At 38.4% G+C, this 72,089-nt stretch overlaps 1 protein-coding gene across 1 annotated transcript; it reads right to left on the bottom strand.

Moving 5' to 3' along the window:
* Positions 1-37,300: 37,300 nt before the first annotated feature.
* On the bottom strand, positions 37,301-71,859 carry LOC128659591 (anion exchange transporter-like). Its single transcript, XM_053713178.1, has 5 exons — positions 71,132-71,859; positions 68,573-68,679; positions 64,082-64,136; positions 63,906-64,006; positions 37,301-38,105 (listed from the first exon to the last, which is right to left on the bottom strand). Exons 1-5 carry the CDS (start codon positions 71,334-71,336, stop codon positions 38,061-38,063), a joined length of 513 nt encoding a protein of 170 aa, XP_053569153.1. The 5' UTR covers positions 71,337-71,859; the 3' UTR covers positions 37,301-38,060.
* Positions 71,860-72,089: the final 230 nt, after the last annotated feature.

The following is a 72,089-nucleotide window of genomic DNA, read 5'->3' as shown; positions in this document are numbered from 1 at the left end:
TAATATTTGTACATTTATTTAGATGTATTTAAATAATATATGTTAGGGGGGGTGTTAGGGTTAAACCAAAGTTAACGGTGCTCCGCCGTCTCTCCAATCCGAACTGCTAGCGGTGAATAAATTTAAGCAAAGCAAATGGTCTCACCTTCTCCAGTTAGCTCCACAGTCACACCCGTCTAATCACGGTCAATTCTTAGCCTCGGTTCTTAGCTACACCACACATCTATGATCGTGGGATTCCTCCGATGGCGTCTGACGTCACTTTACATGTGACCACTTCTGACCAATTGCGGGACGGACTCAGTAGTCCTTTTAGACCAAATGCCGACTGCTGTAGAAAGTTTCTCACCGATCCTGGCAGTAAAGTAAGTGTAAATCACTGTAGCTCCAACGGGGTATTAGGGCTGCATGCCCAGTTGCAGCAAACAACGGCCCTCTCCTCTGCCATAGTAATTACAAAAAATGCAGGGTGCTGCTGTTTATAAAACGTTCATATTTATTGGATATAATTAAAACTTGATGCAAACATGCAGTAACAAGTGCTTAAAACAGCTGTTCATGTCACAAACAGGCCAGTCTGACGCGTTTCGACTGATTTGCCTTATTCATAGACTCAATATTCTAAATTCACCTGTGGAGCTATATAAGCCCCCTCACAATCTCATTGGTTGCCTGTATAGATGTGTAAACTCCCTCCTCCCCTTAGCTCGTCTGTCATTGGTTGTTATCCTCCCACTTTCTTCAAATCCTCCCTATCAATCCTTTTACCAGAGTTATATTTGTGCAGAAATGGATTCAATTCTCATTTTATTAAGTACATAAGTTTTGGTACATATTATCCCATTGTATTAGCCTGTCAAAATGTGAGTGTATGAACTGGGGTGGCGCCTGCTACTTACGAGCTCCTCAAACTGCGACAATTCAGTACTGGTGGGTAAAATACCACTTCTCGTAAAGTGTTCGCTTTATCCCCATAAGATACATACACTCACATAGACCTCTTAGGGGATGCCGTCTGCCTATGTACAAGAAAGGTGATGATCGTAAACCACATTGCGTGACATCTCCTATAAATGCATGTTGTTGCAGTGACCATTATCATACTAGCTGCTGTCATTAAAAGTGGAAATGCCTAACTCCTATAACCTTAATTTACCACCCAAAAGACCTAGTTCTAACCTATGGATAACATACTTTGTCTGATTTACCATATCAATTAATTATGTTTGATAGCTATACTATTATTTCTAAGTCACATGCTGAAAAATGTTTTTCATAGGTGTAATGTAATAAGCTCACTCTTCTAAATTAAGATTTTATTCTCCTCAAAAAGAACCTTTCTATCTATTTAACTGAGATATCCTATTCAAATTCCTGGGTGTTAGGGTTAGACTTAGGTTTAGAGGTTAATAACTTTATTATAGTGGCGGCGACGTTGGCGGCGGCAGATTAGTGGTTAATACATTTAATAGGCTACCTGGGCTATGGCAGTTTAGGGGTTAATACTTGAATAGGTTTATTGCATTGTGGGTTAATGGCAGATTAAGGGTTAATAATATTAACAGGTAGTTTGCGATGTTGGGGTTGGCGGATTTAGGGGTTAATAATTTAGTTATTACTTGTGGTGTGTGTTTGATGGCGGATATAGGGGTTAATAGTTTAAATAGGCATATTGCGTTGTGGGGGGTTGTCGGTCTAGGGGTTAATACATTTAATATTAGTAATGAGAGGGGGGATTGCGGATATAGGGGTTTTACATGTCGGGCTTATTTTTGGGAGGCATGTTAGACTTTTATGGGAGATTTGTTATTTTCTGTACTTTTCTTAGGCGCCGGCAGTTTCTAAAGTGCCGTAAGTCATTAGCGACTCCAGAAATTTGTATTTAAGCTCATTTATGGACATCGCTAGTTTATCCGACTTACGGCACTTTAAAAACTGCCAACGGGGTTTATGTAATACCCCGATGTGCGAGGTGAAATTACGGGCGGCGCAGGTTCCCACGCTTGCTCCAAAACCTGTGCCGTATATTTGATCGCGCGCCACAGCCCTTAAAAGTGTATCAGCTCTATTTGTAAAAAAAAAAAACTACAACCTTTTAACAGTAACCCCCATTACCCCAAAAAACTATCTAAAAAACTACTCTAAAAAGTGCACTGAAAAGAGCATTTGGCTGGGAATTGCCCTTAAAAAAAGCATTTAGCTCTTTTGCTGCCCATAAAAAAACAACTAAAAAAAACAACCAAAAAAAACCTTGCACTAAACCCTGAAGATCAATCCGGGCAGCAGCACTCCATCTTCATCCCGGCAATGGTCAATCTTCTTCCCGGTGGTGGTCCATCTGCTTATCTTCATCGCAGCGGCGGTCTTCATCTATCCTCAGATCCTCAACAATGATCTTCTTCATGCGGTCACCAGCCGCACACTGAATTTTGAATGCAAGGTATTTCAGTTTTCTTGACAGACTTGCATTTTAGCCAATCAGTGCTGACTCAAAAATAACTCCACGGGAGTGAGCACAATGTTATCTATATGGCACACATGAACTAGCGCTGTCTAACTGTGAAAAACTGTCAACATGCACTGATATAAGAGGCGGCTTTCAAGGGCTTAGACATTACCTTATGAGCCAACTTAGGTTTAGCTTTTAAAGGGACAATCAGGTTAAATTAAATTTTCATGATTCAGATACAGCATGTTATTTTAAACAACTTTCCAATTTACTTCCATTAAAAAAAATGTGCACAGTCTTTCATATTTACCCTTTTTGAGTCACCAGATCCTACTGAGCATGTGCAAGAATTCACAGACTATACGTATATGCATTTGTGATTGGCTGATTGCTAACACATGGTACAAGGGGAGTTGAAATATACATAACTTTGAAATTTGTTATAAAAAAATCTACTACTCATTTGTAGTTCAGACTAAGTGCTATTGCATTGTCTTGTTATCTTGCATTTGTTGATTATGCAAATCTAATGTGTTGATTGGTCCTTTAACTAAAAATACCAAGAGAACAAAGCAAATTTCATGATAAAAATAAATTTGAACGTTGTTTAAAAGTACATGCCCTATCTAAATCATTAAAGTGTAATTTTGACTAGACTGTCCCTTTAAGCTTGAAACAGGCAAAGTAGGTTTCCAAGAACTTGAGGTTGTTGCATGTGATCAAAATATGTTGCAAAAAGAAGTTAAAAAAATGTTTTTGATTAATTAGAATACCAGTGTTTAGTTGTTCTTGTGCAAAATATAAGTAGTGTAACATGCAATAAATGCATTTGAAAAGGTTGATATTGAATTGTTATTCTTAAGTTTTTCTCAAAAACTGAAATGGCTTCTAATTTTAAAACCCTGCAAAAAGCCATATAGGGCACTTTACACTGGGATTGGGAACTGTGATGAACTGGAATGGATGAATTAAAATAGGAGGTTGCCTTTAACAGAAAATTGCTGCTTTTTTCCAAGAAAATACAAACAGAGCTTTCCTATTTATAATATATAGGATCTTAAAATTGGTATCTGGTCCATTTTTGTAAAGCAATACGACTTTTCTAAGGCATAAGCATGTTATAATCATTCATGTTTTCCCAGCGTTTCTGTGTATTGTATTATGAACTCTAGTATATTCATCATTTTAGTGTTGAAAATCAAAACTACTGTTTATACTAAATACATCTTATTCCTTTATGTTTGTTAATTGTATTGCATTTTAGTTGTGTTAACACATATTCACTGTCCTAGAAACCATATGGACATGAAGATACTAACATGGTGAATTTTCTAATGATAACCAAATAATTTATTGTGCTAAAAAAGAACTGAAGAATTAAACAACATAAGGTGTATCCTTCTGGACAACTAATTGTAAATCTGGGCATATTTGAACATCCTCCCAAGAGATGTTTGTGTCAGGAAACATACAAATCATAAATATTTGCTTGGGGCACCAGATTAACAACACAAAGGGCAAAACATGCAAAGAAAAAGATTTAAACTATTTTACTTTAAATATCACTAATGTATTTGTTCACAATTTCTTCAGAAGATTTACTGATAATTCTATTTATATATAAAAAAAAATCAGTGTTAGGAATTATCTCTTCCACTGTCAGGCATTTTTAATAAGATTAAGAGAAGATTAATTTCATTGTTAGTACTCAACACGATGATTACTTACAGTAATACAAGTAACTTTGTCTGTATGATAGGCTTTTTTTCGTTTGTGATTGATATATTTGATGTGTACATAGCTCCCAATGTTACATTAATTCTGGGACCAGAACTGAGTCTGTGGGTGTGGCCAGGAATTCTACAGGTGTTGACTACTGAGTCTGTGGGTGTGGCTAGGAACTCTATAAATGTTGTCCAGGCAGTGGGAGGGCGAGGTTAGTAAGTCCATATGTGTTAAACAGGCTGTCTGTGGGTGTGGTCATGAAGCCCATTGGTGTTGGCCTGCAGTTCATGGGTAGAGGTTTAGGTGGTCCCTATTTCACAATTTGAATTGGAAAGTTTAATAGGATAGGAAAGAAACAGGGAGGACAGTGGGACACCATAAGGTACAATCCTGGAAAATTCAGAATGGTTGTAAACTCTTTATTTACTCTTCAAATGTAAGCAAGCTCTATATACTCTCACTGTTATACAGTGGGAGATACCGTTAAAGGGACATGAAACCCAAACATTTTCTTTCATGATTTAGATGGAACATACATTTTTTAACAACTTTCCAATTTACTTCTAATATCAATTTTGCTTTATTTTCTTGGTATTATTTGTTGAAAGAGCAAGAATGCACTACTGGTAGCTAGTTATACATATTTGTAAACCAATGACAACCACCAATCAGCAGCTAGCTCCCACTTCCCAAGCCTACCTAGGTATGCTGTTAAACCAAGGATATCAAGAGTAGTAAGCAAATTAGATAATATAACTAAATTTGAAAATTGATCAAAAGTGCCACGAGACGGAAAGATATTCAAAAGGGATCCATCGCCATGTCGAGAAAGCTGGCGATATATTCCAAGCGGCTGACATCAAGGTTTAAAGGCAGCATAGTCAAGAGGCACTTTACTATACAGTCATGGCCAAAAATATTGGCACCAGTGCATTTCTGTCAGATCATGCACCACTTCGCCCAATAAATTGTTGCAATTACAAATGTTTAGTCATTCTCATGTTTATTTCTTTTGTTTGTATTGGTATGACACAAAAAGTGGAGAAAAAAGCCAAATCTGACACATTCCATGCAAAACTCCAAAAATGGACTGGATACAATTATTGGCACCTTCTCAAAATTGTACGAAATAATTGCATTCCAAGTTTGTGATGCTCCTGTAATTTGTAATTAAACTCACCTGTATCAATTAACAGGTGCTGACAATATAGAAATCACACCTGCAACCAGGTAAAATGGTGAACAATTGACTCAACCTTTTTGCTGTGTGTCTCTGTGTGCCACACTGAGTATAGAGAAGAGAAAGAGCAGCAAAGCATTGTCTGAGGATTTGACAACAAAAATTGTGGAAAAGCATAGATAATCTCAAGGTTACAAGTCCATCTCCAGAGATCTTAATGTTCCTGTGTCCACTGTGCACAACATTGTCAAGAAGTTTACAGCCCATTGCACTGTAACTAATCTCCCTGGATGTGGACACAAAAAAAAAATTGATCAAAGATTGCAGCAAAAGATTGTTCAAATGGTGAATAAAGAACCTTGATTAACTTCCAGACAAATTTAAGCTGACCTTCAGGGACAGGGTACAAATGTGTCAGCTTGCACTTTACGTCGGCATCTGAATGAAAAGGGACACTATGGTAGGAGACCCAGGAAGACCCCACTGCTGACACAGAAACATAAAAAAGCAAGATCGGAGTTTGTCAAAACGTACCTGTGGAAGCCAAAATCCTTTTGGGTGAATGTGCTGTGGGCAGACGAAACAAAATTACAGCTTTTTTGTAAGGCCCATCATTCTACTGTTTATAGAAAAATAAATGAGGCTTTTACAGAAAAGAATATAGTCTCTACAGTCAAACATGGTGGAGGTTCACTGATGTTTTGGGGTTGCTTTGCTGCTTCAGGCACTGGATGACTGTGTGCATGACATTATGAAATCTGAAGACTACCAAAGAATCTGTGGTGCAATGTAGGGCCCAGTGTCATAAAGTTGGTTCATATCAGAGGTTATGGGTCTTAGAGCAGGACAATGACCAAGAGCACATGTCAAAAAGCACCCAGAAATGGTTAAAGAAAAAGCACTGGAGAGTACTGAACTGGCCAGCAATGAGTCCAGATCTCATTCCCATAGAGCCCCTGTGGAGAGATCTCAAAACAGCAGTTGGGAAAAGGAACACTTCCAATCTGAGAGACCTAGAAGAGTAGTCCAAATTTTTTTCTAAGGGGTGTGCTACCAAATATTAAATTGAGGGTGCCAATAATTTTGTTCAGTGCATTCTTGGAGTTGTGCATTCTTGGAGTTTTGCGTGGAATGTGTCAGATTTGGCTTTTTTTCCTCCACTTTTTTGTGTCATACCAATACAAACAAAATAAATAAACAATTTTCTGGGCAAAGTAGTGCATTATCTGACAAAATTTCAGGGGTGCCAATATTTTTGGCCATGACTGTACATCGCAAGCAGCATCACCATCTACAACCTATTAAACCCCTATCACAACCCCCATTTGCAATAACCCCAACACAATTTAACTCTTATACTGCCACAACCTGCATCACAATAATCCCTACACTACTTAAACCCCTAACCACCAAAACCCCATCACAAAAAACCCTAAACTTTTAACCCCCTAACTGCCACAATCCCATCGCAATAACCCCTAACTTATTAACCCCCTAACCTCCACAACATCCCCTTCGCAATAACCCCATCACTACTTAAACCCTATACCGCCACAACCACCATTGCAATATCCCCTACACTACTTAACCCCCTAACCGCTCCAACCCCCATCGTAATAACTCCTTACCTATTAACACCTAAAAACTAACCCCAAAGACCCCTAACCTAAGTTATACAAAATAAAAAACACTAGTACTACAAAAAAAATATCAAAAATAAAAAAAACAATCAGTAAGACCTGTACTAAAACTAAAGTCCCCTTAAAAAAAAGCCCCCCCCCTAAAAAAAATATATTAACACTAAAACCTACTCGAAAAATGGCTCCGAAAAGGACATTTATTGGGCAGTGCCCTAGTTGAAGTGATTAGCTCTTTTGCATAAAAAAATCCCTTTACTAAAACCAAAGTAACCCCCTGATTTTTTTAATTCTTAGTCCAATCAGCCAATAGAATGAAAGCTTTTTCTATTGGCTGATTGGACTAAGAATTCAAATTTAGCATTCAAGCTTCAGTGTGCTGCTGGTGACAGCATGAAGTGGACTTTGAATAGAAGATCAGAAGAAAAGAAGAAGCTTCTGATAAAAGATCAGAAGAAAAGAAGAAGCATCAGATGGAAGAGGAGGGCACCATGGATTCGTAGCTGCCCCCAGCTTCAAGTTTGGTGAGTACCAACTTTAATGTTTAGCAATTGGGTTTTTTGCTGAGGAATTTTGTTTTTAGTATAGGATTTATTTTCCCTGGCAAAAGATCTATAATACTGTATGCCCTTTTCAGTGCATACTTTTTTTAAGCAGTTTTTTTTTAGCATAGGATCTTTTAATATTTATTTTTTTTAGTTGCAAAAGAGCTATGATTTATTGAGGGCACTGCCCAACAAATGCCCTTCTTAGGGCTGTTTTTTAGGATATGTGTTTTAAAGATATGTGTAACTTACAGGGTCTTAGGTTAGGAGTCTAAATTATGTTTTCTTTCCAATGGCATGGAGAGTCCATAAATCCATTCAATTACTAGTGGGAACCAATACCAAAGCTAGAGTCCACAGAATGGAAGGGAGGGATACACAAGACAGGCAAACCTAAACAGAAGGCACCACTGCTTGAAGAACTTTCCTCCCAAAAGAAGCCTCAGCTGAGGCAAAAACATAAATTTTGGAAAAGTATGCAAAGATGACCAAGTGGTCGCCTTGCAAATCTGTTCCATAGAAGCATCATATTTAAAGGCCCAAGAGGAAATGACAGCCCTTGTGGAGTGAGCTGTAATTTTCTCTGGAGGCTGCTGTCCAGCTGTCTCATAAGCCATTTGAATAACACTTCTCAACCTGAAGGAGAGAGTAGAAGAAGAGGCCTTCTGACCTCTCAGTTTAGCAGAAAAGACAACAAAAAGAGCAGAAGATTGACGAAAATCTTTTGTAGTCTGTAAATAGAACTTCAAAGCACGCACAACATCCAGATTGTGCAACAACCGCTCCTTCTTAGAGGAAGGATTAGGACAAAATGAAGGAACAACGTCTTGGTTAAAAATGCGTTTCGAAACCACCCTAGGTAAAAATCCTAATTTAGTACAGAGAACAGCCTTATCTGCATGAAGAATAAGATAAGGAGAATCAGACTGTAGAACCGAAAGCTCTGAAACTCTACGGGCAGAAGAAATTGCCAGCAGAAACAAAACCTTCCAGGACAATAACTTAATATCAACAGAATGCATTGGCTCAAATGGAGCCTGCTGCAGAACTTTAAGAATCAGATTAAGACTCCAAGGAGGAACAATTGACCTAAACACAGGCCTGATTTTAACCAAAGTCTGGACAAAAGATTGAACATCTGCCAAAATTGCCAGATTCTTCTGCAGAAGAATCGAGAGAGCCGAAATCTTACCCTTTAGGGTACTGACTGATAAACCCTTCTCTAGGCCCTCCTGAAGAAAGGACAGAATATGGGGAATTCTCACCTGACTTCAAGAAAAAACCCTAGATCCACACCAATGAAGGTATTTACGCCATACATTATAATAAATCTTGTAAGTAACAGGCTTATGAGCCTGAATCATAGTCTCGATAACCTTCACAGAAAAACCTTGTCTGGACAAGACTAAGCATTCAATCTCCAAGCAGTCAGCTTCAGAGAAACTAAGTTCAGATGGAGGAAGGGACCCTGAAGTAGAAGATCCTTTCTCAGAGGCAATTTCCACGGGTGAAATGATGACATCTTAACTAGGTCTGCAAACCAAGTTCTGCAAGGCTACGCTGGAGCTATTAGAATCACCAAAGCCTGCTCCTGTTTGATATGGGCTATCACCCAAGGAAGGAGATTAACCGGAGGAAACAGATATATTAGGCCGAAATTCCATGGCACTGCCAGGGCGTCTACCAGAGCTGCTTGAAAATTTCTTGATCTTGCTCCGTATCTTGGAAGCTTGGCATTTAGACAAGATGCCATCAGATCCAGCTCTGGAACTCCCCACTTGAGGGCTAACATTGAAAAAACTTCTGGATGGAGAGCCCATTCCCTTAGTTGAAACGTCTGCCTGCTCAGATAATCTGCTTCCCAGCTATCCACCCCTGGGATATGAATGGCAGAGAAATGACAATTGTGAGACTCTGCCCACTGAAGAATGTGCACCTGATGAAACGGTCATGTTAGACCGAGAAACGTTGTGCTACTAATAAAGTCATTTTATATTTTTTAAAATACTTGGTTCCACGAACTTTTTAATATATACTCTGATATCTGATGATCTGTGTTAATCCTCGGTGTACGATTGACTGTGGGTTTCGGAGAATCTGAACACAGCATCGCGGTACACTGGTAAAGCACCAGACACTGTGTTTTCCAGCTGAAGGAAGCAGCAGTAAGGTACGGACATCACATCCAGAATGTGCGAGAGAGAGAGAGTTAGCTGGACTACTCAGAAGAGTCCAGGAGGCTTTTGTGACACTTCTGAAGTGTCTGGGATTTTGTAAGTATATTGATACTTGCGCGCACGGCATGTTTTTTGTCACTGACTGTGCACTATGGTGACACCTTCTTTGGTTGTTTCATCCATTTCTGAAGAATGTGAGTCACCTCCTTCATAGCTAACAAACTCTGAGTTCCTCCTTTGTGGTTGATATACGCCACCAAAGTGATTTTGTGCAATTGAAATCTGATAAACCGGACTAATGTTAGTTGAGGCCAAGCTAATAGAGCATTGAGAATTGCTCTCAATTCTAGGATATTTATAGGTAGGGCAGACTCCTCCTGAGTCCAAAGTCCCTGAGCTCTTAGGGACCCCCAAACTGCTCCCCAGTCTAACAGGCTGGCATCCATGGTCACAATCTCCCAAGAAGGTCTCAGGAAACAAGTGCCTTGAGACAAATGGTCCTGGGAGATTCACCAAGACAGAGACATCCTTGTCTGAGAATCTAAAACTATCCTCTGAGAGAGATCCAAGTGGTCTCTGTTCCATTGATTAAGCATACATAATTGTAGAGATCTCAGATGGAAGCGAACAAACAGAATAATGTCCATGGATGCCACCATGAGACCAATTACTTCCATGCATACAGACACCAATGGACAAATAGAGGACTGAAGAGAACAACAGGCCTCCAGAATCTATGATTGTCCCCAGAAAGCATACCCTGGTACTTGGCACCAAGGAACTTTTTCCTAGATTCACCTTCCTCCCTTGAGAGCAGAGAATAGCTAACAGATAATCTGTATGGGATCTTGCTAACTTAAAATATGGCACCTGGACAAAGATATCATCCAGGTAAAGAGCCACCGCAATCCCTAGAGATCTGGCCACAGCCAAAAGAGCCCCTAGAACCTTCATAGAGATTTGAGGAGCAGTGTCAAGGCCGAAAGGCAGGGCTACAAATTGGAAATGATGATCCAAAAAAGTGAACCTCAGGAACTTGAAATGTTCCATGTGGATAGTCACATGAAGATATGCATCCTTTAGGCCTATAGTGGTCATAAACTGATCCTTATGAACTAGAGGGAGAATAGAACAAATAGTCTCCATTTTGAAGGACGGGAGCTTGAGAGACTTGTGGAGAGACTTTAAGTCTAGAATGGGTTGAAAAGTTCCCTCCTTTTTGGGAACTACAAAAATATTTAAATAAAATCCCTGACTCTTTTCTGCTAGTGGAACTGGGATAATCACCCCCAGAGAGGACAAATCACTTACGCAGTTTAAGAAGGCTTCTCTCTTTACCTGTTTTACAGATAATCTTGATAATTAAAATCTGTCTCTGGGGGGACAAGACTACATCCACTGCCCAAGGATCTGGAACATCGCGAATCCAAGCCTGCTGAAAAAAGGAAAGACTGCCCCTTACTTGATCCAGAACTGGATCGGGGCAGCCCCTTCATGCTGACTTAGCCTCAGCAGAAGGCTTTCTGGATTGCTTACCCTTGTTCCAGGGCTGGCTAGCGCTCCAAGAAGTCTTGGCTTGCTCAGATGAAGAAAACAAGGAAGATCTCTGTCCCTTGAATTTACGAAAGGAACGAAAATTAGAAGTCTGATGACCCTTGGGTGTATTCTTCATATCCTGTGGTAAAAAAAAAAAAAAAACTCCCTTTCCACCAGTAATCATGAAAATGATCTCTGCCAGACCAGGGCCAAATAAAGTCTTATCCTTAAAAGGTAGAGACAGAAACTTGGATTTAGAAGTCACATCCGCAGACAAAGACTTTAACCAAATGGCTCTGCATGCTAGTATCACAAAACTAGAAATCTTGGCTCCCAGCCTAACAACTTGCATACTGGCATCACAGATAAAAGTGTTAGCCAGCTTTAGAGCCTTAATCCTATCCTGGATCTCCTCTATAGTAGTCTTCTCTGAAATTAGTATATCAATAAATGAGCCCAGCCCCCTCTTGTAAAAAAACTCTCTTTGTTGGTGCATGATGTAGGGGGTTAACTGCTACCTCCAAACCAATATAGAGATCAAAGAAGTCCACAGCACCACAGCAAACTTAAAAAAGTTTATATTTTTATTGCAGATGCGAAGTTTCGGCCCTTCCGACCTTAATCATGCATATATCATGATTAAGGCCGGAAGGGCCGAAATGTTGCATCTGTAATAAAGATATAAAAAATTTTAAGTTTGCTGTGGTGCTGTGGACTTCTTTGATCTCTTCTCTGAAATTAGATCAGACAAAGAGTCACACCAATAAGAGGCTGCACCAGCAACTGCTGCAATACTAGCAACTGGTTGCCACTGCAAACCCTGATGAAGAGCCATCTTTCTTAAAAAAAACTACAGTTTCTTATCCATAGGGTCTTTTAAAGAGAAACTATCTCTTGGCTAAGGTAGATATAGCACCCTCTACTCTAGTAACAGTGCGCCACAGATCTTGCACTGAATCAGTCACAGGAAACATCTTTTTAAACACAGGAGACGGGTTAAAAGAAACACCAGGCTTCTCCCATTGCTGAGATATAATGTCAGACATGCGATCTGGAACAGGAAAAACCTTCACAGATTTAGGTTTGGCATCAAAAACTCTATTCAGTTTATTAATTTTTTTTAGGAGACTCAGCAACAGTTTCAGAGTCATCCATAGTAGCTAAAACCTACTTCAAAAGTAAACGGAGATGCTCCAGTTTAAATCTAAAATTAACCTCCTCAGAATCTATTGTACTAGGAACTGAAGATTCTGAATCCGAAATCTCTCCCTCAGAAGCTGCAGAGGAATGATCCTCGCTAGATAACTGAGAAAGCTAATCAAATCAGTCTTTGCGGAATCAGAACCCATAGAAATTTTCTTGGATTTCCTCTTCCTTTTATCAGAATTAGGTAAAGCACTTAGGGCTGCAGAAACTGCAGAAGTCAACTGCGCAGCAAAATTTTTAGGCAAACAAACACTCCCAGAGACTTACTGAGAGGAACTGCAGGGCATTGCATGTGAATCTGTCAAAGACTGGGACATTTTAGCAGAAGGCTGAGACAATCCCTGAACAGCATTATCCTGATAAAATAAGGCTCAGATAAGGAATCCTTATCCTTAGATAATAAAACCTTATTAAGGCAAGGGGAACAAAATTGCACAGGAGGTATAACCTGGTATCTGCACAAAAAAGACATTTATCAAATGACAGAGAAAGCTTCGGATCGGCTTCCATAATAAATAAAATAGCCCTTTATTTCCCTTAAACTCTAATTTCAATATAAAAATTTAGAATAAAATTCTAAGCATAGATAAATAATTATTAAAACTGGCAGCTCTACGCCTCAGCCATTCTGGAGAGACTCACCCAACCAGTAATCAGAAATCCAATCCACACCAGCAGATAAATCCTGTTCAAACTGCAGATCCTGAAAAGCTGCAAACAAGCGACGGGCGGGAAAAACGATCTAATGCCAGAAAATCTGGTCTGTCTCCTAGAAAATCCGGCTTCCAAACAGCCGGCTAGAAACAAACTGTTCAGTACTCAGGAAGTAACAGAGCGGTCACATGATCACAAATTCAAACATAAGGTGTTGTCCAACAACTATCTTAAAGAGCTATTACCCAAACTAAATAAAAGGTAAACTTGTGCAAACAAATCCCCATAGACATAGCCAAAATCAAAATAGCCTTCACATGACAGAACAGTGCCCTGACCTACTGCCCAATAAATCCCCACCCTTTAAAAGGGATATTCAGTCCCATAAGGATCCACATTGTTCTCTAAGTATCTTTTTTGTTCTCTCAAGACAAAGAGCTTTTAAGTGCTGCATCCTTCTCACCTAGAAGGCAAAAGCAATTACCTGTGGATCAGCTGTAGGGCAGGTACAGCAAACAGGTGTGACAGAATCCTAACTGATATAGACCTGTAGTTAAAGAAAAAACAGAGTAACCATCCCTGGTTTTCTATATAGGGGTAGCAAAAATGTTGGAAGGTAAGCAAAGACCACCTCAGCATCTTCCAACTGCTAAAAGCCACCATTATTCTTACTAAAGAGAATTACATGGACACAGCATAACTCCAATCCTTGCTTGCAGGGAAAAGTACCCATTAAAGGATTAACAACTTGATTTCTTCAGACACCTTCTACGCACATCACCTACAATGTTACACAGGCAAAGAATGACTGTGGATTGTGGGTAATGGGAGGATACTTGAATCTTTGCTGGGGTGTTCTTTGCCTACACCTGGTGGCCAGGAGTTGAATTCCCACTAGTAATTGAATGGATTTGTGGACTCTCCGTGCCATTGGAAAGAAATACAAATTATAAAAAAAGAACACACAAAAAAAAAACAGCTGTTTAAAATCAAAACAATAATAACAATAATATGCATATACATGAAACATTGTATAGACATATATCGACATAGCTCCTATTGTTTTATTAGGAAGTCATTGTTTTTTATTTACTTTATTATTACATGACATAGATATAGGCATTCAGTGGGAGTTAGCTGGGCATTGCATGGGAGTAACCTGCATTTAACTTGTGAAACATCGTCAGTAGTGCAATATATTCCAAGAGCTGCCCTGTAGGTTAGGTACAGGTTCAGCCCCCTGACAAACTCAAGCTGGTAGTTTCCCAATTAGACATGTGCAATTCGTTTCAGATCGTTTCAGAAATTCGGAATATTCTGCAAAATCGGAGATTCGGATCGATCCGAATTTCCGAATTAAAATACTGCCGAATTTACCGAATAAATCCAAATTAGTTCGGATTTATTCGGTAAATTCGGATGGCCATAGATTACACTAGTATTGTACAGTATATTAGGTTATATCACTCTGCTATGGCTTACAACTAATATACAGTACATAATACTAGTCTAATACACAGCCCACATACCAAAATTCTGAATTTCCGAACCGAATCGAACCGAATCCAGCCGGATTTTTTCGAATCCGAAACGAATCCGAAACAAATTCATTCAAAGTTTTCCGAATTCGAATCGATCCGAAATGAAATTCTAAAAACTCAGAATCGATCCGAACCGAAACAAATTTTTCGATCATGCACCTATCTATTTCTCATCAGTCATTCAATGTTTTGAATATCGGGGCTTATTAATCATGAAAGAAAATATTTGTGTTTCATGTTCCTTTAAATCTAATCTTTTTACAGTTTCCTGTGTGAATGCCAAATAACAATCGGCTTGATTTCAAGTTTTGCGTTACAGGCTATGCGATGCTAACGAGCAGTTTATGCTCACCGCTCACTTACATACAGTGCTGGTATTACGGGTTTTTACAAACCCGGCGTTAAAAGACAAGGGGCCCGATCCGATATGCTTAACCCCTAAACCGCCGCTCCCGGACCCCGCCGCCACCTACATTAAATGTATTACCCCCTAATTTGAGCCCCCTACACCGCAGCCAGCTATATTAAATTTATTACCCCCTAATCTAAGCCCCCTACACCGCCGCCAGCTATATTAAATTTATTAACCCCAATATGATTCCCCTACACCGCCGCCAGCTATATTTAATTTATTACCCCCTAATCTGAGCCCCCTACACCGCCGCCAGCTATATTAAATTTATTAACCCCAATATGATTCCCCTACACCGCCGCCAGCTATATTAAATGTATTGCCCCCTACCTCGCCACCACCTATATTATATATATTACCCCTAATGTGAGCCCCCTACCCCGCCGTCACCTACATTAATTATATTAACCCCTAATGTGAGCCCCCTACCCCGCCGCCACCTATTTTAACTATATTAACCCCTAATATGATCCCCCTACACCGCCGCCACCTATATTAAATTTATTAACCCCTAATCTAATCCCCCTACACCGCCGCCACCTATATTAAATATATTAACCACTAAACTTAAGTCTAACCCTAACACCCCGTAACTTAATTATTATTGAAATAAATCTAAATAATATTAATATTATTAACTAAATTATTCCTATTTAAAACTAAATACTTACCTATAAAATAAACCCTAAGATAGCTACAATATAATTAATAATTACATTGTAGCTATTTTAGGGTTTATATTTATTTTACAGGTAACTTGTATTTATTTTAACTAGGTAGAATAGTTATTAAATAGTTAATAACTATTTAATAGCTACTTAGTTAAAATAATTACAAATTACCTGTAAAATAAATCCTAACCTAAGTTACCATTACACCTAACACTACCCTATCAATAAATGAATTAAATAAACTACAATTATCTAAACTAAAATACAATTAAATAAACTAATCTATATTACAAAAAACAAACAAACACTAAATTACAAAAAATAAAAAAGATTACAAGAATTTTAAGCTAATTACACCTAATCTAAGCCCCCTAATAAAATAAAAAGTAATCAGCTCTATTACCAGCCCTTAAAAGGGCCTTTTGCGGTGCATTGCCCCAAAGTAATCAGCTCTTTTAACTGTAAAAAAAAGAACAACCCCCCCATTACAACCCACCACCCACACACCCCTACTCTAAAACCCACCCGATCCCCCCTTAAAAAAACCTAAGTCTAACCCCCAAGTGGTCCTTACCTGTCCAGAAGACCGGCGGAGAAGATCCTGTTCCAGGCGGTGAAGTCTTCTTCCAAGCGGCGACCTCTTCTTCTTCCAGGAAGCAGCCGGCGCGGAGCAGAGAAGTTGAAGACCGATGACCGCGGAGCTGAAGACCGTCCACTCTGGAACTGAAGACCAGCGATGCTGGAACTGAAGATCGGCGACGCTGGAACTGAAGACCGGAGCCATGGAGCATGGAGGATCCTCTTCATACGATCTCCGCCGTACACTGAATTGGAATTCAAGGTACGCGATTAAAAATGGCGTCCCTTGAATTCCTATTGGCTGATTTGAGCCTTCAAATTCAAATCAGCTAATCGGATGAGAGCAACTTTAATTCTATTGGCCCTACTCTAAAACCCACCCAATACCCCCTTAAAAAACCTAACACTAACCCCTTGAAGCCAATCGGAATTAAGGTAGGAAAAATCCTATTGGCTGATGCAATCAGCCAATAGGATTGAGCTGGCATTCTATTGGCTGTTCCAATCAGCCAATAGAATGCCAGCTCAATCCTATTGGCCGATTGCATCAGCCAATAGGATTTAATTGGCTGATAGAATTCTATTAGCCAATCGGAATTGAAGGGACGCCATCTTGGATGATGTCACTTAAAGGAACCTTCATTCTTCAGTCGCCGTGTAAAGAAGAGGATGCTCCGCATCGGATGTCTTGAAGATGGACCCGCTCCGCGCCAGATGGATGAAGTTAGAAGATGCCGTCTGGATGAAGACTTCTGCCCGTCTGGAGGACCACTTCACCCGGCTTGGATGAAGACTTCTCCCGGCTTCATTGAGGGCTTAGGCCCGGTAGGATGAAGACTTCTCCCGGTAAGGTGATCTTCAAGGGGTTAGTGTGAGGTTTTTTTAAGGGGGTATTGGGTGGGTTTTAGAGTAGGGTTGGTTGTGTGGGTGGTGGGTTTTAATGTTGGGGGGATTTGTAATTTTTTTTACAGGTAAAAGGGCTGATTACTTTGGGGCAATGCCCCGCAAAAGGCCCTTTTAAGGGCTATTTGTAATTTAGTGTAGGGTAGGGCTTTATTTTATTTTGGGGGGCCTTTTTTATTTTGTTAGGGGGATTAGATTAGGTGTAATTAGTTTAAAAATCTTGTAATTTGTTTATTATTTTCTGTAATTTAGTGTTTGTTCTTTTTCTACTTTAGATAATTTTATTTAATTGTATTTAATTGTATTTAATTTAGGGAATTAATTTAATTATAGTGTAGTGTTAGGTGTTAGTGTAACTTAGGTTCGGTTTTATTTTACAGGTAAATTTGTCTTTATTTTAGCTAGGTAGTTTATTAAATAGTTAATAACTATTTAATAACTATTCTACCTAGTTAAAATAAATACAAACTTACCTGTAAAATAAAAATAAACCCTAAGCTAGCTACAATGTAACTATTAGTTATATTGTAGCTATCTTAGGGTTTATTTTACAGGTATGTATTTAGTTTTAAATAGAAATAATTTAGCTAATTATAGTAATTTTATTTAGATTTATTTAAATTATATTTAAGTTAGGGAGGTTTGGGGTTAGGGTTAGGGTTAGATTTAGGGGTTAATAACTTTAGTATAGTGGCAGAGACGTTGGGGCGGCAGATTAGGGGTTAATAAATGTAGGTAGGTGTCGGCGATGTTAGGGACGGCAGATTAGGGGTTAATAATATTTAACTAATGCTTGCGAGGCGGGAGTGCGGTGGTTTAGGGGTTAATATATTTATTATAGTGGCGGCGATGTGCGGTTCGGCAAATTAGGGGTTAAAATTTTTATTATAGTGTTTACGATGTGGGAGGGCCTCGGTTTAGGGGTTAATAGGTAGTTTATGGGTGTTAGTGTACTTTTTAGCACTTTAGTTAAGAGTTTTATGCTACGGCGTTGTAGTGTAAAACTCTTAACTACTGACTTTAAATGCGGTACCAGTCTTGAAAGGAGAGGGTCTACCGCTCACTTTTTGTCAGACTCGTAATACCAGTGCTATGCAAGTCCCATTGAAAAAAGAGGATACGCAATTTACGTAAGTGGATTTGCTGTATTTCCAAGTCTGGCCAAAAAAGTGAGCAGTACACCTGTACCTGCAAGACTCGTAATACTAGCGGGTGTTAAAAAGCAGCACTGGGAGTGGACCGGCCAACGCTGCTTTTTAAGCCTAACGTGAAACTCGCAATCTAGGTGAAAGCCATTAATCACACATTCATTTGAATTAGCTAGGTCACATTAGTTTTGTTTATAATACATTTATAAACCCTGGATTTCCTTCATTCAAATTGGAGAAGTGGGAAAATCCAGGTAGTTTTCAAAATCTTTTTGAACAGCATCGCAGAACCCAAAAAAACCCAGCTAGTGAAAAGGGAGATAAATACATTCATTTTTTATTTTTTTCTAATTATTGCTTTGCGTGTTTGAGTGGATTTTTTAATCTTAAAGGGACATGAAACCCATGTTTTTTTCTTAAATGAACTAAACAGAGCATGCAATTTAAAAACAAAAACGTTATAATTTATTTCTATTATCAAATTTTCTTTGTTCTATTGGTATCTTTTGTTGAAAAGCAGAAACATACACTTTAAGCGTGCATGTGTCTGAAGCAGTAAATGGCAGCAGTTTTGCATCAATGTTGTCCATTTGCAAGATGGCACCACTGTTTCCTGCCATGTGGAATTCCAAACACCTACCTAGGTATCTCTTCAACAAAGAATACCATAGGAATGAAGCAAATTTGATAAAAGAAGAAAACTTTTTTTTTAATTATATACTCTGGCCTCTATTTATCAAGGTCTGTCGGACCTGATCCGACAGTACGGATCAGATCCGACAGACTTCGCTGAATACGGCGAGCAATACGCTTGCCGTATTCAGCATTGCACCAGCAACGCCGCCCCCTGCAGACTCGCGGCTAATGGGCCGCCAGCAGGGGGGTTTCAATCAACCAGATCGTACTCGATCGGGTTGATTTCCGGCGATGTTTGTCCGCCTGCTCAGAGCAGGCGGACAGGGTTATGGAGCAGCAGTCTTTGTGACCGCTGCTTCATATCTGAATCACAAAAGAAAATGTTGGGGTTTAATATCCCTTTAAGAATTTATATCATTTTATATGTGAACATGTTTCATAGGTTAAAAGAGGAAAATCATGTTTATTAAATTGTCAACTCAAACAGCCTCAAACAAAACATTGCTAAGAAATAGGCCAAAATGCTGGTGATAGTTCTCAACTAGCAATGGGCAAATGTCTTTAAATTTGAATTCAAATGTTTGAATGAATGTTATTGTAGAAATTCAATTTACATAATCGAATGTTGATAAGAACAAATATTCTTAAATGCTCTATAATTCAATGCCATTTACAGTTTTGAATTTTACTCTAGATGTTCATAATTAGATCGAATGTCCACCTTTCGAAATTTTGAATGTAACATTCGATTTAACAAATATTATTCAGAAGTTCAATAGTTCATGTGGAGAATTTAGTATATTGATACAAATAATAATAATAAATTGAAATATTTCTATTTTGAATATTGCATAATTTGAATATTACATTTAAAGAAAAATTAGAAATACTATTACAAATATATACATTTGAATTTTTCGAATTCGAAGATTTTATAATTTGAATCAAATTACCGGTTAGAAATATTTTAATCGAATATTACATTTAAAGAAAGCATTAGAAATACTATTACATTAAACGAATGTTAGAATGTTGTACAAACATTCCAAATTTAAAACGAACGAATGTGTTAAAATTCCTTTAATTTTTTTTAATGTAGCCAAACATTCGTCCATCCATATTCTCTACGCAAAGTATCTTTATCTTGAACAGCTCCTATCATCTGGTACTGAATAAAAAGTTCAGTTAATGGTGCAGTAAGCACAAATTGAAGCCACATCAAACTCCTTGAATAAAGATGAATTGGACAATCATACAATATGGCACGAAAAGAATATGACTAATTTGTGGAAGGGATATTACTGATGTTTAAAAGGGATATAAAACCCACATTTTTTTATTCCATGGTTCAGATAGAGCATACAATTTTAAGCAACTTTCCAATTTACTTGTATTACCTAATTCACTTTCTTCTCATTTTGTCCTTTGTTGAAAATCATACCTAGGTAAGTTCGGTAGCAGCAATGCATTACTGGGAGCTAGATACTGATTGGTGGCTGCACGTATATGACTGTTGTCATTGGCTTACCTGATCAGCTAGATCCCAGTAGTTCATTGCTGCTCCTTCAACATAGGATAACCAGAGAATGAAGCAAATTTGATAATAGAAGTAAAAAGGAAAGTTGTTTAAAATTGCAGGTTCTATCTGAATCATGAAAGAAAATTTTTGGGTTTCATTTCCCTTTAATTGAAGATAGAGTTTTCATTTTAATTACTCTATATGAGCTTAGTGGTCTGTCATATTTTTCTAGCTATTTGTTGGGTTTATTATTAAAATATAATTTTAGCAAAACTGATGTCTGAGGATGTATCTAATACTTCCAATGTCTTTCCAAGATTACTCTTCTGCCCTAGATCTGTGTTTCACCGGCCTGAGCCCACTGGTAACTTTACCATATGAATGGACCTTAGTAGAGCAAAAACACAAGAAAGCCTGATTTAATATAGACACTAAATTACAGCTTTACACTATAAACAACAAGCACCAAATATAGCAACAGCCAAGCCTCCCCTGCTCACAGAAGTCAGAATTATTGACATACTCTGTCACGCTATATCCCTATCTGTATTGACCACTGAGAGATGTTCTGTTCATGGCAAGTTCATTAATGACAGTCTACTAATCAAAAAGCAGACGGTCAATAAAGGTGTAAACTTTAACATAGATTTATAAGGATTACCGTCTACAATCTACTGTTCTGTTATTTTAACGGAAACACCTACTATCCACTATCCACCTACTATCTCTGCTCTCTTCTCTTATTATGTCTGTAGTTAGACCATTGATCTGTTTCTCTTTAGGAGCCTGATGATCAAAAACTCGTCAGCAAGGAGCGAGATCTGGCCAAATCTTTGGGATATATTTTTGAGCATTATTTTGCAATGTAGGTGTCTCTCCTTCACATCTAGACTCTCCATAGAGAAATAAATAACTCTCAAGAAACAAATTGCCATTTAAAACGCCTATAAAGGTCTTTGCAGTGTGTTTGATTGTGGATGCCTGGGTGCTTTGTGTATGCATATGGGTGCATGTAGATGTCTGTATGTGTGGTATTTCTCTGACAGTGCAGCTTGCGTGTGATGACAACAGCTCAGGTACCTGTTATATTGAGTAACTGTGACTATACAAGCTAATGAGCAATATTCTTTGTTTAAGTGTGAACTTATAGCTTATAGGCTTGTGTTTGCATGTGTTTATGAGTTAGCCTGCCACTTTATATCATGCTAAATAATAATTCAGATTTACATCTAGATGTGAGGCCATCCAGAGTTAAAGGGACATTCCAGTCAAAATTTAAATGCACGTAGATTAATTACATCTTTAAATAGAAACATATTTGCAATATAAATGTATTAGCAAAAATGCTTCTAGTAAAAGTTATCACTGTTTTAGTGTTAACATTTTTCTCTGGACGTGCATGTGAAGCATAGCTAGATATTGTCACTGCACAAACATTTGAAATAATGCAGCTGCTTAGATCATCACTGGGGCTTGTATCGTGTCAGCAATTAACAAATTGAGTCATTACTAGATAGTACAAGCACCTTAGGCTCTCTGAGGCCTAGATTTAGAGTTGGGCGGTAGCCGTCAAAACCAGCGTTAGAGGCTCCTAACGCTGGTTTTGGGCTACCGCCGGTATTTGGAGTCAGTCAGGAAAGGGTCTAACGCTCACTTTCCAGCCGCGACTTTTCCATACCGCAGATCCCCTTACGTCATTTGCGTATCCTATCTTTTCAATGGGATCTTTCTAACGCCAGTATTTAGAGTCGTGGCTGAAGTGAGCGTTAGAAATCTAACGACAAAACTCCAGCCGCAGAAAAAAGTCAAAAACTTTAATTATTTACTCCTAATCTGCCGACCGAATCTCGCCGCTACTGTAATTAATGGATTAACCCCTAAAGCTAAGTCTAACCCTAACACTAACACCCCCCTAAGTTAAATATAATTTAAATCTAACGAAATAAATTAACTCTTATTAAATAAATTATTCCTATTTAAAGCTAAATACTTACCTGTAAAATAAACCCTAATATAGCTACAATATAAATTATAATTATATTATAGCTATTTTAGGATTTATATTTATTTTGCAGGTAACTTTGTATTTATTTTAACCAGGTACAATAGCTATTAAATAGTTAAGAACTATTTAATAGCTAAAATAGTTAAAATAATTACAAAATTACCTGTAAAATAAATCCTAACCTAAGTTACAATTAAACCTAACACTACACTATCAATAAATTAATTAAATACAATATCTACAAATAAATACAATGAAATAAACTAACTAAAGTACAAAAAATAAAAAAGAACTAAGTTACAAAAAATAAAAAAAATATTTACAAACATCAGAAAAATATTACAACAATTTTTAACTAATTACACCTACTCTAAGCCCCCTAATAAAATAACAAAGCCCCCCAAAATAAAAAAATGCCCTACCCTATTCTAAATTTAAAAAGTTCAAAGCTCTTTTACCTTACCAGCCCTTAAAAGGACCTTTTGTTGGGCATGCCCCAAAGAATTCAGCTCTTCTGCCTGTAAAAAAAAACATACAATACCCCCCCCAACATTACAACCCACCACCCACATACCCCTAATCTAACCCAAACCCCCCTTAAATAAACCTAACACTAAGCCCCTGAAGATCTTCCTACCTTATCTTCACCTCGCCGGGTATCACCGATCGGTCCTGGCTCAGAAATCTTCATCCAACCCAAGCGGGGGCTGGCGATCCATAATCCTGCGGCTGAAGAGGTCCAGAAGAGGCTCCAAAGTCTTCATCCTATCCGGGAAGAAGAGGCGATCCAGACCAGCAACCATCTTGGTCCAAGCGGCATCTTCTATCTTCATCCGATGAGGAACGGCTCCATCGTGAAGACCTCCAGCGCGGATCAATCTTCTTCCTCCGACGTCCAACTGAAGAATGACGGTTCCTTTAAGGGACGTCATCCAAGATGGCGTCCCTCGAATTCCGATTGGCTGATAGGATTCTATCAGCCAATCGGAATTAAGGTAGGAAAATTCTGATTGGCTGATGGAATCAGCCAATCAGAATCAAGTTCAATCCGATTGGCTGATCCAATCAGCCAATCAGATTGAGCTCGCATTCTATTGGCTGATCGGAACAGCCAATAGAATGCGAGCTCAATCTGATTGGCTGATTGGCTGAACTTGATTCTGATTGGCTGATTCCATCAGCCAATCAGAATTTTCCTACCTTAATTCCGATTGGCTGATAGAATCCTATCAGCCAATCGAAATTTGAGGGACGCCATCTTGGATGACGTCCCTTAAAGGAACCGTCATTCTTCAGTTGTACGTTGGAGGAAGAAGATTGATCCACGCTGGAGGTCTTCACGATGGAGCCGTTCCTCATCGGATGAAGATAGAAGATGCCGCTTGGATCAAGATGGTTGCCGGTCTGGATCGCCTCTTCTTCCCGGATAGGATGAAGACTTTGGAGCCTCTTCTGGACCTCTTCAGCTGCAGGATTATGGATCGCCAGCCCCCGCTTGGGTTGGATGAAGATTTCGGAGCCAGGACCGATCGGTGTTACCCGACGAGGTGAAGATAAGGTAGGAAGATCTTCAGGGGCTTAGTGTTAGGTTTATTTAAGGGGGGTTTGGGTTAGATTAGGGGTATATGGGTGGTGGGTTGTAATGTTGGGGGGGGGTATTGTATGGTTTTTTTACAGGCAAAAGAGCTGAATTCTTTGGGGCATGCCCCACAAAAGGTCCTTTTAAGGGCTGGTAAGGTAAAAGAGCTTTGAACTTTTTTAAATTAGAATAGGGTAGGGCATTTTTTTTATTTTGGGGGCTTTGTTATTTTATTAGGGGGCTTAGAGTAGGTGTAATTAGTTTAAAATTGTTGTAATATTTTTCTGATGTTTGTAAATATTTTTTTATTTTTTGTAACTTAGTTCTTTTTTATTTTTTGTACTTTAGTTAGTTTATTTCATTGTATTTATTTGTAGATATTGTATTTAATTTATTGATAGTGTAGTGTTAGGTTTAATTGTAGGTAATTGTAGGTATTTTATTTAATTAATTTATTGATAGTGTAGTCTTAGGTTTAATTGTAACTTAGGTTAGGATTTATTTTACAGGTAATTTTGTAATTATTTTAACTATTTTAGCTATTAAATAGTTCTTAACTATTTAATAGCTATTGTACCTGGTTAAAATAAATACAAAGTTACCTGCAAAATAAATATAAATCCTAAAATAGCTATAATATAATTATAATTTATATTGTAGCTATATTAGGGTTTATTTTACAGGTAAGTATTTAGCTTTAAATAGGAATAATTTATTTAATAAGAGTTAATTTATTTCATTAGATTTACATTATATTTAACTTAGGGGGGTGTTAGTGTTAGGGTTAGACTTAGCTTTAGGGGTTAATCCATTTATTACAGTAGCGGCGAGATTCGGTCGGCAGATTAGGGGTTAATACTATTTATTATAGGGTTATTGAGGCGGGAGTGAGGCGGATTAGGGGTTAATAACTTTATTATAGTAGCGGTGCGGTGCGGTCCGCTCGGCAGATTAGGGGTTAATAAGTGTAGGCAGGTGAAGGCGACGTTGAGGGGGGCAGATTAGGGGTTAATAAATATAATATAGGGGTCGGCGGTGTTAGGGGCAGCAGATTAGGGGTACATAGCTATAATGTAGGTGGCGGTGGTGTACGGAGCGGCAGATTAGGGGTTAATAATAGTATGCAGGGGTCAGCGATAGCGGGGGCGGCAGAATAGGGGTTAATAAATGTAAGGTTAGGGGTGTTTAGACTCGGGTACATGTTAGAGTGTTAGGTGCAGACGTAGGAATTGTTTCCCCATAGAAAACAATGGGGCTGCGTTAGGAGCTGAACGCTGCTTTTTTGCAGGTGTTAGGTTTTTTTTCAGCTCAAATGGCCCCATTGTTTTCTATGGGGGAATCGTGCACGAGCACGTTTTTGAAGCTGGCCGCGTCCGTAAGCACCGCTGGTATCTAGAGTTGCAGTGGCGTTAAATTATGCTCTACGCTCCCTTTTTGGAGCCTAACGCACTGAAAACCCAGCCATTCTGTGAACTCTAAATACCAGCGGTATTTAAAAGGTGCGTGGGAAAAAAAGCATGCGTAGCTAACGCACCCCTTTGGCCACAGAACTCTAAATCTAGGCGTGAGCAAGTACTGTGTTTAAAATGCTGGTGCACGGTGCATACTTAAATACACTTTTTAAACAGCTATAGCTTTTATTAGAAGCATTTTTGCTAATGCATGTATATTACAAAAATGCTTCTGTTCAATACCTGAATGCACCCATGTGATTTCCAATTTTGGCTGGAATATCCCTTTAATGTTGTGATGTTTTTGAGCAGAACTGATGTACAGCTTTAATGTTAAAGTGATACTAAACCAAAATATTTTCTTTACTGATTCAGATAGAGCAAGCAATTTTAAGCAACTTTTTAATTTACTCCTATTAACAATTTTTCTTCTTTCTCTTGCTATCTTTATTTAAAAAAACAGGAATGTAAAGCTTATGAGCAGGCCCATTTTTGGTTCAAAACCTGGGTTACACTTGCTTATTGGTGGCTAAATGTAGCCACTAATAAACAAACACTAGACAGGGTGCTGAACCTAAGATGGGTAGGCTCCTAAGCTTTACATTCCTGCTTTTTAAATAAAGATACCAAGAGAACGAAGAAAAATTGATAATAGGAGTAAATTAAAAAGTTGCTTAAAATTGCATGCTCTATCTGAATCATGAAAGAAGAAATTTGGGTTTAGTATCACTTTATCTAACGTTATTTACACTTTTAGTTATCTCTCTTCTCCTTTCCCTCTTTCTTTCTGCCCTTCCTCTATCACAGTTATTTTATTCACTTATATCCTTCAATGCCTCTACTTCTTCCCCAGAAAAATATACAACTGAAAACATCACAATACCCCTTGTGATATATGTTTTGCTCTCAAAATCCTCATGGTCACTGACAGAAGCAAAATAAGGCATAACTTTATTATTCACCTACAGGTAGATTACAAGTTTTGCGTTTGTGTTTTTTCATGGTAATTTCAGTGTTAAAACAACAACGCAGCCATTACGAGCCTTGTCGGTATAGCTATACCGCAAGCCTTTTAGCCTGTAACGCAATGTCAGTCCCGCATTCGAAAAAATTACATTTTTGCGTGGGATTTCCATAGCGCTGCCATTATGAGTTTTGTGGTGAGGCTAAAAAGCCCTATACGACACGATCCGTACCGCCATCTGAGAGCAGTAGTTATGAGTTTTACGCAACAAACCTGTTACATAAAACTGATAACTAAAGTGTTACAAAGTACACTAAACACCCATAAACTATCTATTAACCCCTAAACCGAGGCCCTCCCACGTTGCAAATACTATATTAAAGTTATTAACCCCTAATCTGCTGCTCCCGACATCGCCGCCTGCCACTAATAAAATGTATTAACCCCTATTCCGCCGCTCCCCGACATCGTTGCCACTATACTAAAGTTATTAACCCCTATTCCCCTGCACTCCAACATCGCCCACACTATAATAAAGATATTAACCCCTATTCCGCCGCTCCCTGACATTGCCGCCACTAAATAAAGCTATTAACCCCTAAACCTCTGGTCTCCCACATCACTACCACTAAATAAACATATTAACCCCTAAATCACCAGCCCCCACATCGCAACAACCTTAATTAAACTATTAACCCCTAAACCTAAACCTAACCCTAACACCCCCTAACTTTAACATAATTAAAATAGAGCTAAATTAAAGTTATAATTATTAACTTAATAATACCTATTTAAAACTAAAAACAAACTTACCTGTGAAATAAAACCTAAGCTAGCTACAATATAACTAATAGTTATATTGTAGCTAGCTTAGATTTTATTTTTATTTCACAGGTAAGTTTGTATTTATTTTAACAAGGTAGACTAGTTAGTAAATAGTTATTAAATATTTACTAACTACCCTGTTAAAATAAATACAAACTTACCTGTGAAATAAAACCTAAGCTGCCTACCTAACATTACAAAAAATAAAAACACTAAAATTACAAAAAATAAAAAAGCCTACCATTATAAAAAATAACAAAACAATAAAAATGATTCCTATTCTAATACCCTGTTCTAAAAAAAAAAAAACACCCCAAAATAAAAAAAACCTAATCTATAATAAACTACCAAGGGCCCTTAAAAGGGCCTTTTGTAGGGCATTGCCCTAAAGAAATATGCTTTTTTTCTACAAAAGAAAAACAACCCCACCTAATAGTATACAAACACCCACCCCCCAAACCCACAAAATAAAAATAAAGTGAAACCTAATCTACCCAGTTCCCTGAAAATGGCATTTGTATGGGCATTGCCCTTAAAAGGGCATTCAGCTCTTTTGCTGCCCATTAAAAATAAAAAATGGCTATTCTAAAAAGAAAAACACCCCAAAACGAAAAAAAATTTACACAAAATAACAAATGAATTATATAAAATAATAACAATTATTCCTGATCTAATACCCCTTTTTTAAAAAAACACCCCAAAATAAAAGAAACCTAATCCTATAATATAAAAGGCCAAGTGTGTTTGTCCAAAGCTAACATGCGCAGTAGAGACAGCACGAGGACAAACACACCTGGCCTTACCTGACATGCTGTTTGCTGCAAAAGAGGGCGTGGCCAGACGGGAGCGTGGTCGTGACTGAGCGGGAGCGTGGACGTGGCCGACGGGAGCGTGGTCGTGGCTGGGCGTGACCAGGCATGGTCAGGGGCGTGGTCGGGTGTGGCGAGGTTTGTGGCCGGGAGTGGTCGGCATGAGAGAGAGGGGAGAGAAATAGAAAGAGAGGGGGAGAGACAAAAAGAGATAGGAAAGAGCTAAAGAGAGGGGAAAGTGCAGAAGAGAGGGGGGAGCAAAATAGAGGGGAAAGAGCAAAAGAGAGGGGAAAAAGCAAAATAGAGGGGAAAGAGCAAAATAGAGGGAAGAGAGAGAAAAAGAGAGGGGGAGAGAGAGCAAAAGAGAGGGGGGAGAGAGAGCAATAGAGAGGGGGAGAGAGAGAAAAAGAGAGGGGGAGAGAGAGCAAAAGAGGGCGGGGAGAGAGTGCAAAAGAGAGAGAGAACACAAAAGAGAGGGGGGAGAGAGAGAGCATAAAAGAGAGGGGGAGAGAGAGCGCAAAAGAGAGGAGAGAGCACAAAAGAGAGGGGGGAGAGAGAGAGCATAAAAGAGAGGGGGGGAGAAAGAGTGAAAAAGAGAGGGGGAGAGAGCACAAAAGAGAGGGGGAGAGAGCACAAAAGAGTGGGGGGGGAGAAAGCAAGGGGTGGGACCACTGTATTGCAAATGGCCCGTGTGAACAGGCTTTAGGACTAGTCTATAATAAACTACCAATAGCCCTTAAAAGGGCCTTTTGTAGCACATTGCCCTAAAGAAAGCAGCTCTTTTTCTAAACAAAAATACAAAGACCCACTAACATTACAACCCCCCCAAACCCACAAAATAAAAAAACTATCTAAAAAAACATAATCTACCCATTGCCCTGAAAAGAGCATTTGTATGGGCATTGCCCTTAAAAGGGCATTCAGCTCTTTTTCTTGCCCTTAAAAGGGCCTTCAGCTTTTTTAAGAAATGCCCAAACCCTAATCTACAAAAAAAAAAAACACCCCAAAAAAACTTAAAAAATCCTAACACTAACCCCTCTTTAGGTACTCACAGTTGCTGAAGTCCCGCTTAAACGATCTTTATCCCGGCGGCTCCATCTTCATCCAGACGGGTCCATCTTCATCCATCGCGGGACCAGCATCTTCTTCATCCCTGTGGAGGCGAAGCGGTCAATGCTGGAAGGCGGAGGTATATTTTCACCGCCAAATTCGATCAAATAAAAAAATGTTTACTTTTTCACTAACTTTGGGTTTCTCACTGAAATTATTTACAAACAATTTGTGCAATTATGGCACAAATGGTTGTAAATGCTTCTCTGGGATCCCGTTTGTTCAGAAATAGCAGACATATATGGCTTTGGCATTGCTTTTTGGTAATTAGAAAGCCGCTAAATTCCGCTGCGCACCACACTTGTATTATGCCCAGCAGTGATGGGGTTAATTAGGTAGCTTCTAGGGAGCTTGAAGGGTTAATTTTAGCTTTAGTGTAGAGATCAAACTCCCACCGGACACATCCCACCCCCTGCTCCCTCTCAAAAGCTCTCTTCCCTCCCCCACCCCACAATTGTCCCCACCATCTTAAGTACTGGCAGAAAGTCTGCCAGTACTGAAATAAAAGTCTATTTAAAAAAAATATATATATATATATATATATATATATTCTGCTGTGTAGGATCACCCCTTAGCCCCATCCTCCCTGATCCCCCGCAAAGAGCTCTCTAACCCTCCCCCCCCCCCCCCAACTATTGGCCCTCTCTGTGTGTATAAAAGGGTATTGCAGTGATGCCTCAATATCGAGGCATCCCTGCAATACCCTGAGAGCAGCGGGAAGTGATAGCAATCACTTCCAGTGCTAATTTTAACAGAGGACGTACCAGGTACGTCCATTGTCATTAACTGACAGTTTTTGCAGGACATACCTGGTACGTCCTCTATCATTAAGGGGTTAAACATAACTTTTTTTCCCCCATAGACATCAATAGGGTTGCGTTACAGAGCTTTTTCATTCCGTGCTTCAGGTGTTAGGCTTTTTAATAACACGCTCTCCCTATTGATGTCTATTGGTAAAGCGTGCACGAGCACGTCAAAGCAGTGCTTGTATTTCGTGCGGTATGGAGCTCAACGCAACCATATCGCACGCACAAGCTGGCTTTTCTAAAACTCATAATGGCAGCACTATAGAGGGTGAAATAACGCAACTTGTGTTGCATTCGTTAACTACCCTCTATAGCGCAAAACTTGTAATCTAGGTGATAGTTAATGTTGTTGTATTAATTTTGTAGCAACATAATTACTGTATTATTCACTTTTTCTAATTAAATATTTTTAAAAAATAATTAGCACTATGTTTTTAAAACCAGATGTCCCAGTCAAAATTAAAGATAAAATATAAACAATTAAAGAAGCAGCAAAACATCAAGAGACAACAGATATTTTGGCACTATTTTGCTCTGCAACAGAAAAAAATGCAATTGTTTAATCTTACCACTAGATGGAGCAGCATGCTTCTATTTATAAAATATTTTTATTTCTTTTGAGCTCTATGAGTTTCAAGCTTACGTGTACAAAATGTAACATGATCGGTCATTTTAACAGTTGGGAATCACAAGTAAAAATATATTTTTATAATGTTGCTATACTAACAACATATACTAACAACATATAACAACTACAACATATAGGTCTAGATTACAAGTGGAGCACAACTGCCTTAAATTACACAATGGTTAACCTGAGAATCTTATCAACAAGGCCACAATTTTTTAGCGCACTCTATAGCAAAAGAGCAAAATACCAGAAAATTTGTAGCATTTTTGCTATCACTCCATTTAAACAGAAATACTTTTGTTTTAATTTACCTGTCAAAACTATATATATATATATATATATATATATATATATATATATATATATATATATATATATATATATATATATATATATATATATATTTAAGTAGACAACCAAACGTATTGATCTAGGCTAATTTGTGTTATATTTCATGCCACCATTTCCCTGCCAAATGTAATCATATAAAAAGAATTGTTAACTTTTTCACAAACTTTGTGATTCTCAAAGAAATGATTTACATACTGCTTGTGTAATCATGGCACAAATTATTGTAAAAGCTTTTCGGGGATCCCCTTTGTTCAGAAATAGCAGACATACATAACTTTGCCATTGTTTTTTGGTAAATAGAAGGCCGCTAATTGCAGCTGCGCATCACACTCACATCATTACTGGCAGTGAAGGGGTAGCTTGTAATGTTAATTTTAACTGTAGTGTAGAGATTACCCTCCCATCTGACACCTCCCACGCCCAGATCCCCACCCCATCCCTCCCAAATAGCTCTCTTCCCTCCCTCACCCTTCACTGGTCACCACCATCTTAGGTGCTGACATACAGAAATATTATTTTTTATATATATTTTTTTTCTGCAGTGCTGTGCAAATCCTCACAGTTTGCATAGTTTGCATAAGAAATGTCACATGTCAGTTATATTTATACTTTTTACATCTAAAATAAAGGTTTGTTAATGACATTAAATGAGATTTTATCAGTGATTTAAAAGCTATACAACTTCCATTATTGTACACAGTTATTTTTTTATCGCTTGAGCGATAGTCTAATGCGTGTTACTATCTGCATATCTGGTAAAGAGGACGTGTTTATTTCCTTACTTCATAGACTTCTATGGGGATACACAGTAAAAATGTATGTCAGATAATGGTTGAGCGCTAAGCTGATGATAAATCTGCTCAAGTAGGGCAGTTCCTTCTTCAGTTTGTGCTAAAGTATTGAATACTAAATACGCAACTTAAAGGGATACTAAACCCAATTTTTTTTTCTTCCGTGATTCAGATAGAGCATGATACTCCTATTATCAATTTTTTCTTCATTCTCTTGCTATCTTTATTTGAAAAGCAGGGATGCAAAGCTTAGGGGCCGGCCCATATTTGGTTCAGAACTCTGGATAGCACTTGCTTATTGGTGACTACATTTTAGAGCAATTCTTTAAAGATACATGAAACCTACATTTTTTTCCATGATTCAGAAAGAGCAAACAATTTTAAAAACGTTTCCAGTTTACTTCTATGATCAAATTTTTCCTTTTTCTAAAGCCAAATAAGTAGACTTACTGCTGTAAACGGTCTGTAGCACTATAAGGCAGCAGATTTGCAATAGTTTTTACACATGTAAAAGCACTAGATGGCAGTAGTTTTTGCCATTACATCAGCTTGAGGAAACGTACTCAAGCATTTTCTATGATGCACATGAAAGAGTGAGATTTGCACGCAGTGGTGTTGTTTTTGTTTTTTATCTTTTTTCTTGTGTATGAAGAGTGTTAAAAATTAAATTAAATTAAATAGAATTTAAATTTATTTAAACTAATGCTAATATCTAGAAAGTAAAAATACCAATACTTTTTGTATACAGCCTGGGCCGGTGCTCCCACTAGGCAAGCTAGGCAGCCGCCTAGTGCACAATGCTGCCTAGGGCGCAGCCGGTCCAGAAGAGTGAACACCTCAGACTAGTGAACGCAAGTGACGTTTCGTCAGCTTCTGAGAAAAAATACGCACCGCGCATGCGCTCCACGCCTCCCAGTACAAGTCCTAAGAATGTTAGCGTGAGTGCAGTGCTGTGTCAAAAACGTGACTGCTGTTCTTACAAGTCGGTCAGCTCCTGTGCCCCTAAGCCTCCTGTGTCAACTGCCTGCAGCTCATCCCTGGAGCCGATGGACAGCATTGGCTACTGCATAGTGGGACTGAAAGGTCAGTCACAATCACTTATTGTGTTCATGGGGGTGAGAGAGTCATTGTCAAATGAACCTTCTAGGCAAATGTGCTCTTCCCTTTCTGCTCTGGAGACGTAAAAAGTGATGCACACCAAGGTTAAAATGTCAGTGACTTGTAGTTGCTTGTAGTATCATCCCTAATCAGGATAAATGGTTCTGCCTGTGCCGTGATTGTTTGGAACGCAAACATTGTCCCCTAGCAACCCGCACAGTGAATAGGTTACACTTAATGGGGATCGTGTAACTCACCGTCACGCCTTTTTGGGCATATTATTGGTATAATTTGAACTTGTAGGAACAATCTTCTGGTGTAGAGTTTTGGGGGGAATCCGTCTGACATAAATATAGTTTGCCAGGCTACCCAATTAGTAGCCCAATACTGCATTTTTATGCATGAGTGCTTTTAGCTGCTGCTACAGAAGGCTGCCTTCTTCTTTCTCTACCTGCCTTAAATGCAGAATGCTGGGAAAGTGATTAGTTTGAGTTGGAGTATATTATTGGTAATGTTAATGTCCTTTATTGGTAAAGACTCCTTGTAGGGTCACAGTGTGTAGGGGTTTGTATGGGGACTAATTGATGGTAGTTACTTTGGGGGTATTGAAGAGGAGTTCTAATGGAGTTGGGAGCTCTCAGGAGGCTACAAGGTAAAAAAGGTTCATAAACATGAGAAAGCAGACAACTTGATTTATGAAAGAGCCCACAAGTGTACAGGGAGTGCAGAATTATTAGGCAAGTTGTATTTTTGAGGATTAATTTTATTATTGAACAACAACCATGTTCTCAATGAACCCAAAAAACTCATTAATATCAAAGTTGAATAGTTTTGGAAGTAGTTTTTAGTTTGTTTTTAGTTATAGCTATTTTAGGGGGATATCTGTGTGTGTAGGTGACTATTACTGTGCATAATTATTAGGCAACTTAACAAAAAACAAATATATACCCATTTCAATTATTTATTTTTACCAGTGAAACCAATATAACATCTCAACATTCACAAATATACATTTCTGACATTCAAAAACAAAACAAAAACAAATCAGTGACCAATATAGCCACCTTTCTTTGCAAGGACACTCAAAAGCCTGCCATCCATGGATTCTGTCAGTGTTTTGATCTGTTCACCATCAACATTGCGTGCAGCAACAACCACAGCCTCCCAGACACTGTTCAGAAAGGTGTACTGTTTTCCCTACTTGTAAATCTCACATTTGATGATGGACCACAGGTTCTCAATGGGGTTCAGATCAGGTAAACAAGGAGGCCATGTCATTAGATTTTCTTCTTTTATACCCTTTCTTGCCAGCCACGCTGTGGAGTACTTGGACGCGTGTGATGAAGCATTGTCCTGCATGAAAATCATGTTTTTCTTGAAGGATGCAGACTTCTTCCTGTACCACTGCTTGAAGAAGGTGTCTTCCAGAAACTGGCAGTAGGACTGGGAGTTGAGCTTGACTCTATCCTCAACCCGAAAATGCCCCACAAGCTCATCTTTGATGATACCAGCCCAAACCAGTACTCCACCTCCACCTTGCTGGCGTCTGAGTCAGACTGGAGCTCTCTGCCCTTTACCAATCCAGCCACGGGCCCATCCATCTGGCCCATCAAGACTCACTCTCATTTCATCAGTCCATAAAACCTTAGAAAAATCAGTCTTGAGATATTTCTTGGCCCAGTCTTGACGTTTCAGCTTGTGTGTCTTGTTCAGTGGTGGTCGTCTTTCAGCCTTTCTTACCTTGGCCATGTCTCTGAGTATTGCACACCTTGTGCTTTTGGGCACTCCAGTGATGTTGCAGCTCTGAAATATGGCCAAACTGGTGGCAAGTGGCATCTTGGCAGCTGCACGCTTGACTTTTCTCAGTTCATGGGCAGTTGTTTTGCGCCTTGGTTTTTCCACATGCTTCTTGCGACCCTGTTGACTATTTTGAATGAAACGCTTGATTGTTCGATGATCACGCTTCAGAAGCTTTGCAATTTTAAGAGTGCTGCATCCCTCTGCAAGATATCTCACTATTTTTGACTTTTCTGAGCCTGTCAAGTCCTTCTTTTGACCCATTTTGCCAAAGGAAAGGAAGTTGCCTAATAATTATGCACACCTGATATAGGGTGTTGATGTCATTAGAGCACACCCCTTCTCATTACAGAGATGCACATCACCAAATATGCTTAATTGGTAGTAGGCTTTCGAGCCTATACAGCTTGGAGTAAGACAACATGCATAAAGAGGATGATGTGGTCAAAATACTCATTTGCCTAATAATTCTGCACTCCCTGTATAAGAGTGAAACATGTACCCAGTGCTTAAACATTGCTTTTTAATATTTAACCACTGATTTATTGTTTTTATGTGACTGGCACCCCATAGTACACTAGTATGCAATAAAACTTATGTGTACACCTGTGATTGGAAACCAGTGCTCTGTCACACAGAATTAGGGTTAAAGGGACAGTCTAGTCAAAATTAAACTGTCATGATTTAGATAGGGCATGTAATTTTAAACAACTTTCCAATTTATTTTTACCATCAAATGTGCTTTGTTCTCTTGGTTAGTAGGCTCATATGCAAATTTCTAAGCTCTTGTAGGTTGCCTCTTATCTCAGTGCATTTTTACAGTTTTTTTCAGCTAGAGAGCACTAGTTCATGTGTGCCATATAGATAACATTGTGCTCACTCCTACAGAATCAGCACTGATTGGCTAAAAGTAAAGTCCGTCTAAAGAACTGAGATAAGGGGGCAGTCTGCAAAGCCTTAGATACAAGGTAATCACACACAGACTCCAGCTCACCCTACCTGCCTCTCCCTCTCACACACACAGCCTGTCTCTCACACACCTACACACATAGCCCCCAGCTCACCGTAGCTGCCCCTCTTACACAAACAGCCCCCTGTTCACCCTACCTGCCTCTCCCTCTCACACACACAGCCCCTTGCTCACCATACCTGCCCTACACACACACACACATCATCACACATCCCCCAGATCACCCTATCTGCTCCTCTCACACAAATAGTAAGGGCAGTGACAGGAAGCATCCCATTTCATTTAGGGCTATTTTTTAAGTTTATAATCATTGTTATTATTATTATTATTAATAATATGCACTAGAGTGTCCCTTTAAATCATATTTTGTATGTTACTAAAAGCCAAGGAGTTAAAGGGACATGAACCCCAATTTTTTTCTTTCATGATTTAGAAAGAGCAAACAACTATAAACAACTTTCTAATTTACTTCTATTATCTAATTTGCTTCATTCTCTTGATATTCTTTGCTGAAAAGCATATCTAGATATGCTTAGTAGCTGCTGATTGGTAGCTGCACATAGATGCCTCCTGTGATTGGTTCACCGTGTGCATTGCTATTTCTTCATTAAAGTATATCTAAATAATGAAGCAAATTAGGTAATAGAAGTAAATTGGAATGTTGTTTAAAATTGTATTCTCTACCTTAATCATGAAAGAAAATGTTTGGGTATAGTGTCCCTTTAAGGACTGTGTTCTGTGAGTTACCGCCAGTTACCTACCTGCATTAGGGTGGCCAGCAGGTCATGTAATGACACCTAGGTATATTATAGTAACCACTAGCAAATTTACTAGGCAAGTAGCTGGTCTTGCCTAGGGCGCAAAATAGTCTAGCACCGGCCCTGCGATACAGGAACATGTGTCTGCAATCCTAACAAAATAAATTATTTTATTCAGAACAGGAACACGCACTATAAAAAAACATAATGCTTTCTTAAATGCCACTTTTAGGGAGGGAAACAAAGGGAAAAAAAATACTCTTTTCACTTATAACATCTAAATAGACCTCTTTTGTGCATTGGATTCTACCATAATTTAAAATGCAAGGAAGGAGAAAACGCAGCTTTATACAAACTACACTCATGCGCACACACACGCACACACACGCACACACACACACACGTACACACACATACACACACATAAATACACGCACACACACATACACACACGTACACACAAACAAGTACACATACACACACACACATAAACACACACACATACACACGCACGTACACATGCACACACACATATATACACACACGTACACACACATACACACATGCAGACATGCACACACACATACACATAACATAAACACATAGACACACATACACACACACAGGTACATACACACATAAACACACACTCATAACACACACACATAACAAACACCCACACATACACATAACACACACACATAGACACACACACATAACACAAACACACACACACATACATACATACATACACACACACATAACACAAACACACACACATACATACACACACACACATATGCTCACACTATATACAATTAATTTTAAAACTTGTGGTCATTTTCTGTAATTTATTAAATATAAGAATTATTTCATTATATCAATGGGCATTAAAATATCCAAACAAAAGAGAACAAAAGTATAACATTTTCCTAAAATGCCATTTCATAAACTACCAGTTTCACAAATTGCCTGACCAGGAATATGCCCAGATCTATTGAAATAATGGTTACATTACATTTTATAAATTGAATGCAACTGCACAGAGATTGAACATTTGTGCTACTCATTTTTAGTACAGTATATAAGCAGCAGATAATGACAGTGTAAAGTTAATACATTTTTACAAGTGGAATGTAATGACAGTATGGTTATCTATATTTGAAGATAGTCATTGCAAAATAATAGCCTCTAATGTCATTGAGGACATTTTCAACGTGTATTCCAGTTTCCAAATGTTTCATTTATGAATGTGCTGAGAAGTGTATTGCTTCTAGGATAAAAATGGCAATATAAGCGTTATATAACCAATAGCACCATTTTAGGCTATATTTACTACGTTTATAACTTTTTCATCACTCAGCAAAACATTTACAGTTATTTAAACCCTTTTGTTACAAAGATATAATATAAAAAAGAGAGTTTACTTATAAAAATATCCAATTGAAATGTAAATAAATTTTCTTACTGCATGTAATAAAACGTATCATAGGGGCATTATGCTTACTCATTTGAAAAAAAAGAGAAAAACTTAATAACAAAAGCCATAAAGAACAATGTGTTTATTTTTTTCATTCTTGATAGCATCCAATGCTTTTTAAACATCTGACGAGACAAGTGCATCCCAGTTTAATTCATGGCTCTGAAATACAAAAAGAAAGAAGTTAAAAAATACAATTCAGATGTATGATGTCTATGAACTATCAGCAATCAAACACAGAAATATATAAATATGAGTTATTCTATAACAGGGGTTGTCTACTTGAATTGCTTTCTCACTTTCAGGGCCAGTGAATCTATTTTAGAAGCTGTAGTAGACAAAATAAATTGATAACAAATTTACATATCCACAAATAAAGAGGAGTGGTCTCTGGGCCTTGGGCTGGACAACCTGGCTCTATAATATAAGCATACAAAAAAGTCTAGCTTTTAAAGGTAAGAAGTATAGTAGTATACCGAGCATTTATTTTAATGTAAAGTCAAAACTAAACTTATATGGTCTAAATAAAGCACACAGTTTACTTCTATTCTCAAATTTGCTTAATTATTTTGGTATCCATTGTTTCTTAATAAAGTTAGGTAGATTCACAAGAGACATGAACAGAGCATGCACAAGTCTTTAGCGCACTAGGGGGCATATTTATCAAGCTACGTATGGAGCTTGATGTCCCTTGTGTCTGGCGAGCCTGAAGGAAACAGAAGTTATGAAGAAGTTATGAAGCAGCGGTCTAAAGACCGCTGCTCCATAACTTATACGCCTGCTCTGAGGCCGCGGACAGAAATCAACCCGATCGAATACGATCAGTTTGATTGACACCCCCTGTTAGCGGCCTGCAGGGGGCGGCATTGCACCAGCAGTTCACAAGAACCGCTGGTGCAATGATAAATGCCAACAGCGTATGCTGTCTGCATTTATAGATGTGCAGCGATGTGCAGCGGACATGATACGCTACTTCGAATTATGTCTACTCGCACATTGTTAAATATGCCCCTAGGCCAGAACTTTTAGCAACATTGTATGACATTGCTACAAACATTGTTACAAACACTATTATCATAGATTGACAACTACATCTGCATGCTTCTGAGCCTGCCTAGGTTTATTCTTCATCAATGATACCAAGATAATGTAGCAAATTTAATAATAAAAGTACATTAGAAAGTTTTGTTTTGCTTTTTTTAATTGCATGCTCTAAAAGTTTAATTTTGACTTTTCTATCCCTTTAAAAATGCCTCCTCCACGTTTTAATCACAAATCTTAATTTAAAAGTAAAGTAATATTAGGGCACCGTCTTTATAGAAGTTCGCAGATAGCCTCTGCGTTCCACAAATATTACTACTCCTTATATAACATTAGGGAAGAGCCAGGTCAACAGGGAGGCAAACCCCCACAGCCTTGTAGGGCCTCAAAAATCGATACATACCTCCAAGATATTGGGTTACCAACCTTAACCACTGAGGCCTCGGAATACTTAGATTCCCCAATTACAAAAGAAGAGCTGACTCAAGCCATTAAAAACTCTCCGTCGGGAAAAAGCCCTGGTCCGGACGGCTTCACTATTCCCTACTATAAAAAAATTCTCAGATGAGGTCTCCGGCCCTCTCCTTCAACTGTTTAATAGCCTTAGGGACAGCCCACAACTTTCCAAAGTTCTCCTGGAAGCACATATAACTGTAATCCCTAAGCCGGGTAAAAAACCAGAAGCCCCTGAAAATTTTAGACCCATATCCCTAATCAATACGGACATGAAATTGTTAGCTAAGATTTTGGTGAATCGCCTCAATAAATATCTCCCAGAACTTGTTTCCAATGACCAGGTGGGCTTTGTCCCCGGGAGAGAGGCCAGGGACAACACCGCCAAAGTTCTTCAACTAATTTCCCACGCCAGAGTTTCAAAAACCCCAATGGTACTATTCTCAACCGACGCGGAGAAGGCCTTCGACAGGGTCGATTGGCTTTTTCTTCGTCGGGTCATGGAAAAGATGGGATTTAAGGACACCTTTCTAAATACAGTCTTTGCACTTTACTCGAGTCCTAATGCTAGGATCAGAGTGAACGGGACGCTATCTTAGTATTTCCCCATTAGTAACGGCACTAGACAGGGATGCCCCCTATCCCCACTATTATTTGCCCTGTCGATAGAGGCCCTGGCCCAGAAGGTTAGGCAGAATCAAAATATTACAGGTTTACAGATTGAAAACGCTGAATACAAACAGGCCTTATATGCCGACGACGTACTATACACCATCACAAACACAGACACGTCTCTCCCTGAGCTTCTTAACGAGTTGAAGGCATATGGTGACATATCCAATGTCCTTCTCAATCTCGGCAAATCGGAACTCCTACATATTAACACATGCCCCAAGATTATTCAATCCCTACAAAAAAAATATAATATCAAAGTCGCCAAAGAAAAGCTAAAATATCTAGGAATATACCTCACCCCTGACCCCTCTGATCTCTTCAAACATAACTATGGGAACATAACTATGGGAACCGTAAACACAACATAGCAGCAGATCTTTCTTCCTGGGTCAACAACCCACTCTCATGGCTGGGAAGTAGGAGTCATTAAAATGAATATCCTTCCCAGGATTCTTTATATCTTTCAGACAGTCCCTATCGCCCTTCCGCCCGGTTACTTAGACCAGCTCCAAAGAATAATAGAACAATATGTATGGGCCAAGGTCAGGCCCCGACTCCTCAGACGCACTATGTACCTGCCTAGAGATAGGGGAGGGTTAGGCCTCCCTGACTTAAAAGCATACAGATCCGCGGTTATCCTTCAGAGGATCATTGAGTGGTCACATAATATAGAGCAGAAGGCATGGATACAGGTAGACAGAAAAATCCTTAAATTAAACAACTTGGGCACCCTGGCCTGGACTACCCCCCTTAAAAGACCAAAAGCCATCCGAGGCTACCATTTACTGGCAGAGACTCTCCGAGTGTGGGATGGTACTCTGGCCACTACAACACATATTTCCACAAGATATTCCCCCCTCACACCGGTTATAGAGAACCCTGACCTCCCCTTCCATAAATTGGGCTCTCGCAGGGCTAAACCATACAGCCTGAGGGAGGGATCGATGCGAGGCATAACAGAAAGCGGGTCCATACTGCCATGGGACAGATTGAAAGATACCCACACAGATATATTTAACTCTTGGCTACATTATAACCAGCTTATACACTTTATAAAGACCCATAGAAACAAACAAGACATGGGCAGGGACCTATCACCTTTTGAGGCTCTTTGCCTTACAGCACACGCCCCCAAACACCTGATTTCATCGATATACAAAATTTTGCTCGTCCCAGGGGTGGACACACTCCCCACCTATACAAGCCAATGGCATAGGGATTTGAACTCAGAATTTTAATGTAAGGCTTGGATCAAGGCCTTGGGCCTAGTTAGAAGGTCCTCGGTATCAGCGTATATCCAAGAGTCCCATATCAAGCTCCTTTGCAGATGGTATCTCACCCCGATGAGACTGCACAAAATTTTTCCAGCTCTCAACCCCACCTGTTAGAAGAGCTGTGGAGCAGACGGGTCTTTGCTCCACATTTGGTGGCATTGCCCAAATCTTGCGAACTTCTGGCCGGGAGTTTAGGGGAAATTTCCGCAATCCTTAACATTAATGTTCCCTACTCCCCAGAAACACTCTTATTCCTGAACCTGCCTAAGACACAAATTGTGGCGCACTTAGCGCTTCTGCTGATAATGATCACGGGGGCCAAGTTATTGATTCCCAGAAAATGGAAAACGCAGATTACCCCTACCATTGAGGAGTGGCATGCTCAGATCGACGCTACTCTTCTCATGGAAAGATTCCACTACCTGAAAACACACAACCTAGAGACGTATGAGATGATACTGGCCTTATGGCACAAAACAATCTAGAACCCCCCCCCCATCAATAAATCTCCTGGCCCCTCCCTCCCCCTTTTTTTCTCTCTCTTTTCTTCTCTCTTCCTCTCTCCCTTCTTTTCTTCCTCCTTCCTCTCCTTTAACTCCATTTCCCCCTCTCTCTCCCTTTTGATTACGCCTTTGCACTACCATATATCAAACGCAGATTGTTGTCAAATTCTGAGCTTGCAATATAGAAAACTTGAAGATTAAATAAAATTAAAAATTGGACATTTTAATTTTCGTCCTCAGAAGAATCCTGATGGACGAAATCAATAGTTATAGGTGTGAAATATAATTTGGTTAAGATGAATATTGCTTGGTTTGTCAACTACTCTAGAATGTAACCATATTGTTTCTTCTTCTTTGCTCACTAAATTGTTTATTCACATCAATAAAGCTTTTGAAAAAAAATAGAAAAGAAAAAAAAATGTAAAGTAAAATCATTGCTATAGTTTGAATAGTTTGGAAAACTTTAAAAAAAACTGAGGCAATTTCTCAAAGGACATCATGAAAGGACTGAATGGGAATATGTGTTTCAAATTAAGCTGAAGTAAGGATCAGACCCACTCATGTGCTAATAGACGGAAAGACAATATTCCCAAATTAGGAACCTGTCCACCCATCTTTACAGCAAGCTGGCAGCAGATGCTGTTTGTCCACTGCCCACAGGTAATATACTAAATCTGTAGGGACAGCAAACGCATTAAACAAACTACACCTTTTTTAAGCTATTAAAGGGGAATTGTACAATAGATTTTTCTTTGCATAAATGTTTTGTAGATGATCCATTTATATAGCCCATCTGGATGTGTTTTTGTAACAATGTATAGTTTTGCTTATTTTTAAATAACATTGTGTTAATTTTCAGACTCTTAACCAAGCCTCAAAGTTTTAGATGTAAACTGATGTATACAAACTTCAGACTGCTTCTGTTTGTATAATAGGTCTTTTCATATGCAGGGGAGAGGGGAGGTTTTGCTATCAGCCCCTTGGTGTCCCAGGCTAATCTTATCAACAGAGCTAAACTGGGAGCTTCTAGGTAAGTTTTTAAAAGGTTTTATACAGGATTTTTAGATTAATATCTGTGCATATTATTCTTTATAGTGGTGTCTATTTCATGCAGTTAAATGAAAATTGGTGTATACTGTCCCTTTAAACATTGTTCATTCTCAGTGTCACTTTTTCAAATACAAAAAAATGAGTCTTCTTTAGGATATCCAGACCAAATAGATATCCATACCAAAAGCAGCTAAATAGTGATGGGGTTTCAGTCTATAAATGTTTATATTTTATGGCCATTTGGGTGTACTCTGCATTGCTGCCTTGTACTCATCATAAATCAACATCTATCACCTTAGTTTTCAGTAAGAAGATTTTATGGCAGCCACACTGTGTACAAATATTCTCTCACATTGCTCAATATCACCAATGCAAAATATTCTCCCACATTGCTCCATATCACCAATTACAAAAATAAATTAAAAGACCAGCGCAAAATGACCTACAAACAAACAAAAATTGAAAAAAATACAATTAAAAAACTTAAATTTTTGTGCATAAAAAAATGCTAAAGCTTATAGGTATAAAAAGAGGGATACAATATATATATATATATATATATATATATATATATATATATATATTGTCTCAAATGGACACAATTTCAATTAAAAATGTTTTAATTAAAAATATTCTCTTTTCACACACACACAAGTCGTCTAAGTGGAAAGACAAAATCGGACATAAGTAAGCAGGTATATCGGCGTAGTCTCCCCGGCTCTCAAATGACCCTTATGGAACCCTCCTGCACCTGTCACCACAGACGCCGCCCAGGAACACAGCTTGGCCACCGTTGGAGAGAAATCAGAGGAGAAAGTGAGCGCCAAAACGATGCAGCACCTGAACAGATAACAAGACTACGGAAAGTCCTTTGATTCAAAAGTCAGGTAATAAAAACAAACATCTGTATGAACACTTAGCAACGTGTTTCAAATCTTTGTCAAGCTCAGTTAGCAAGTCCACAGTCCCGGCTTCTTACACCCAATTTCTTAAAGGGGCAGCCTTTATTAAATTCATATTTTGTTATATTCTGTTCTGTTTATGCAATATTATCCGGATCTTCAATATGTATACACAAATAACAATTAAATAATTTAAACATTTCAAACAATACAAAAATAAAAATAAAAATGTGCAAAAATGAGCACATTAAAAGAAACTTCATAAAAAAAATGTTTTGTTAAAAAGCATCCTTTGGATTCAACACCCTTATATTAGAGTATTCAAAATTCATTCAAATTCATTATATGTGTGAAAATAGCAAATAAATATTATTAGAGAGCAAAAATGTTAGAGAATAAAAAAGGTTTAATATAAGCTTTAGTATAAACACAATATATATATATATATATATATATATACGCACATAAATTTTTTTTTTACTTTATACATATATATTAGTATTAAATCATACATACCCCTAAGTCAAAATCCAAATTTAACCCATTTGGGTATAAGGTCTTTAAATCAAATATCCACTTGGCTTCTAATTTCAGCAGTTCCTTCCTAACATCACTCCCCCTCCAATTAGGTTTAATCTTATCTATAATAGTATATTTAAAATGAGTCAAATTCCCTCTTTTACAATCCTTAAAATGTTTAGGTACTGGTAGGTCTTGATTTCTAATTTTATCCATATTCTCCACTGAATTTATATGTTCTCTTATTCTATCTCTAGCGCGGCATTCCGATTCCCCAATATACTGGACCCCACGCGAGCATTCAATTAAATATACTATATTAGAATTTGTACATCTAAATGTACCATTTATCTTATATTCTTTCCCTGTCTTGTATGAAACAAATGTCTTTCTTTTTCTTGCATGCTGGCAGGCTTTAAATTTTAAGCAAGGATAGAAACCTTTTATATCATTTCCTTTCAAATCTATATTTATTACATTCTTAGAGGTAGCTTTACTTCTCATATCTGTTGGGGCCAACATATTTTTTAAATTATTATTCTTCTTATATACAAATTGTGGACGTGGAGGTAAAAAAGGACCTAAGACTTAATCTGATTCTAAGATTGACCAGTGTTTACGTATAATCTTCTCAATCTTATGTGTTTCACTATTAAATTTAGTGCTAAAAGGGATAAATATAGTAGTGTTATCTTGTTTTCTCACTTCTTTTTCGGGTTTACTAATTAACAAATCATCTCTGTCCGTCTCCAAAGCTTCCTTTATGGATTGGTCAATTAAACTTGTGCTATAGGCCCTTTCTAGGAATTTTCTCTCTAAAATTTTGGACTGTATTAGAAAATCATCTTCCTTTTGACAAGTTTTTTCTAATTCTTTTAAACTGGTTCTTGGGAATATTATTTTTCCATGTATCATGATGGCAACTTGTGGCATGGATATAGCTGTTAGCATTGACCTCCTTAAAGTTAGTTTTACTACTGAAATAACCATCTTCTATACTAATCTCCAGATCTAAAAACACAATCTTATCTTCACTTATCTCATATGTAAAATTCAAATTCTTTTTATTTATGTTCATCCTAGAAAAAAAAACATTCCAAATCCTCCCGAGACCCCTTCCAAACAATAACTATATCATCAATATACCATTTAAAAAGGACCAGATTTTACGCACTCTAGAGAAACAACACCAAGAAGCACCCGCCGACCTCTCCCTTTCCGACCTCCTGAGGCAACACAGAAATGACTTAAATAGACTACTCTACAAGGAAGCCCAAACTAGAGCGATATATCTCAAAAAGACATCCCTGGCTAGGTCTAACAAAGATAGGCCCCTCTCTAGCTAGAGTTCTTAAGGAGCGTAGGCTAAGCACGCATATTCATAAGATAGTGAACAACGCGGGGAACAGTTTAGTAAGCAGCCCCTCGATAGTTGAGGAGTTTAAAAACTTCTATAGCAGTCTCTATAACCTACAAACCCCCCCAGCAACTGCAACGCCTTCAGCCACAGAACAGTACATACTAGATGCCTCTCTTCCCAGCATTCCTAAAGAACTATCAGAACTTCTAGATAGCCCCATTACACCTCAGGAAGTAACAACAGCCATAAATTCCCTCCCTTTACACAAAAGCCCAGGTCCAGACGGGTTCTCAAACGCCTACTATAAACAATATAAAAACCTGCTTATCCCCCATTTAACAACCCTATTTCAGTCTATAGATAAGGGAACAACATGGTCAGAGGGCTCCCTTGAGGCATACATATCAGTTATCCCTAAACCGGACAAGGACACCACTCAGGTGGGCAACTATAGACCAATATCTTTACTTAATACAGATATTAAGCTTTACTCAAAAATATTAGCGACCAGAATGAATAAAATCTTGCCACAGGTTATCCACACCGACCAATCTGGCTTTATCCCAAAAAGAGAAGCAAGGGACAACACCACAAGGGTCTTACACCTAATTGAGCAGTCTGGCCGGTCAAAAATACCTACCATCCTGATCTCAACCGATGCTGAGAAAGCATTTGACCGGCTGGACTGGGCCTTCTTGAGGATTTGCCTGACCACTATTGGGATAGGACCCATGATGCTTCGGAGGATCTTTAGCCTCTACTCCTGCCCGACCGCCAAGGTCAGGGCAAATAACACACTCTCTGACAGCTTTAGAATTAAAAATGGCACGAGACAGGGGTGTCCCCTGTCTCCTCTACTGTTTGCCGTATCCATTGAGATACTAGCGGCCCACATTCGGATAAACTCACATATCACTGGCCCACAGTTAGGTCCCAATACGTATAAGCTCACTCTTTACGCTGACGACGTTCTCACCTTCTTAACGCATCCACATAAGTCCCTGCCACACTTATTGACAGAATATGAGAGATTTAGTGCCCACTCTAACTTCTCCATCAATGCCAGAAAATCTGAAATCCTTAATATTAACCTTCCAAAAGAAAGCTTTGAGAATCTCAAAACCCTATGCTCATACACCTTACTTCAGGATAAACTGAAATACCTTGGAATTTATTTGGCCCCCTCTATTAACAAATTGTTTAAATTCAATTACATACCACTATTATACAAACTTAGGAAAGATTTTGACTCCTGGCAAGAGAAACCCCTGTCTTGGTGGGGAAGGATCCAGGCAGTTAAAATGACCATCTTGCCCCAAATCCTGTATCTACTTCAGGCTGCACCAATCCAACTGCCATTGCATTACCTGACTAAACTACAATCCATGATAAATTCCTTTATTTGGGGAAATGTAAAACCCCGTATTAGTAAAAAGATCTTGACGAAACCCCTACGCAAGGGAGGCTTGGGGGTACCACTAATATCACATTACTATAAAGCTGTAGTTCTGCAAAAAATCCTAGAGTGGCATGATGTCACACACACAAAAGCATGATCCTCTATAGATTCCTTCCTGTTACGCTCACCCACTTTAGGGCCACTGTGCTGGATTAAACAAACATGTAGACCCACACTATCTAGAACCTCCCCCCTCTACGCTCACTACTTCCGTACATGGGATACTATCAGACTTAAGACTAAAGGCCTCACGACATACATCTCACAAATGACACCAATTCCGATAAATGCGGAATTCCACGGGGGGCTTATCCTGAACGAAGTGTACTCCCCTGATACAGGCCCAACCATACCGTTCACTTACCTGACCGAGGGAGGAAAATTGAAACTCAGATCGCAGCTTATAGAACTAGTCGGTGGAACCTTCTCCCGATGGCTAAAATATGCTCAAATTACACATTTACTAGGCTCATCACCCCATAAACAAGATTTACTGAGGGATCTGACGAAATTCGAAAGACTCTGTCTAGAAGGGGTGACGCCCAGAGGTTCACTATCCATCACTAAAAGACTGTTAGACGACACCCTTACCCTACCCACATCCTCATATATCTCTAACTGGCAAACTGACTTAGGAATTTCTATACCCAAAGAGCAATGGGATAACATATGTTATAACTCTGCCAAGTCCTCCTCCTCCCCCAGAATATTGGAGCTTAACCACAAAGTCCTGTTTAGATGGTATCTTACCCCTGACAGGCTTAAACGAATATACCCTCAATCTAATGCCACATGCTGGAGAGGATGCGGGTCTCCGGGCACAATGGCCCATATCTGGTGGCACTGCCCGAAACTACTCCCATTTTGGGAAGACATTACTCACAATTTGAAAACTATCATGGGAGAACAATTTGAACTGCCCCCAACCACAGCCCTTCTAAACTACAAACCAAAGAAAATATGTAAAATAAAATGGAAACTTCTACAATATAGCTTAAACGGAGCCAAATTACTTATTGTGCGCAAGTGGAAATCTGCCCAGATCCCAACTCGGCAGGAATGGCTGCATAGCACATCAGAACTACTAGAAATTGAAGAATACGCACACTTTAAGAATGGTAGTCTTGACTTTTACCATAACATACAATTTTACTGGCAGACCCTCCTACACTCATAGATAGTTTAACAGACTCTGCAGCTTTGGGGTGGGCCGCCCCATCCGGATCAACTCTCCAACTTATCAAATTATTCAGCCTTCCCTTTCTCCTATTCTTCTTCGCCCTTTCCCCTTTCTATGTTCCCATATCTCCTTTTGTTCCTCTTTCTTTTCTCTTTTTCTTTTTCCTTATTGTCTTAGCCCGTATGGGCACATGTTTTGAAATGTTATGGTTTCCATGCTGTTTATGTTTGTGAGGATTGCACTTAATCTGCGAGGATACCAGATGGAGAAGTAAATGCTATATCGAACTGTTGAAAAGCCAGGTAATGAGTAACATGTACCATCACTAACTTAAACGATCTACCCCTTTTCAGCACCGTACCTGCTAATTTTACCTGATCCTGGGGGAGCTTCCCTGATCACTAGTTTCATCAAAGACTCTCTCTCAATGGACAATGCCCTGTCTGTGTAATACTGTTCACTCATACGATTTATCTGAGTATCTATACGTACGACATTATGGTTATTTTCATTGTAAGTGTAATCTTTTCTTATTCAATAAAAATGTTTTAAAAACTAAAAAAAAAAAAAAAAAAAAAAAAAAAAAAGGACCAGATTTGCCCCCAGGTCAGTTGAATCTAAAAGATCCTTTCCCATAAACCCATAAAAAGGTTTGCATAACTGGGGGCCAATCTGGTCCACATGGCTGTGCCACATCGTTGTAGATAAAAAAAAAAAATTTCCTTCAAAATAAAAATAATTGTGATCCATCCAAAATAATTTTTCTCTGTTCTTGTTTAAGACAGGGGTCTTGATTTAAATAAAATTCAACTGCCTCTAAACCATCCTCATGTCTAATACTTGTATACAGAGAGGAAACGTCACAAGTTGCTAAAAGCAAACCTTCCCAAATCAGACTTTTAAAAAGTCTCAAAACATCAGTAGAATCCTTTAAAAAATTTGGAAGTTTCTTAACATGGCCTTGTAGATAAAAATCTATATATTCAGACAAATTCTACACTGATATTTTGAATTTCCTTAGTTACCAATTTTTCAAAAGTTTCTAAATGGCATCCTTTAATATGCTTAGGGTAAAAATTTGATTTCTATTTAAATCTTTGTGTATGTATTCATCACCTCCCTTAGCATTACCTTGTACCCTTTCAATTGGACTCCTTAGGAACCATTTTTTTACAGTTAGATTATTTATATATTTATGAGCATCGATAAAGACTTCAAATTTATTTAGTCTTTTAGAGGGGGCAAAAGATAAACCTTTATCCAAAACTTCTACTTGTTTCTCTGTTAGTTGAATCTTACTTAAATTGTAAATTCCACTTTTCTTTTTAAATTCTTCATGTTCATTTTTTATCAAAATCTTTTGTTTTTTATTTGTCTGAAAGCCTCATCCTTTTTTACCCCTTCTTCTGAAGCCCTTCTTTTTCTTTGATTTCTTTCTACTGTTGGAAATATCATGCTCTCTTGTTGACTGCCTTCCCCTAAAAAATGACTATTGGATGTAGTTTCCTTAGTTTGTTCTTCCCCTTGCCTTCTTTGATCTGTAAAATTTCTGGATGATTCCCCATCATTATTATATAGAGGGCTAAAGCGATTTCTCATTGGAATCTTATAAGTTGAATCTCTATTTTGGTTGTAAGATTTATTCTCTCTTAGTCTATCATAGTGGTAGTGATTATTTGATGGTCTACCATTAAAACTATTATCAATTCCTCTCCATCTATTCTATACTTGATCGTTAGAGTTACAATATTGATATGTTCTAGGAGGAAACTGACCTCTATTTAGGCTTCTATCATTTTGTTTCCAATGATTAAACTGTTTTTGATATTTGTGTCTCCTATAGTGATTATTTTGCTGTGATATGAATGGCCTATTTGTACTCTGATTCACTTGATGATGATAACCAGTCGGCGGTTCATATGCCCTCTTAGCATTTTCAGATGTATTTCGAATGAAAGTAGGCTTACCTTGACTATGTGTTGTATTAATGCTACCTTCTGTTTGTATCTTATTATATCTCATGTGTGAGTAATATATAATTCATTATTTGGTTCATTCTGAAAAGCTCTATAATCCTCCCTATCTCTTTTTAATTTCTTAGCTTTAATTTGTATTAATTCTTCTTAATTATTCGTTAAAGCCACTTAAATATGTTTTTCTTTTTCTTCATATTCAGTACTATTTTTATAGGTATTTAATTTTATTTCTAAGTTCATAATTTTGACATTTATTTCCTCTAAATCTTTTTGCCTATATTCTTTAATCAAAGATATTAATTTAATAAAAGCTTCTTCTAAAATCTCCCTCCATTTTGCTTTAAATTTAGAATAATCTGTTTTAAAGGCACATTCTTTCTTAATTCTTAAGCCCCTAGGAACTTTCCTTTCATTAACATAAATTTAAAAAAAAGCACAATCTAATTTGTACTTCATCTCTAACTGTAAATATTTCTCAAGTTCATTAAGTAAATTTTGCACTGTTTCAATAGGAACATTACCCTTTCTCACTCTCTCTAATACTAGACACTATATCATTGTAAAAATTAGATCTAAAGTTAAAGATGCTACCTTCCCCCTCCATAATGCAGCTTATGTCTTAAATAGGGAATATCACTAAATACAAAAACAAATTAAAAGACCAGCGCAAAATGACCTACAAACAAGCAAAAATTGAAAAAGAGGTACTCCCAAAAACCTCCAAAACACAAAATACAATTAAAAAACTTTAATTTTTGCGCATAAAAAAATGCTAAAGTTTATAGGTATAAAAAGAGGGATAAAAATATATATCGTCTCAAATGGACACAATTTCAATTAAAAATGTTTTAATTAAAAATATTCTCTTTTCACACACACTATTCACTCGAATATTAAAATAAATTAATAGATCTAAAAAAATGGTGCAAAGTCCAAAGAATGTAATTTAATTCAATTCAGTAAAAAGAATCTACATAAAATTACTCAAAAAGCAGAAAGTTCATTCTTTTACTTAATAAGCCAAAATTCATAAAATAACAATTAAAACTTTAATACATTACATACAAAAAATATATAATACCAGATACTTTCATATGTACACACTGCCCTGCACTACGTTTCAAACAGAAATAAAAAAAACACTTTTAGTAATACAAAGGGTTAGCTTCCATAGGAATATTCCTTATCCCTTATTGAAGTAGATGGTAGCTCTAAAGGGACCTCCAAAGTCTTCCCAGATGATAAATGGGTAGTGAAACCTCTGGATTCCCTCCAAATGATGGATAGATAGTGGATGAATAGATCGTGAAAGCCGTAAGTCGTCTAAGTGGAAAGACAAAATCGGACATAAGTAAGCAGGTATCGGCATAGTCTCCCCGGCTCTCCTTCTCTCAAATGACCCTTACGGAACCCTCCTGCACCTGTCACCACAGATGCCATCCAGGAACACAGCTTGGCCACCGTTGGAGAAAAGCCAGAGGAGAAAGTGAGCGCCAAAACGATTCAGCACCTGAACAGATAACAAGACTACGGAAAGTCCTTTGATTCATAAGTCAGGTAATACAAACAAACATCCGCATGAACACTGAGCAACGCGTTTCAAATATTTGTCAAGCTCAGTTAGCAAGTCCACAGTCCCGGCTTCTTATACCCAATTTCTTAAAGGGGCAGTCTTTATTAATATAGTCGATGCTAACAGCTATATCCATGCCACACGTTGCCATCATGATACATGGAAAAATAATATTCCCAAGAACCAATGTAAAAGAATTAGAAAAAATTGTCAAAAGGAAGATGATTTTCTAAAACAGTCCAAAACTTTAGAGAGAAAATTCCTAGAAAGGGGCTATAGCACAAGTTTAATTGACCAATCCATAAAGGAAGCTTTGGAGACGGACAGCGAGGATTTGTTAATTAGTAAACCCAAAAAAGAAGTGAGGAAACAAGATAACACTACTATTTTTATCCCTTTTATCACTAAATTTAATAGTGAAACACATAAGATTGAGAAGATTATACGTAAACACTGGTCAATCTTACAGTCTGATGAAGTCTTAGGTCCTTTTTTACCTCCAAGTCCACAATTTGTATATAAGAAGAATAATAAATTAAAAAATATGTTGGCCCCAACAGATATGAAAAGTAAAGCTACCTCTAAGAATGTAATAAATATAGATTTGAAAGGAAATTATATAAAAGGTTTCTATCCTTGCTTAAAATGTAAAGCCTGCCAGCATGCAAGAAAAAAAAAAGACATTTGTTTCATATAAGACAGGGAAAGAATATAAGATAAATGGTACATTTAGATGTACAAATTCTAATATAGTATATTTAATTGAATGCTCATGTGGGGTCCAGTATATTGGGGAATCGGAACGCCGCGCTACAAATAGAATAACAGAACATATAAATTTAGTGGAGAATATGGATAAAATTAGAAATCAAGACCTACCAGTGCCTAAACATTTTAAGGATTGTAAAAGAGGGAATTTGACTCATTTTAAATATACTATTATAGATAAGATTAAACCTAATTGGAGGGGGAGTGATGTTAGGAAGGAACTGCTGAAATTAGAAGCCAAGTGGATATTTGATTTAAAGACCTTATACCCAAATGGGTTAAATTTGGATTTTGACTTAGAGGTATTTATGGATTAATGATAATATATATGTATGAAGTAAAAAAATTTTTTATGTATATATATATATATATATATATATATATATATATATATATTTTATCCAATTATATAAAAGGCCAAGTGTGTTTGTTCGAAGCTGTCATGCGCAGTAGAGACAGCACGAGGACAAACACACCTGGCCTTTGAGTCCTACTCCCTAGCTGATCTCATCTGCTGTAGAAGTGGGTGTGGCCGGGTATGAGCGGGGGCGTGGCCGATGTGAAGGGGCATGGCCGGGCGTGAATGTCTGTAAAATGGGCGTGGCCGGGCATGAAAGGGGCGTGGCCGGGCTCGGTTGCGAGATACAGTGAGTAGACTGAGAGACAGAGAGGGGGGGGGAGAGAGAGAGGAGAGGGGGGAGAGAGAGAGAGTAAGGGGGGAGAGAGGAGGGGAGAGAGAGGGGGAGAGAGAGAGGAGGGGAGAGAGAGAGGAGGGGAGAGAGAGAGAGGAGGGGAGAGAGGAGAGGGGGGAGAGAGCGCAAAAGAGATGGGGGAGAGAGAGAGAGCAAAAGAGGGGGGAGAGAGAGAAAGAGAGCACAAAAAATGGGGGAGAGAGAGCAAAAGAGAGGGGGAGAGAGTGCAAAAAAGAGGGGGAGAGAGAGAGTACAAAAGAGAGGGGGAAAGAGAGAGAGAGAGAGCAAAAGAGGGGGAGAGAGAGAGCACAAAAGAGAGAGGGGAGAGAGAGAGGTGGGGAGAGAGAGGAGAAGGGGGAGAGAGAGAGGAGGGGGGGAGAGAGAGGAGGGGGGAGAGAGAGAGGAGGGGGGAGAGAGAGAGGAGGGGGGAGAGAGAGAAAGAGAGAGAGGAGGGGGGAGAGAGAGCGAGGAGGGGGGGGAGAGAGGGGAGGGAGAGAGAGAGAGAGAGAGAGAGAGGAGGGGGGAGAGAAAGAGGGGAGGGAGAGAGAGGGGGAGAGAGGGGGGGAGAGAGAGCTCAAAAGAGAGGGGGAGAGAGAGTGCAAAAGAGATGGGGGAGAGAGAGGGGGGGGGAGAGAGAGCTCAAAAGAGAGGGGGAGAGAGAGCGCAAAAGAGATGGGGGAGAGAGAGCGCAAAAGAGAGGGGGAGAGAGAGCGCAAAAGAGATGGGTGAGAGAGAGAGAGCAAAAAAGGGGGGAGAGAGTGTGAAGAGAGGGGGAGAGAGCTCAAAAGAGAGGGGGAGAGAGAGCGCAAAAGAGATGGCGGAGAGAGAGGCAAAAGAGATGGGGAGAGAGAGCGCAAAAGAGATGGGAGAGAGAGAGCACAAAAGAGATGGGGAGAGAGCGCAAAAGAGAGGGGGAGAGAGAGAGAGCAAAAGAGAGGGGCAGAGAGAGCGCAAAAGAGAGGGGGAGAGAGAGAGAGCAAAAGAGAGAGAGGAGAGAGAGAGTGCAAAAGAGAGGGGGAGAGAGAGAGCGCAAAAGAGAGGGGGAGAGAGAGAGCGCAAAAGAGAGGGGGGAGAGAGAGAGCACAAAAGAGAGGGGGGAGAGATAGAGCACAAAAGAGAGGGGGGAGAGCGCGCAAAAGAGAGGGGGGGGAGAGAGCGCAAAAGAGAGGGGGGAGAGAGAGAGCGGAAAAGAGAGGGGAGAGAGAGAGTGCAAAAGAGAGGGGGGAGAGAGAGAGCAAAAGAGGGGGAGAGAGAGCACAAAAGAGAGGGAGGAGAGAGAGGGGAGAGAGAGTGGGGGAGAGAGAGAGAGGGGAGGGTGGGAGAGAGAGAGGGGGAGAGAGCTCAAAAGAGAGGGGGAGAGAGAGCGCAAAAGAGATGAGGGAGAGAGCTCAAAAGAGAGGGTGAGAGAGAGAGCAAAAGAGATGGCAGAGAGAGAGACAAAAGAGATGGGGAGAGAGAGCGCAAAAGAGATGGGAGAGAGAGAGCACAAAAGAGATGGGGAGAGAGCGCAAAAGAGAGGGGGAGAGAGAGAGAGCAAAAGAGAGGGGCAGAGAGAGCGCAAAAGAGAGGGGGAGAGAGAGAGAGAGCAAAAGAGAGGAGGGAGAGAGAGAGCGCAAAAGAGAAGGGGGTAGAGAGAGAGCACAAAAGAGAGGGGGAGAGAGAGAGCTCAAAAGAGAGGGGGGAGAGAGAGAGTTTAAAAGAGAGGGGAGGGAGAGAGCGCAAGGGGTGGGACCGCTGTACTGCAAAAACTGGCCTGTGTGAACGGCTTTAGGACTAGTATATATATATTGTGTTTATACTAAATCTTATATTAAACCTTTTTTATTCTCTAACATGTTTGCTCTCTAATAATATTAATTTGCTATTTTCACACATATAATGAATTTGAATGAATTTTGAATACTCTAATATAGGGGTGTTGAATCCAAAGGAAGTTTTTTAACAATTTTTTTTTTTATGAAGTTTCTTGTAATGTGCTCATTTTAGCACTTTTTTATTTTTATTTTGATTTTCATATTGTTTGACATTTTTAAATTATTTAATTGTTATTTGTGTATACATATTGAAGATCCGGATAATATTGCATAAACAGAACAGAATATAACAAAATATGAATTTAATAAAGGCTGCCCCTTTAAGAAATTGGGTATAAGAAGCCGGGACTGTGGACTTGCTAACTGAGCTTGACAAAGATTTGAAATGCGTTGCTCAATGTTCATACAGATGTTTGTTTGTATTACCTGACTTTTGAAACAAAGGACTTTCCGTAGTCTTGTTATCTGTTCAGGTGCTGCATTGTTTTGGCGCTCACTTTCTCCTCTGGCTTTTCTCCAAGCTGTGTTCCTGGATGGCGTCTGTGGTGACAGGTGCAGGAGGGTTCCATAAGGGTCATTTGAGAGCCGGAGAGTCTGGGAGACTACGCCGATATACCTGCTTACCTGTTTCACTACCCATTTATCATCTGGGTAGACTTTGGAGGTCCCTTTAGAGCTACCATCTACTTCAATAAGGGATAAGGAATATTCCTATGGAAGCAAACCCTTTGTATTACTAAAAGTGGTTTTGTTTGAAACATAGTAGCATTTTGTTGTAGGGCACAGTGTGTACATATGAAAGTATCTGTTATTATATATTTTTGTATATAATGTATTAAAGTTTTAATTGTTATTTTATGAATTTTGGCTTATCAAGTTAAAGAATGAACTTTCTGCTTTTTGAGTAATTTTATATAGATTCTTTTTACTGAATTGAATTAAATTACATTCTTTGGACTTTGCACCATTTTTTTAGATCTATTAATTTATTTTAATATTCGAGTGAATTGTGTGTGTGAAAAGAGAATATTTTTAATTAAAACATTTTTAATTGAAATTGTGTCCATTTGAGACGATATATATATTTTTATCCCTCTTTTTATACCTATAAGCCTTAGCATTTTTTTATGCGCAAAAATTAAATGCCTAGATTTAGAGTTCTGCGTTAGCCGTCAAAACCAGCGTTAGGGGTCCTAACACTGGTTTTGGCCGCCCGCTGGTATTTAGAGTCAGTCAGGAAAGGGTCTAACGCTCACTTTCCAGCCACGACTTTTCCATACCGCAGATCCCCCTACGCCAATTGCGTATCCTATCTTTTAAATGGGATCTTTCTAGCGCCGGTATTTAGAGTCTTGGCTGAAGTGAGCGTTAGAACTCTAACGACAAAATTCCAGCCGCAGAGAAAAGCCAGGAGTTAAGAGCTTTCTGGGCTAACGCCGGTTCATAAAGCTCTTAACTACTGTGCTCTAAAGTACACTAACACCCATAAACTACCTATGTACCCCTAAACCGAGGCCCCCCCACATTGCCGCCACTCTAATAAAAAAATTTAACCCCTAATCTGCCGACCGCACACCGCCGCAACCTACATTATCCCTATGTACCCCTAATCTGCTGCCCCTAACACTGCCGACCCCTACATAATATTTATTAACCCCTAATCTGCCCCCCCCCCCCCAATGTCCCCGCTACCTTACCTACAATTATTAACCCCTAATCTGCCGACCGGACCTCACCGCTACTCTAATAAATGTATTAACCCCTAAAGCTAAGTCTAACCCTAACACTATCCCCCCCCCTCCCTAAGTTAAATATCATTTTTATCTAACAAAATAAAATAAATCTTATTAAATAAATTATTCCTATTTAAAGCTAAATACTTAACTGTAAAATAAACCCTAATATAGGTAAAATATAAATAATAATTATATTGTAGCTATTTTAGGATTAATATTTATTTTACAGGCAACTTTGTATTTATTTTAACCAGGTACAATAGCTATTAAATAGTTAATACCTATTTAATAGCTACCTAGTTAAAATAAATACAAAATTACCTGTAAAATAAATCCTAACCTAAGTTACAATTAAACCTAACACCACACTATCAATAAATTAATTACATACAAATACCTACAAATAAATACAATTAAATAAACTAACTAAAGTACAAAAAATAAAAAAAGAACTAAGTTACAAAAAATAAAAAAATAATTTACAAACATTATAAAAATATTAGAACAATTTTAAGCTAATTACACCTACTCTAAGCCCCCTAATAAAATAACAAAGCCCCCCAAAATAAAAAAATGCCCTACCCTATTCTAAAATAAAAATTGAAAACTCTTTTACCTTAAAAGCCCTTAAAAGGGCTTTTTGCGGGGCATGCCCCAAAGAATTCTGCTCTTTTGCCTGTAAAAAAAACATACAATACCCCCCAACATTACAACCCACATACCCCTAATCTAACCCAAACCCCCCTTAAAAAAACCTAACACTAAGCCCCTGAAGATCTTCCTACCTTGTCTTCACCACGCCGGGTATCACTGATCCGTCCAGAAGAGGGTCCGAAGTCTTCCTCCTATCCGGGGCTGAAGAGGTCCATCATCCAGCTGAAGTCTTCCTCCTATCCGGGGCTGAAGAGGTCACCATCCAGCTGAAGTCTTCATCCAAGCGGGGGCTGAAGAGGTCCATCATCCGGCTGAAGTCTTCTATCAAGCGGCATCTTCAATCTTCTTTCTTCCGGCTCCATCTTCATCCCGCCGACGCGGAACATCCATCCTAGCCGACGACTTCCCGAAGAATGACGGTTCCTTTAAGGGACGTCATCCAAGATGGCGTCCCTCGAATTCCGATTGGCTGATAGGATTCAGCCAATCGGAATTAAGGTAGGAAAATTTAGCTTTAAATAGGATTAATTTATTTAATAAGATTTATTTTATTTCGTTAGATAAAAATTATATTTAACTTAGGGGGGTGTTAGGGTTAGGGTTAGAGTTAGCTTTAGGGGTTAATACATTTATTAGAGTAGCGGTGAGGTCCGGTCGGCAGATTAGGGGTTAATACTTGTAGGTAGGTAGCGGCGACGTTGGGGGGGCAGATTAGGGGGTAATAAATATAATATAGTGTTCGGCGGGGGTTAGGGGCAGCAGATTAGGGGTTCATAGGGATAGCGTAGGTTGTGGCGGTGTACGGAGCGGCAGATTAGGGGTTAATTGTATAATGCAGGTGTCAACGATAGCGGGGTTAGGGGTTAATAAGTGTAAGGTTAGGGGTGTTTAGACTCGGGGTACATGTTAGGGTGTTAGGTGCAGACATAGGACGTGTTTCCCCATAGGAAACAATGGGGCAGCTCAAACGGCCCTATTGTTTCCTATGGGGGAATCGTGCACGAGCACGTTTTTGAAGCTGGCCGCGTCCATAAGCACCGCTGGTATTGAGAGTTGCAGTGGTGGTAAATTATGCTCTACGCTCCCTTTTTGGAGCCTAACGCAGCCCTTGTTATTAACTATTTAATAGCTACCTAGTTAAAATAATTACCCAATTACCTGTAAAATAAATCCTAACCTAAGTTACAAATACACCTACACTATCAATAAATTAAAGAAACTACAAATATCTATCTAAAAATACAATTAAATAAACTAAACTAAATTACAAAAAAAACCCACTAAATTACAAAAAATAATAAAAAGATTACAAGATTTTTAAGCTAATTACACCTATTCTAAGCCCCTAATAAAATAATAAAGCCCCCCAAAATAAAAAAATTCCCTACCCTATTCTAAATTAAAAAAAAGGGCCTTTTGTGGGGGCATGCCCCAAAGAAAACTGCTCTTTTGCCTGCAAAAAAACGCACAATACCACCCCCCAACATTACAACCCACCACCCACATACCCCTAATCTAACCCAAACCCCCCTTAAATAAACCTAACACTACCCCCCTGAAGATCTCCCTACCTTGTCTTTACCACACCGGGCTGAACTCCTCATCCGATCCGGGCGATGTGTTCCAGCAAGCGGCAGTGAAGTCTTCTTCCATCCGGAAGGATGCTCCGCGGTGGAGGAGCGAAGGAAGAAGATTGAAGATGCCGATTTGCTTGAAGACATCGCCGATCGAAGAAGACTCTCTGCCGCTTGCTGGAACACATCGCCCGGATGGAAGAAGACTTCACTGCCGCTTGCTGGAACACATCGCCCGGATCGGATGAGGAGTTCAGCCTGGTGTGGTGAAGACAAGGTAGGGAGATCTTCAGGGGGGTAGTGTTAGGTTTATTTTAGGGGGGTTTGGGTTAGATTAGGAGTATGTGGGTGGTGGGTTGTAATGTTGGGGGGTGGTATTGTGGGTTTTTTTGCAGGCAAAAGAGCAGTTTTATTTGGGGCATGCCCCCACAAAAGGCCCTTTTAAGGGCTGGTAAGGTAAAAGAGCTTTGAACTTTTTTTAATTTAGAATAGGGTAGGGAATTTTTTTATTTTGGGGGGCTTTATTATTTTATTAGGGGGCTTAGAATAGGTGTAATTAGCTTAAAAATCTTGTAATCTTTTTATTATTTTTTGTAATTTAGTGTTTGTTTTTTTTTGTAATTTAGTTTAGTTTATTTAATTGTATTTTTAGATAGATATTTGTAGTTTCTTTAATTTATTGATAGTGTAGGTGTATTTGTAACTTAGGTTAGGATTTATTTTACAGGTAATTGGGTAATTATTTTAACTAGGTAGCTATTAAATAGTTAATAACTATTTAATAGCTATTATACCTAGTTAAATAATTAACAATTTACCTGTAAAATAAATATAAACCCTAACATAGCTGTAATGTAATTATTAATTATATTGTAGCTATCTTAGGGTTTATTTTATAGGTAAGTATTTAGATTTAAATAGGAATATTTTAGTTTATAATATGAATTAGATTTATTTAATAAGAATTTAGTTAGGGGTGTTAGGGTTAGATAGAGTTAATATAGTTAATATAAATACTATAGTAACTATATTAACTATATTAACCCTAATATAATTAGGGTTAATATAGTTAATATATATATAATGTAATAACTATATTAACTATAATATACTTAGGGTTAATATAGATAATATAGCTGGCGGCGGGGTAGGTAGATTAAATTAGGGGTTAATAATTTTAATATAGATGGCGGCGGTGTATTGGGTTCACATTAGGGGATAGATCAGTTAGATGGTGGCGGTTTTAGGGGCTCACAGTAGGGGGTTAGTTTATGTAGATGGTGGCGGTTTAGGGGTTAAATACTTTATTAGTGATTGCGGCGGGGAATCGCGGTTGACAGGGAGATAGACATTGCGCATGCGTTAGGTGTTAGGTTTATTTTAGCAGCCAGTTTAGGGAGTTACGGGGCTCCAATAGTCAGCGTAAGGCTTCTTACGGCTGCTTTTTGTGGCGAGGTGAAAATGGAGTAAGATTTCTCCATTTTCGCCACGTAAGTCCTTACGCTGTATATTGGATACCAAATTGCGCGGGTTTGGTATACCTGCCTATGGCCCAAAAAACTACGGGCGACGGCAGAAATATACGCGCGTAACTTCTAGGTTACGCCGTATATAGGATACCAAACCCGCGCAAATATTTGCGTCGCCGACTTTTGCGGGCGACGATTTTTATCGGATCGACCCCTTTATGTTTACACCTAACAACCTAACATGAACCCTGAGACTATTAACCCCTAATCTGCTGCCCCCGACATCGCTGACACCTACATTATACTTATTAACCCCTAATCTGCCTCTCCGGACATCGCCGCCACCTACATTATACATATGAACCCCTAATCTGCTGCCACCAACATCGCCGACACCTACATTATATTTATTAACCCCTAATCTCCCTCCCCCAATGTCGCTACAACCTACCTATATTTATTAACCCTTAATCTGCCGCCCCCAACGTCGCCGCCACTATTCTAAATTTATTAACCCCTAACCCTAAGTCTAACCCTAACACCCCCTAACTTAAATATAATTTAAATAACTATAAATACAATTACTATCATTAACTAAATTATTCCTATTTAAAACTAAATACTTATCTATAAAACAAACCCTAAACTAGCTACAATATAACTAATAGTTACATTGTAGCTATTTTAGGGATTATTTTACAGGCAAGTTTGTATTTATTTTAACTAGGTAAAATAGTTACTGAATGGTTATTAACTATTTAATAACTACCTAGTTAAAATAAATACAAATTTACCTGTAAAATAAAACCTAACCTAAGTTACACTAACACCTAACACTACACTACAATTAAATAACTTACCTAAATTAAATACAATTAAATAGCTTAAATACAATTAGCTAAATTACAAAAAAAAACCACTAAATTACAGAAAATAAAAAACAAATTACAAGATATTTAAACTAATTACACCTAATCTAAGAGCCCTATCAAAATAAAAAAGTCCCCCAAAATAAAAAAAACCCTAGCCTAAACTAAACTAAGAAGTGTAGGTAGGTTGTGGCGACATTGGGGAAGGCAGATTAGGGGTTAATAAATATAATGTAGGTGTCGGCGATGTTGGGGGCAGCAGATTAGGGGTTCATCATAAGTATAATGTAGGTGGCGGCGGTGTCCGGAGCGGCAGATTAGGGGTTAATAATATAATGTAGGTTGCGGCGATGTCAGGGGCGGCAGGTAAGGGGTTAATAAGTGTAAGATTAGGGGTGTTTAGACTCGGGGTTCATGTTAGGGTGTTAGGTGTAGACATAAATTTTATTTCCCCATAGGAATCAATGGGGCTGTCTGGTTTGTAAAAACCTGTAATACCAGCGCTGTCTGTAAGTGAGCGGTGAGGGAAAACTGCTCGTTAGCACCTCATAGCTTCTAACGCAAAACTCGTAATCTAGGTGTAAGATAGCTACAATTTAACTATTAGTTATATTGTAGCTATTTTAGGGTTTATTTTATAGGTAAGTATTTAGTTTTAAATAGGAATAATTTAGTTAATGATAGTAAATTTATTTATATTTATTTAAATTATATTAGGGGGTGTTAGGGTTAGGGTTAGATTTAGGGTTAGGGGTTAATACCTTTAGAATAGTGGCAGGGACATTGGGGGTGGCAGATTAGGGGTTAATAAATGTAGGTGGCGGCGATGTTATTGACAGCAGATTAGGGGTTAATAATATTTAACTAATGTCTGCGAGGCGGGAGTGCGGCGGTTTAGGGGTTAATATGTTTAATATTGTGGCAGCGATGTCCAGAGAGGCAGATTAGGGGTTAAAAGTTTTATTATAGTGTTTGCGATGCAGGAGGGCCTCGGTTTAGGGGTTAATAGGTAGTTTATGGGTGTTAGTGTACTTTTTAGCACTTTAGTTATGAGTTTTATGCTACAGCTTTGTAGCGTAAAACTCATAACTACTGACTTTAAAATGCGTTAGGAATCTTGTCGGTAGAGGGTGTACCGCTCACTTTTTGACCTCCCAGGACAAACTCATAATACCGGCGCTATGGAAGTCCCATAGAAAAAAGCCTTTACAAAATTTACGTAAGTTGGTTTGTGGCAAGGCCAAAAATGTGTACGGTGCCCCTATACCTGCAAGACTCGTAATAGCAGCGGGTGTAAAAAAGCAGCATTAGGACCTGTTAACGCTGCTTTTTAACCTTAACGCACAACTCATAATCTAGCCGTATACTTCTTGCACACAGTTTTCAGAGAATCTGGCCTCAGACAATTTACTGGGAAAGAGAATAGGTTCATAGTAAACTGAATCAGTTCCTTAAACTCATGTCTTATTATCTAAGAAGGGCCCCCCACCCCCACCAAAAAAAAAATTGAATTTGATACAAATCTTTTTCTCTCTTTTTTTTTAACATTTAACACAGAGAAAAAAAATGTGAATCAGATTACATGTCTGCAAAAGAAGGTACCCTGTGCCCTGAGTCTGTGAGATGGTCTGACCCCCTATTACTGTATATAGTGACACTGTTTAACCCACCAATACTGTATATAGTGAGTTAGTGACTCAGTCTGTAATCTGCCGGTGAGATGGTTGGCCTGACCCTACCTGCCCCAGTAAAGTGACCACAGTAGTCTGTGACATGGTCCAGCCCCCCCCCCCGCTCCGTACTGTATATAGTGGTACTGTATAGTGACACTGTTTAACCCCCCCCCCCCCCATGTTGTAATAACAAGGTCTGTAATTTGCTGGTTCCACAAACGTACACACACACATAAATACAGACACAGTCACATATATACATATACACACTAACCCCTGTAGTCAGAGACATTAGTAAAGCATCACATCACACTCACATGATATCAGTGCAGGCAGTGGCAGATCAATGTTTTCTATTGGAAAAAAATGTTGTTGTTTTTTTAAGCTGGGCCCCCACCCTCTGGGGCCGGTCGCAGTTGCAACCTCTCCGCCCCCTGTAGTTCCGCCCCTGGGACTATCATACTTAGCACATTAGCAATGATGCAAGGAGATACAATAGAGGTAATGTTTGTATATCTTTAGAGTTCAAGATGAGTTGGATTATTTTTTTCCCCTCAATATTCTCAAATTCCGCAAAATCAACTCTGACACAACAAGCTAAGCATCAGGGCAGAGGATGGTCCATTTTAAATATGAAACATATGTAGACAGTAATAAACAGTTATGTCATATTTTTGCTTTTATAGTAAATACAAAACAAATCTTTTAACAGGTAAGATCACAGGTCTATAAGATGGAAATTACTCACCATTTCTGGCTGTATGGTGCTTAATGCAGAGTTTACAGAATCAAAAAAATGATGATCTGAAGTACCAAGTTCACTTGACTGAAGTGCTTTAACTAAGGAAACTAAATGGATACAAGACGTTATAAGACTTACATAAAAACAATCACTTATGATTATGTAAATAACCAGTTACATACCATGGCAGCGTGCTAATAGTACATTGGTGCCACAGCCTTTTAATTCCAGACAGATCTTAAAAAAAAGAAAAAAAGAGTAGAAAGTGACATTTCCAGTTTATCAAAAACAAAATAAATAATATTTTGAATTATTTATGTTTGTTACATATTTTATAAGATACCCAGAACCCCAACAAATTAAATGCTTTAGTATTGCCCTAGATTGCATTGCTGACAAAGTTTTTCTCTCCCAATCAATATAATTTCCCCAAAATATTGCAACAGATCCAATAAACCTAATTACCAAAAGTCATCCTGCTTATTGTATTTTTTCTATGAAATAACAAATACAGTAACTAACTAGCTAATCAGTAGCAAGCTTTACAAACAAGTGATTGAACCAATTCACATCAACTTTGAGAGTTTGGGAACTTCCAAATACAAAATCACTGTATATATTTAGAACTTCTTATAAGGGGGCTTCCTACTTTTCTACGTAATCATGAGTATAAAGCACCAAGTGTTACTGATATTACCCAATTTCAATACTATTTCGCCAATGAAAGGTCAAAGTGATTAAAAAAATTATTTCAAATATTTTGAAAGATGATCACAATTATAATTACAAGGATCTCAAGCCACCCTCCGATGCCTAAAAAGTCCCTACTTACTGTATGTAACCCCTGCAATGGAGTAGAACCTGAACTTAATTACCCTAAACACCAGTTTTATGCTCCTCAAGTGAGGGAAATGTAGCCTTATCCCATGAAATAAATTGTCTGAGATCCTTTGTTATTGTTTATGAATGTGTACACCAATTATCTATTTATAATGTTGTATTCTAGTCTAGTTGTCTATAGTATGTTTGGTAAACGATGTAAGTCCTCCAGGCACTATATTTAAAAACAGACCTTTATTAATTCATCATTGGATCTATAAAACAATAAGCAATGTTTAATTGTAATTAGATTTAAACAGATGGTCTAATCTACGGTTATCTTTATATGGAAAAATAAATATATTTAAAATGATGGTCTTACCCAAACTTCTTTGTCCTATCAATATGCTTCCTTTGATGTTAACATACAAAGATTTTAAAAAGATCAACTCTAAAATTAGGTAATTTTTATGGCCCCATAGAAAACCATGTGTTGATATTAACGAACTTGTGTCATGTGAATGGGGCGGGCTTGGTCTCCCTAATATTGTTTTTTATAATTTAGCGTCTCTTTCTGGGATTATGTTTGATTGGATATCAAAAACAGAACACGTTTATGATCACACCTTAGATTCTTTGGAATTGGAGAATATCGATTTAAATGTTCTCCCTTTTCTAGATCAAAGTGTGATTCCTAATGAGATCAGATCAAGTCCCATATTTATCAAGCTCCGTACGGAGCTTGAAGGGCCGTGTTTCTGGCGAGTCTTCAGACTCGCCAGAAACACAAGTTATGAAGCCGCGGTATAAAGACCGCTGCTCCATAACCCTGTCCACCTGCTCTGAGCAGGCGGACAGACATATGTGGAAATCAACCCGATCGAGTACAATCGGGTCGATTGACACCCCCTGCTGGCGTCCAATCGGCCGCGAGTCAGCAGGGGGCGGCGTTACACCAGCAGCTATTGTGAGCTGCTGGTGCAATGTTAAATGCGGAAAGCGTATTGCTCTCCGCATTTAGCGAGGTCTTGCAGACCTGATCCGCACTCAACAAGACCAATGATAAATAGAGGCCCAAATATTACTTTGAAAGAGATTCTCTTGGCTTGGAACAAAATAAATAAAATTTGTGGTTGGAACTATAAATATTTAGAGCTGTTTGCTTTTTTAATAACACCAGATTTAGACCAGGTTCTAAAAACACAGATTTTTCTTTTTGGTTATCCCAGAATATTTGTTATGTCTCAAATATGATAGACTGGGATATAAAATGTATCTATGCATTTGATGAGATGAAAAATACATTTCCTCTCTTAAATTAATTTTTTTGCATTTCTTCAGGCTAAAATGTTTCACTTTTCTGTTCTCTAATTTTGCCAATTTTAATGTATTTTTATATTTGTGCAGCCATGAATTAAAAATAAATAAAATAATTTTGGGCTCAACAAATACCATGAACAAGATTAAGGGCATTTGTTGAGCCCATAATGTTGCTGATTGTTTGTGGAACCTATGGTGAATTAATAAAGGTCTGCTTTTGAATATAGCAGCTGGAGGACTTGTATAGTTTAACCGTGTGATTTTAGGCCTTGTCAGCCTCTTCTGAGTACTGCTGCTTTTCAGCGCTGGATCCAGATTACCATTGTAGTATGTTGGATTCTGTGCTGGGCAACACCTGATCATTAAAGTCTAATATTCATGTTCAAAAGATGGCCCTTCTTAGGCTCATTGTATATTTTATGCCAATAAACTGATGCAAGGAATTTGAGGGTTTGCTATGGAATCTCATACTTAGAGTAATAGGCCCCTATTTATTAAAGGTCTTGCGGATCAGGTCCGCAAGACCGCGCTAAATTCAGAGAGCAATACGCTCTCTGCATTTAACATTGCAACAGCAGCTCAAAAAAGCTGCTGGTGCAACGCCGCCTCCTGCTGACTCACGGGCAATCGGCCGCCAGCAGGGAGGTGTCAATCAACCCGATCGTACTCGATCGGGTTGATTTCCGGCGATTCCTGTCCGCCTGCTCAGAGCCGGCTGGACAGGGTTATGGAGTCTTTAGACCGCTGCATCATAACTTGTGTTTCTGGCGAGTCTGAAGCCAGAAACACGGCCCTTCAAGCTCCGTACGGAGCTTGATAAATATGGGCCATAGTATTCAATTCAAGACCTCACAGACTAGATTTTCAGATGTGTTCTTTTAGTCTGGCAATCTTATAAAGTAAAACATTGTTTAAAATGGCCTACTCTATCTGAATCATGAAAGCTTAATTCTGACTTTAATGTCCCTATATACCAAAAACACTATACTTCTTGCACAAAATTTTCAGAGAATCTGGCCAGACCATCAGCCAGTTTACTTAGAAAGAGAATAGACTCATAGCAAATTGAATCTGTTTGTAAAACTCATGTCTTCATTTAATAAACATTCTAAATATGTGCATACAGCGGTCTTTGAAATCTATGTCAATCTATTTAAAACAATATTCTCTCTGCGAAAAACATGGCAACAATATGAGGCCCATTTATCAAGTTACGAATGGATCTTGAGGGCCCGTGTTTCTGGCGAGTCTTCAGACTCGCCAGAAACAGCAGTTATGAAGCAGCAGTCTAAAGACCGCAGCAGTCTAAAGACCGCAGGAATCACCACAATTCAACCCGATCGAGTACGATCGGGTTGATTGACAACCCCCTGCTGGCGGCCCATTGGCCGCGAGTCTGCAGGTGGCGGCAATGCACCAGCAGCTCTTGTTAGCTGCTGGTGCAATGCTGAATACGGAGAGCGTATTGCTCTCCGCATTCAGCGATGTCTGTCGGACCTGATCCACCTGTCGGATCAGGTCTGACAGACATTTGATAATTCAGCCTCTATGTGTGTATTGGGTATTTTTTTTTGGGAGCCAGTGAAACCACATACAAATCTACAACCATCTCAACCCCATCCATTGTATGTAATATTTACACTTTATATGTTTTTGTTTCAATAAAACAATACTTATAAACTCTTCCATGCAGCCACATATAGAACAATGATTACTCCCTATATAAATCACATATTGGACAGTGATTAACTCCCTCTAGGCAGCCATTTTGGAAACTGACATATCTCCAATAATTACTAGTGGAAAGGTGCATGGTCCTTCCATGCTCCCCCTAATAGACTTCAATGTTCTCCACCTATACTGGGCTAGATTATGAGTTGCACGCTAACTGTTGCGCACAAGCGAAAAAGGGGTTTATCGCGACTCTTTGCGCACTTCGGTTTAGCGTGAGAGAAAACAGTTTACTTTCAACTTGTAATACGAGCGTAACCTGATGCGCGTAAAAAGCTTACTTGTAGCACAGTTAATGCTGCAGCGGGAGCGTTAAATAACGCCTTACTTGTAATCTGGCCCTATATTTGTTTCTTTGCCATACCTCTTTTAGACTATAAAGCATAAAGCTAAGTCATCTGCCACTCCTTAATAAATGGGCTCTATACAAAGACCTAGGGCCTATAAACACTTCATTTATTTGTTTCATATCATTTTAAATTAAGATTTCTTGTAAGCGATATTGTAATGTTTGTAACTCTGTGAGATACTGAAATGCATGGAACCTCCCGTTACAAGACACAATGAACTCAATGTAATTGTGCCTATATAGAATTACAACAAGGGCTTCATAGTACAGGTGAGATTTCCTACAGAAACCAAGCACAGAGACCTCTAGATAAACATGCCGCTTGTGAAACTAAGGTATAGAAAAAGTAGCTGAAAACCTCATGAATCTAGGAACCTTTCTATCAAACAAAGAAAACTATGCACAGTTCATTATAGCAGTGACATGTTATTGTATGTCACATTTATTTAGTTACCTTTGTGAGCATTGATATTCCCATAAAATCAAAAAACGTAATTCCACTGCAGTCTAAAATTATGCTTTTGTTCTCCATGGTTTGAGGCTGGCAAACTGAGGAATTGTCTGTGAATTAAAGCAACATTTTAATTGTTTATTATAATATAGGTATTAATAATATACTCCTAGATTACGAGTTTTGCGCTATAGAGGGTGCAAAATGATTATTTCACCCTCCATAGCGCTGCCATTACAAGTTTCTGAAAAGCCTCCTTGTGCGTGCAATATGATTGCTAGTTCACGCTTTCCCCATAGACATCAATGGGTAGAGAGTGTTAGAAAAAAACACCTGCGATCGCGGAATGAAAAGCTCTGTAATGCAACCCCTTTGATGTCTATAGGGAAAAAAAAGTTACGTTTAAACCTAACACCCTAACATAAGCCCCAAGTCTGCCGCTCCCGACATCGCCGCCACTAATAAAAGCTATTAACCCTTATTCCACCTCTCCCCGCCATTGCCGCCACTAAATAAAGTTATTAACCCCTAAACCTCTGGCCTCCCACATCACCGCCACTAAATAAACCTATTAACCCCTAATCAGCCAGCCCCCCACATTGCAAAAAACTAAAATAAACTATTAACCCTTAAACCTAACATCCCCTAACTTAAAATTAAAATTACAATATCCCTATCTTAAAAAAAATAAAAACTTACCTGTGAAATTAAAAAAACCTAAGTTAAAACTAACAATTAACCTAACATAACTATTATACTAAAATTAAAATAACTATCAATTAAATAAACTAAATTACACATTAAAAAAAATATATTTTTCGTAATTTAGTGTTCGTTATATTTCGTAAATTAGTATTTTTTATTTTTTGTAATTTTAGACTTACATTTTTTTAGTAGGTTTTTTTAATGTGAAATTTAGTTTATGTAATTGGTAGTTATTTAAATTCTAGTATATTAGTTATTCTAGGTTAATTGTTAGTTTAAACTTTTTTTCAATTTCACAGGTAAGTTTTTATTTATTTCAAGATAGGGATATTGTAATTTTAATTTAAAATTAGGGGGTTGTTAGGTTTAGGGGTTAATAGTTTAATTTAGTTTTTTGCGATGTGGGGGGCTGGCGGTTTAGGGGTTAATAGGTTTATTTAGTGGCGTTGATGTAGGAGGCCAGAGGTTTAGGGGTTTATAACTTTTATTAATGGCAGCGATGTCGGGGAGCGGTGGAATAGGGGTTAATAGCTTTATTATAATGGCGGGGATGTGGGTTGGCGGCAGATTAGGGGTTAATAAGTTTTAAATAGTGTTTGCGATGCGGGAGGGTGGTGGAATAGGGGTTAATAGGTAGTTTATGGGTGTTAGTGTATTTTGTAACAGTTTAGTTATGAGTTTTGTGAAACATTTTTGTGGCGCAAAACTCATAACTACTGCTTTCAGATAGCGGTATGGATCATGTCGGTATAGGATGGAACGCAAGCATTTTAGCCGAACCGCACAACCTGTAATACCGGCGCTATGGAAATCCCACGCAAAAACGTCATTTTTTTGAGTGTGGGATTACAGGCTAAAATGCTTGCGCTATAGCTATACCGACAACGACTCGGATTGGTTGCGTTACTGTTTTTACGCTGAAATGGCCATTTTTTCAGCGTTAAAACCGTAACGCACATCTCACAATCTAGCCGATAGATAGCAAAACAAAGACTCTAAAGTCATGTACTGTAAATCAAAAAGAAACCATTTAAAGCATGTTGCTGCTATACAAATATCATAAAACTTTTTTTTTTTACTTAAAAAGACACTGTAGTCAAAAATGTCTATCGTCTGATAAAAAAGCAGCATTTATGCATATAGATTATATATATTTTTATATCTTGAATAATATAAACTAAAACCTGTGAACAAATGTAAAATTAATCTAATACATTTGTATCAGCTGTGTACTTGTCACTAATGATTGTAGTTATTAGCCAATAAGTATTAGTAGGACCTACTCAGCTGATACGGCTGTGTTAGTTTCAAAGTAACTTTTAAACAAATATTTTGCAATGCAAAAAATATAAATAAATAATTCACGTTTAAACGATGCTCTTTCGCAGAGATATTTTTTTTAGTGCAATGTTCCTTTAAAGCTATATATGCCACCTTAAATTATACAAAGATTCTATCTTGCACATTCAAAAGAGTATTTAAAGACCGAGCGAAACATTTCAAATGATAAGATATTAACTTTACTTATTTGAACTAGTTTATGCCTCCCTCTTGTTAATGACTTCTGTGTGCTACCAACATTTTTTTTTTCCATTCAAACTTTTTTAAATGTGGTTTGAGGGGTGAGAGCCGAGGTGCAGTGCATTCCATGTCACGTGAACTGATTTCTCAATAACTTTACTGTTATTTGTTAGGAAAAAGTGCTACCATCTCTGTAAATAAAAAATTGGAACACATCATGCCAGTCCCAAGGCCACTAAATAAGTTCACTGTTCCACTATTCCCAAAACACAAAAATGGCATACTCCTCATTAATGTTGTTTTTTTTAATGTACCTAATAGGACAATGAAACTCACCATTAGGAGTTTCTCTCAGTAAAACATCTGTTTTGTGCTGAAACACAAAAAAAATTGTTATATAATAGCTAAACGACACATTCACTGCTACACTGTCATAAAAAAGGGTACGGTTGGAGTCCGTTTGTGAACACTTAGGGTACAACTGCTGTGGTTGTACCCTCAATAGATCATAATTACACCTTAAGGAACTCATATGTACCATTTATTGGTAAATAAGGTACAATATGTTTACAACTGTCAAAGGGTCCATGTCTGTACCATTTAATCATCCAAAAAAATGTACAATCACTTGTGTGACTAAAAGGTTGAGGGGGATGGGCGGTTCAAGGCTGCCAAACCCTGCAAGTCCATATAATTTATACAGCTCAATTATTCATATTCACATAACTGTCAGTCACCCAAAATGAATGCAACATACAGTACATGTTTTACAGCAAAATTATTATGTTCAATTGATGTTGGTAATATGCAAGAAGCGGACAAAGCAAATTAAATGGGGTGTTTTTAGAGTCAAAGTGATAGAAAACTCATTGAGAAACTCTTTTTGGATCTGGTTGTCTAACCTGGTTCTTTCAGGTGGTTCTGTAGCAGTCTTTGGATTTGCTATATGGCTATAGTATGCAAACTTTTTTTTATAAAACTGCAGTGTGGCTATTGTAATACTGTCTAAAAAAGTACACATTAAATGAATACATATTTGAATATTATATAATACATTTAATTGAACAGCATTTGTAATATGCTCTATTAAGAACACATTTTCCATCATGAGGTACAAAGGGCTTTTCACTGGGGCAGTACCCTTAAAAGGCCAGATTTGCACAATTTTTTTAAGGGTGAGACAAAAGTTGGCAAATGTATGATTCTGCCCTCTCACTGTATGATTCTGCCCTCTCACTGTATGATTTTTGCCCTCTCACTGTATGATTCTGTGTTCTCACTGTATGATTTCTGC

Source organism: Bombina bombina, chromosome 5 (genome assembly GCF_027579735.1).
Source record: "Bombina bombina isolate aBomBom1 chromosome 5, aBomBom1.pri, whole genome shotgun sequence".
NCBI lineage: Eukaryota > Metazoa > Chordata > Amphibia > Anura > Bombinatoridae > Bombina > Bombina bombina.
Note: the sequence above shows the minus strand (reverse complement) of the source record. Positions and strands in the feature narration are given on the sequence as shown.

Coding starts and splice junctions, on each gene's coding strand:
- LOC128659591 (XM_053713178.1), bottom strand. CDS start 71,336: ATGGTACATATGAGTTCCTTAAGGTGTAATTATGATCTATTGAGGGTA. Junction 68,680..71,131: donor ACTGAGAGAAACTCCTAATG/GTGAGTTTCATT, acceptor TTTAATTCACAG/ACAATTCCTCAGTTTGCCAG. Junction 64,137..68,572: donor GAATATCAATGCTCACAAAG/GTAACTAAATAA, acceptor CTTTTTTTTAAG/ATCTGTCTGGAATTAAAAGG.